The 72,089-nt window shown below is 36.0% G+C and overlaps 6 protein-coding genes and 1 long non-coding RNA gene across 7 annotated transcripts; 4 read left to right on the top strand and 3 right to left on the bottom strand.

Moving 5' to 3' along the window:
• Positions 1-4,332: 4,332 nt before the first annotated feature.
• Positions 4,333-7,846, bottom strand: LOC105198976 (probable cytochrome P450 6a14). Its single transcript, XM_011165849.3, has 5 exons — positions 7,138-7,846; positions 6,249-6,577; positions 5,794-6,018; positions 5,417-5,662; positions 4,333-4,798 (listed from the first exon to the last, which is right to left on the bottom strand). Exons 1-5 carry the CDS (start codon positions 7,524-7,526, stop codon positions 4,632-4,634), a joined length of 1,356 nt encoding a protein of 451 aa, XP_011164151.3. The 5' UTR covers positions 7,527-7,846; the 3' UTR covers positions 4,333-4,631.
• A 365-nt stretch (positions 7,847-8,211) lies between these two features.
• Positions 8,212-10,658, top strand: LOC120357985 (probable cytochrome P450 6a14). Its single transcript, XM_039450194.1, has 4 exons — positions 8,212-8,920; positions 9,481-9,809; positions 10,040-10,264; positions 10,396-10,658. The coding sequence occupies exons 1-4, from the start codon at positions 8,532-8,534 to the stop codon at positions 10,656-10,658; spliced, it is 1,206 nt and encodes a 401-aa protein (XP_039306128.1). The 5' UTR covers positions 8,212-8,531.
• A 14,480-nt stretch (positions 10,659-25,138) lies between these two features.
• LOC105202193 lies at positions 25,139-26,044 on the top strand. Its single transcript, XM_011170586.1, has one exon. The coding sequence runs from the start codon at positions 25,139-25,141 to the stop codon at positions 26,042-26,044; it is 906 nt and encodes a 301-aa protein (XP_011168888.1).
• A 3,704-nt stretch (positions 26,045-29,748) lies between these two features.
• On the top strand, positions 29,749-31,123 carry LOC120357999 (keratin, type I cytoskeletal 9-like). The gene is made up of 2 exons (XM_039450309.1): positions 29,749-30,033; positions 30,953-31,123. The coding sequence occupies exons 1-2, from the start codon at positions 29,749-29,751 to the stop codon at positions 31,121-31,123; spliced, it is 456 nt and encodes a 151-aa protein (XP_039306243.1).
• Positions 31,124-36,438: 5,315 nt separating this feature from the next.
• Positions 36,439-38,203, bottom strand: LOC105202191. Its single transcript, XR_005574978.1, has 2 exons — positions 37,144-38,203; positions 36,439-36,869 (listed from the first exon to the last, which is right to left on the bottom strand). It is a non-coding gene; the product is annotated as an uncharacterized LOC105202191 (long non-coding RNA).
• Positions 38,204-38,974: 771 nt separating this feature from the next.
• On the bottom strand, positions 38,975-40,926 carry LOC105202192 (probable cytochrome P450 6a14). The gene is made up of 4 exons (XM_039450351.1): positions 40,869-40,926; positions 40,553-40,797; positions 40,200-40,419; positions 38,975-39,378 (listed from the first exon to the last, which is right to left on the bottom strand). Exons 1-4 carry the CDS (start codon positions 40,924-40,926, stop codon positions 39,215-39,217), a joined length of 687 nt encoding a protein of 228 aa, XP_039306285.1. The 3' UTR covers positions 38,975-39,214.
• Positions 40,927-49,667: 8,741 nt separating this feature from the next.
• LOC120358017 (zinc finger MYM-type protein 1-like) lies at positions 49,668-53,347 on the top strand. Its single transcript, XM_039450420.1, has 4 exons — positions 49,668-49,836; positions 49,985-50,054; positions 51,082-52,002; positions 52,072-53,347. Exons 1-4 carry the CDS (start codon positions 49,668-49,670, stop codon positions 53,345-53,347), a joined length of 2,436 nt encoding a protein of 811 aa, XP_039306354.1.
• The last annotated feature ends 18,742 nt before the right edge of the window (positions 53,348-72,089 follow it).

Raw genomic sequence — 72,089 nt, forward strand, 5'->3', positions numbered from 1 at the left:
CGCAGCTTCGAACGGCTCATGCATTCATTCATTCATTCATTCATTCATTCATTCATTCATTCATTCAAAAAATTCAAAGTTCAAGTTCGCACTCACATCCACGCGTTGCACGTGTCGAAGCTGTGCGCGTTATTTTCAAAATCGTTTTAAACTTAGAATCTGTGCTTAAGAATCACATACATTAAAATTCCGAGCAGCCCACCGTTGAAGCATCCCCAGAGCGGACAGCCTGCGCTGCGTCAAGCACCTTTCAACCCGCAGATTTCCATAGTTCTTCCCTTTCTCTTCTTGTCTAACTAATAAGTAAGTTTTTTCTTTTTTTTTTCTCTCTTTTTCGGTTTTACTTCAATTTTCCATTCAACTCGCCAGGAATCAATCGCTAATGAGCAATCACAGCCGTTCATGTCCCAGCTCCTTGTTCCCAATATTATTATTTTTATTTCGGATTAATACAGCAATTCTCATTTTAGACAATTCCCGACTTTCCCTCTAAATATTTCTTAAATCTCTATGTAAATGAAATGTTCTACTTCCATTCTTAAATCTTAGGTTTTGATTTGATTTAATAGTTAAAATATGAATCTCAACGCATAATTACAATTCCCGTAACCGAAATCAATCAATTCCATCTTCTCCTACTCAAATGTAATAGAATTAAGTTTTTTTTATTTTTTATATTTTATACTATAACTCCTAGCGATAATGCGTAATACTAATTTCTTCAATAACCTTTAATTAATTTCTTGTTTTGTTCACTTTTACAATTATGTATCGATATTAAACAATGTATATAACTTTTAAACTTCTGAATAATCATTACCTAATCGTTTCGTATTTTAAACTAACCGATTACGTACTGCTGTCTTAATTAATAATGATTACCTTGTCATATTGTTTTCTTTTTTTTTCCTATTAAATAACCATAACCGATAATGTATTCATTTGCTAATTCTTTTTGAACCTTTATGTATGTAATATTCAAGTATCAGAATATATGTTAAATTTTAGTTTAAAAGAAGCTCCAATGTAAAATTTTATTTCATCAAACCCATCTCGTACTCACACACTAACCTCCCGACTCGAAAAGATTACACTCGGTCCGATCCCGAATTATAGAGATTGAATTCTCTGATTCAAATTAGGACCAACGATCGCACGATTTTGAAAAGGCGTTAAAGCGTGTCATTACACGTTGACGCATAATTTCGGAATCTTCAAAAGTGCGTTCGGCTCGTGCCGCACGTCCCATTAGTGCGGTCACGAGAATAAAAGAGTTTTTGTTGCATTCTTCCCTGCCTTCCTTTCCTTAAGGCTGGATGTAACACAGATAATCACAAATATCATACGATAATCAGCCGTTATTAAAAAAAAACTTTCAAACATATTCAAGTACCTTCTTAATTACTTAAACTTTACTTTCTCCGATTTCTTTAATTCCTTTCTTCTTTCTGTTTTATTACTAATTTACACTTCTTTGATTCAACTTTCTTCCTTCTTTTCTTTTTACTCTTCTTTTAATAGCATTTTAATAGCAATATTAAATGAAAGTATTCATTCCTCTTTTTTTCTTTACCTTCATCGCACATTTTTTAAACTCTTTACAGAAAGAGATAATATTCTATTTAAGAAAATTTCATTTTAATAACATAAAATTGCAAAATATCGTAATATTCATTCGTTATTTAAAAAAACCTTAAAACGCGTGTTCAATTACATTCTTAATTTCTTAAATCTTTACCTTCTCTACCTTCTTTAATTCCTTTCTCCTTTCTGTTTTATTACCATTTTACACTCCTTCGATTCAAACTCCTTCCTTCCTTCCTTCCTTTTTACATTATTTCATTACTCTTTTTTTAATAATATTTTAATAGCAGTATTATAATAATATTAAACAAAATTGCTGAAAATAAAATATAACACAAAGTATCAATACTTTATAATGATATTATAACCATAAACATAAAGGTTTAATAAGACTTATCTAAAATGATTGTGAAGTCGTCCAAACGGAAAAGGAAAGTCAACGTAGGAAATAGAACCGACACATTATTAATTACACCATCAACCTCGTGATGCATGTAACAGTTATGTCTATTAACTGTCAAAACGTAATCTCCACGATGACAGCAGCTCGAGAAGTAAGCACATTGAGAGAACCAATCAGCATTACGGAAAAGCGTCAACAATAAATGCGACTATCGATTTAACATGGATTTTCTCAGATAGGAACTCGGCAATACTTAATGAAAAATGTGTTGATAGAAACGCGAAATTCTTTGACACATAATTATATATTTCCATTTATATGAAATAATGTTTTATATCATTACATCATACTACGATATTTATATTCCCCAATAGGTACATTGTGCGAATATTATTTTGTATAATGTTATTACAAATTGACAAAAATTTTAAATAATTGCGCTAAGATGATACGTTATAACGCAGCGTTTTGTCAAAATAAAGTTTTTAAATATTATTTGTCATAAATTAAATAAAGGAGTATACAAATTTTTAAGGATTTTGTCACCATTCGGTGATCGTTCCATTTCTACATTTTCTTGTGTATTTTTCTTCGTAGACCGAAAATTATGCATTATTACTCGATTTGATCTAATTTTGGATTAATTTTTAAATTATTGAAGCATAATTGAAGATTTCATGACGATGCAAATATAATTCATTCACTTTGTTTCAATATAGCAATTTTTCATTACGTGTGGCGTTATTCTGACGATAATTATCGGTTTCTACAAATTGTTCTGTGCGCGACATTCGGTCATGAACAGAAAAATAACCAAGAAAAAAACGTGGTTTCTAAAATATGGGTACTCCAGGCATTAATGCTACGGCACAGTATAAGAAAGAACAGTAGGTCGACTCCGTCATAAAGCACGGCGAAAGTTGTCCTTCGCGCATAACCGAATCGCACAACCAGCAATATGGTGGTTCTGATTGGACGATTCCAGCATATGGCGTCATTAACCTGACTCAGGTTAAGTTAAACCACTGCGCTCGCAAACGCTATTATACGTCTAAGTTTAGATAATTGTATTAATTAAATGTAATTAAAATTCTTATAATTATTGTATTGTATTATTTAAAATTAGTTTTTCGCTTATGATTTTTTCCCAATTTCGAATTTTAAAGAATAATCTTTAGAAATGTAATTTTTTTTAACGTAAGTTTTAATGTCCATTAAATGCACATTATACTTGTTTGAGTAACATAATAACTATCTCTTTGTTTGATGTAGAATTGTTTTATAATATAAAAAAAGCTAAATACAAGATAGTGTTTCTAAAAGTTATGTCATATTAAATTCAATTTTCTTTTAAAACACTTAAAAGTAAAATCCGTATTTGTGAAAAGAGGCATTTACCTGATGTGTATTCCAGAGACAACATTCCAGAGTCATCAAAAGAAAAATTTGTACTCGTAAAAACAGGCAACCAAATCCCAAATAGCAATGCATTCTTGGTACAAAAAGAGAAATATTTTTATTACTACAAATTTTTCTTTGGTTGCTATAATGAAGATGCCCTTCGTACATACAAAGCAACCTAAAGGCAACCGGAAGGAAATCGTTTCACAGGCCATTGAAGAGCAATAGTGTACAGAACTTATTAATATAAAATTTTCAGTAAAGTCAGAGCCGAATTAAGACTTATGTCGCCCCTAGACATCTCTATTAAGTCTTTGCCGCCTTTATTCAAGCCTCGATTCAAGTGTGACTTAAATTTATCAAATTTTATATTCTGCAGATGCTGCTTTCTTTTTACATTATTTTATGTAAAAGAATGCAAGGATTAATTATATTATAAATGTTAAAATGTTAAAACATATAGACCACGTATAAATACGTAATTTAAATTTTAAATTTTAGTTTTATTAAAATATTTTAATAATATAGTAACATGTTGCCAATGTCAGGTTTGACCCAAAGTTGATATAAATTTTATTTTATTTAAAAAATTTTAGTTGATTGTGTCGACCACTACAAGATAAGTTTAAAAAAAAGTAGTTTTACAAATACGGCCCTTCTAAATTTGTCGCCCCTAGACAATAGCCTAAATTAGTCTTGGGAGCTATAGTAATCCGATCTTGAGTAAAGTCATATACGTGACACGCATCGCTGGCAAGTTCGATGGATCGAACTTGAAAAAATCTTAAATATAAAAAGCATTTATGAATAGCGCCCTTAGAAATACGAGTATTAAACGCAGTATTAGTATCGGCATTTTCTTTTTACACATCAAACCTGTTTTCTTTCCGGGGATACAACAGCTACATTATTTATATAAGTATGTGGTGCTTTCCCAAGCAGAACAAGGAATCATCACGACGTCAAAATGATGTCAAAATGACTGCGAAATGATCATTAAAAGTCACTTTTCAATCAATTACGATTTATTTTGATGTCATTTTGACACAATTGTGAATCACTTTGATGTAATTTTGACCTGTTGTTCTGCTTGGATTATTACATAGAATTTAAACATTGTAACTATATAGACGTTATACAAAAAGTAATTAGTTATAAGAAGATATAAATGTACTATCTCAAAACACAAACACATTATAAGACAAAGATAGATAGAGTTACATAGAGCTACATAAAGAAACTCTTACTTCCGTGGCTCAATAATAAAATATATGCCACCTTTTACTCCAAGTCCAATACATTTTTCGCTGAAAATTAATGCCTTTTTAGATCGGGGGTGAAGTTTAAATTTATAATTTAATAAAAGAGACACCAGTCCAACTTTTGTTTGCATTAAGCCAAATTGCGCACCTGAAAATTAATAATTTAATATGTGATACTTGTCAAACATTTTTATAACTGCTTATTCTAGACTTTGCAAAACTTTATTTTTTACTCTAAATAATTTACTAATTTCTTTCGTAGAAAAATAACATAAAATTAATCAAAACAAAATTAACTTTTTATTATTTATATTTTTTTAATATTATCGCAAAGTAGAGAGATAGAGAGAAAAAGAAAAGCAATGTTTTCAACATTTTAATTAAACTTAACTAGTTGAAATAAATATGTCTGATTGAAATTTCTAACTAAAACATTTGCGTGTTTGATTCAAAAATTGCTTAGCAAAAATAACATCAAACAAAAATTATGCAAATATTTTAATGTAGTTTAATTACTTTTATTATTTTTATTACGATTATCGATTATGTAGATTTTTAGATTTAAAATATAAATATTTATAAAATAATAAAATTAATATTACAAATATTTAATAAATATTTTATAAATATTGTATGCTATTTGGGATTAAAACTAAAAAATCATGTCCACGCAAGTATCATAAAAGATAGAAATATTGCAATAATAGTAATTTTTAACTAGATATTCACATAAATAAAAAATTAATAAATTAATTCATATCCTCACCAATGCACATTCGCTGGCCTTTCCCGAATGGTAAAAACGCACACGGATGCCTTTTCTCTTTTTCGTCTTTACAGAATCTTTCCGGATCAAATTTATCCGGATCTGGATATATCGTTGGATCTCTGTGTATACCAAGAACTGGTATCGTTATTAACGTCCCCTTTGGAACATGTATGTCTGGTAAATCTATTTCTTCCGTACAGATTCGGTTTAAGATAGGAACAGATGGATATTTTCGCATACTTTCTGCAATATTAAAAAAATTATGTAACTCTTCCATAATTTATTTAAACTTATATACAATGTGTTCCGAAAATTGTGATACTACCATGGGAGAGGATATAAGAAAAAATAATTCAATGAGAAGTTATATTTACCATCTATCACTTTTTGTAAATATGTCATATCTTTTAAAGCGTTGTAAGTTAAATCACCATATTCTTTTAATACTCGATCAATTTCATCGTAAAGTTTATCTTGTATATTTTCATTTTGGGCCAATTCGAATAAGGCATATGACGCCGTCGCTGATGAGGTTTCAAACCCAGCTATAAAGAACGCAAAACTTTGCGCTGTTGCTTCTGTCATTGTAAGTTTAGTTTCTGTTAAATAAATAAAATTATATATTTTAAATAAAATTAAGGCGTTTTTCTAATTTAGTTTTATATGCAGAAACTTTAAATTATTTGATAATGTATTTTGTTTAATAATCTTATTTTAAAAAAGAAACGTAATTTGAGTTGTAAAACTGCACTGTAAGACAAATATGTACATATTTTTAAAAGTCTATTAATTTAAAAATGCTTTCAATATAATATACACGCGTATTAACCTTTATCGGGCTTGTTGTCATAATTGTCAATGTGGCTATTCTCCATTAACTCCATTAATAAATTTATAAAGTCGTTTCTGGTAATTTTATTAATTCGACGATATTCCACAATTTCTCGAAACATCTTCATGTAGAATTTGGTGACGCTTCGATGCGTAATGGGAATGGAAAAAAATTCCATAATTTGCGGAGCAAACATAAAAATGGCAACCCAAATTGAGTTTGCTTTCAAAATCCTTTTTCCATAAATTCGAAACTCGTTGTTTGGTTCGTTAATACAATTGGAATCGGTACCAAAAGCGGTGGACATTATAACATCAGTTGTATATCTATTGATAAAATTAAGAATTAATTTGTAATAAATTTTATTAAATTTTATGAAATATTAAGAATTGTGCAAAACAATTTGAAATTAAATTTATACTGACAAGAAATCTAGCTGAAAAGTGAATTGGAAATTCGAAATTGCAGGTGAACAATAAATTGATACGTTCGTCATATGTTAAATAATAGAAAAATAAAAGAAAACAACTAATTGCAAGCGAAAAAGATATTTAATTTATAGTAAATATAATTCAATCTTAAATAAATTGAGTTTGATCATACGTGTTATATATACTTATTAACTTTCTTCAACATTGAAATGATGTACAATTTTGGTATGATCAATCAAATATTAAAATATAAAGGATATGCAATAAATTATAAAAACGCAATATTGATAAAACTAGTTCAGAAACAAACTGATACAATGCGCCTAATGTAAAAAGCTATATCAAATCAAATAATTTTAGATAAATATTATATGCAAGAATGAAGAAAGGGATTATCCATTGAAACCAGTAATGAAAATAAGAAAAATTATTTAGACACATAAAAGATATTTTACCTTGAAAACATATCCTTCATTTCTATAGATTCTTTCATCTGTGCTTTATTCTCCAGATAAATTGCAAAGTTGTTGCCAATTTCCTTTGCGATCTTAAACATCTGCTTTATTTGAAACAGAGTAAATGTGGGTGTTAGCTTGGCACGCATATTTTTCCATTTTTGTCCAGGCAGCAGAAACAAATGGCCAGTTAATGGATCGATTTTTTCGTTGCAATAGAATCCACGATCGTGAAAATTGTCAAAATTTGTTATCAACACGGTCTGAATAAGCTCAAGATCGGCGATCACCAAATTTGGTTTGAAAAATGTGTATAATCCAAAGGCGCCATGATGTTTATATTTCATGTACATATCTTGAAAAAATATACCTGTTGACAAATTTTCCATTTATTAATTTTGTTTTGTTTCAAGATCATTATATTTAAAGAGATTTTAGTCTCACGTTCAGAATTTCTAAAAACTTTTTAGAATTTAGATACTTTTAATTAGCTGCGTTTTATTATGAACACAAAACAAATTATGGTAACGTCATTCGGATCCATGACGTAATTCGGTACAACTATCTTAACACGTTGAGCTCGTTAAGGATCCAAAAGAACCCATGCTAACTTTAAGGGTACACAGACCATTCAAAGTCGAACAACCTTCTATAAAACTAATTTTTATTTGAAAGTACACTATCTTGAGAATACACCCCTAAATTTTTGTTAAATTATCTCAAAAATTAAAAATTTTATGAACATTTTTATTAAAAAAGTCAAAATTTGCAGTTTTCTTTTATTTGAATTTTTTCATTATGTTAAATTTATTTGAAAGTACACTATCTTAAAAATACATTCAAAAATTTTTGTTGAATTATTTCAAAAATTGCAAAATTTGACTTTTTTACAAAAATATTCTTAAAAATTTTTATTTTTGAAATAATTCAACAAAAATTTTTGAATGTATTTTTAAGATAGTGTACTTTCAAATAAATTTAACATAATGAAAAAATTCAAATAAAAGAAAACTGCAAATTTTGACTTTTTTAATAAAAATGTTCATAAAATTTTTAATTTTTGAGATAATTTAACAAAAATTTAGGGGTGTATTCTCAAGATAGTGTACTTTCAAATAAAAATTAGTTTTATAGAAGGTTGTTCGACTTTGAATGGTCTGTGTACCCTTAAAGTTAGCATGGGTTCTTTTGGATCCTTAACGAGCTCAACGTGTTAAGATAGTTGTACCGAATTACGTCATGGATCCGAATGACGTTACCATAATTTGTTTTGTGTTCATAATAAAACGCAGCTAATTAAAAGTATCTAAATTCTAAAAAGTTTTTAGAAATTCTGAACGTGAGACTAAAATCTCTTTAAATATAATGATCTTGAAACAAAACAAAATTAATAAATGGAAAATTTGTCAACAGGTATATTTTTTCAAGATATGTACATGAAATATAAACATCATGGCGCCTTTGGATTATACACATTTTTCAAACCAAATTTGGTGATCGCCGATCTTGAGCTTATTCAGACCGTGTTGATAACAAATTTTGACAATTTTCACGATCGTGGATTCTATTGCAACGAAAAAATCGATCCATTAACTGGCCATTTGTTTCTGCTGCCTGGACAAAAATGGAAAAATATGCGTGCCAAGCTAACACCCACATTTACTCTGTTTCAAATAAAGCAGATGTTTAAGATCGCAAAGGAAATTGGCAACAACTTTGCAATTTATCTGGAGAATAAAGCACAGATGAAAGAATCTATAGAAATGAAGGATATGTTTTCAAGGTAAAATATCTTTTATGTGTCTAAATAATTTTTCTTATTTTCATTACTGGTTTCAATGGATAATCCCTTTCTTCATTCTTGCATATAATATTTATCTAAAATTATTTGATTTGATATAGCTTTTTACATTAGGCGCATTGTATCAGTTTGTTTCTGAACTAGTTTTATCAATATTGCGTTTTTATAATTTATTGCATATCCTTTATATTTTAATATTTGATTGATCATACCAAAATTGTACATCATTTCAATGTTGAAGAAAGTTAATAAGTATATATAACACGTATGATCAAACTCAATTTATTTAAGATTGAATTATATTTACTATAAATTAAATATCTTTTTCGCTTGCAATTAGTTGTTTTCTTTTATTTTTCTATTATTTAACATATGACGAACGTATCAATTTATTGTTCACCTGCAATTTCGAATTTCCAATTCACTTTTCAGCTAGATTTCTTGTCAGTATAAATTTAATTTCAAATTGTTTTGCACAATTCTTAATATTTCATAAAATTTAATAAAATTTATTACAAATTAATTCTTAATTTTATCAATAGATATACAACTGATGTTATAATGTCCACCGCTTTTGGTACCGATTCCAATTGTATTAACGAACCAAACAACGAGTTTCGAATTTATGGAAAAAGGATTTTGAAAGCAAACTCAATTTGGGTTGCCATTTTTATGTTTGCTCCGCAAATTATGGAATTTTTTTCCATTCCCATTACGCATCGAAGCGTCACCAAATTCTACATGAAGATGTTTCGAGAAATTGTGGAATATCGTCGAATTAATAAAATTACCAGAAACGACTTTATAAATTTATTAATGGAGTTAATGGAGAATAGCCACATTGACAATTATGACAACAAGCCCGATAAAGGTTAATACGCGTGTATATTATATTGAAAGCATTTTTAAATTAATAGACTTTTAAAAATATGTACATATTTGTCTTACAGTGCAGTTTTACAACTCAAATTACGTTTCTTTTTTAAAATAAGATTATTAAACAAAATACATTATCAAATAATTTAAAGTTTCTGCATATAAAACTAAATTAGAAAAACGCCTTAATTTTATTTAAAATATATAATTTTATTTATTTAACAGAAACTAAACTTACAATGACAGAAGCAACAGCGCAAAGTTTTGCGTTCTTTATAGCTGGGTTTGAAACCTCATCAGCGACGGCGTCATATGCCTTATTCGAATTGGCCCAAAATGAAAATATACAAGATAAACTTTACGATGAAATTGATCGAGTATTAAAAGAATATGGTGATTTAACTTACAACGCTTTAAAAGATATGACATATTTACAAAAAGTGATAGATGGTAAATATAACTTCTCATTGAATTATTTTTTCTTATATCCTCTCCCATGGTAGTATCACAATTTTCGGAACACATTGTATATAAGTTTAAATAAATTATGGAAGAGTTACATAATTTTTTTAATATTGCAGAAAGTATGCGAAAATATCCATCTGTTCCTATCTTAAACCGAATCTGTACGGAAGAAATAGATTTACCAGACATACATGTTCCAAAGGGGACGTTAATAACGATACCAGTTCTTGGTATACACAGAGATCCAACGATATATCCAGATCCGGATAAATTTGATCCGGAAAGATTCTGTAAAGACGAAAAAGAGAAAAGGCATCCGTGTGCGTTTTTACCATTCGGGAAAGGCCAGCGAATGTGCATTGGTGAGGATATGAATTAATTTATTAATTTTTTATTTATGTGAATATCTAGTTAAAAATTACTATTATTGCAATATTTCTATCTTTTATGATACTTGCGTGGACATGATTTTTTAGTTTTAATCCCAAATAGCATACAATATTTATAAAATATTTATTAAATATTTGTAATATTAATTTTATTATTTTATAAATATTTATATTTTAAATCTAAAAATCTACATAATCGATAATCGTAATAAAAATAATAAAAGTAATTAAACTACATTAAAATATTTGCATAATTTTTGTTTGATGTTATTTTTGCTAAGCAATTTTTGAATCAAACACGCAAATGTTTTAGTTAGAAATTTCAATCAGACATATTTATTTCAACTAGTTAAGTTTAATTAAAATGTTGAAAACATTGCTTTTCTTTTTCTCTCTATCTCTCTACTTTGCGATAATATTAAAAAAATATAAATAATAAAAAGTTAATTTTGTTTTGATTAATTTTATGTTATTTTTCTACGAAAGAAATTAGTAAATTATTTAGAGTAAAAAATAAAGTTTTGCAAAGTCTAGAATAAGCAGTTATAAAAATGTTTGACAAGTATCACATATTAAATTATTAATTTTCAGGTGCGCAATTTGGCTTAATGCAAACAAAAGTTGGACTGGTGTCTCTTTTATTAAATTATAAATTTAAACTTCACCCCCGATCTAAAAAGGCATTAATTTTCAGCGAAAAATGTATTGGACTTGGAGTAAAAGGTGGCATATATTTTATTATTGAGCCACGGAAGTAAGAGTTTCTTTATGTAGCTCTATGTAACTCTATCTATCTTTGTCTTATAATGTGTTTGTGTTTTGAGATAGTACATTTATATCTTCTTATAACTAATTACTTTTTGTATAACGTCTATATAGTTACAATGTTTAAATTCTATGTAATAATCCAAGCAGAACAACAGGTCAAAATTACATCAAAGTGATTCACAATTGTGTCAAAATGACATCAAAATAAATCGTAATTGATTGAAAAGTGACTTTTAATGATCATTTCGCAGTCATTTTGACATCATTTTGACGTCGTGATGATTCCTTGTTCTGCTTGGGAAAGCACCACATACTTATATAAATAATGTAGCTGTTGTATCCCCGGAAAGAAAACAGGTTTGATGTGTAAAAAGAAAATGCCGATACTAATACTGCGTTTAATACTCGTATTTCTAAGGGCGCTATTCATAAATGCTTTTTATATTTAAGATTTTTTCAAGTTCGATCCATCGAACTTGCCAGCGATGCGTGTCACGTATATGACTTTACTCAAGATCGGATTACTATAGCTCCCAAGACTAATTTAGGCTATTGTCTAGGGGCGACAAATTTAGAAGGGCCGTATTTGTAAAACTACTTTTTTTTAAACTTATCTTGTAGTGGTCGACACAATCAACTAAAATTTTTTAAATAAAATAAAATTTATATCAACTTTGGGTCAAACCTGACATTGGCAACATGTTACTATATTATTAAAATATTTTAATAAAACTAAAATTTAAAATTTAAATTACGTATTTATACGTGGTCTATATGTTTTAACATTTTAACATTTATAATATAATTAATCCTTGCATTCTTTTACATAAAATAATGTAAAAAGAAAGCAGCATCTGCAGAATATAAAATTTGATAAATTTAAGTCACACTTGAATCGAGGCTTGAATAAAGGCGGCAAAGACTTAATAGAGATGTCTAGGGGCGACATAAGTCTTAATTCGGCTCTGACTTTACTGAAAATTTTATATTAATAAGTTCTGTACACTATTGCTCTTCAATGGCCTGTGAAACGATTTCCTTCCGGTTGCCTTTAGGTTGCTTTGTATGTACGAAGGGCATCTTCATTATAGCAACCAAAGAAAAATTTGTAGTAATAAAAATATTTCTCTTTTTGTACCAAGAATGCATTGCTATTTGGGATTTGGTTGCCTGTTTTTACGAGTACAAATTTTTCTTTTGATGACTCTGGAATGTTGTCTCTGGAATACACATCAGGTAAATGCCTCTTTTCACAAATACGGATTTTACTTTTAAGTGTTTTAAAAGAAAATTGAATTTAATATGACATAACTTTTAGAAACACTATCTTGTATTTAGCTTTTTTTATATTATAAAACAATTCTACATCAAACAAAGAGATAGTTATTATGTTACTCAAACAAGTATAATGTGCATTTAATGGACATTAAAACTTACGTTAAAAAAAATTACATTTCTAAAGATTATTCTTTAAAATTCGAAATTGGGAAAAAATCATAAGCGAAAAACTAATTTTAAATAATACAATACAATAATTATAAGAATTTTAATTACATTTAATTAATACAATTATCTAAACTTAGACGTATAATAGCGTTTGCGAGCGCAGTGGTTTAACTTAACCTGAGTCAGGTTAATGACGCCATATGCTGGAATCGTCCAATCAGAACCACCATATTGCTGGTTGTGCGATTCGGTTATGCGCGAAGGACAACTTTCGCCGTGCTTTATGACGGAGTCGACCTACTGTTCTTTCTTATACTGTGCCGTAGCATTAATGCCTGGAGTACCCATATTTTAGAAACCACGTTTTTTTCTTGGTTATTTTTCTGTTCATGACCGAATGTCGCGCACAGAACAATTTGTAGAAACCGATAATTATCGTCAGAATAACGCCACACGTAATGAAAAATTGCTATATTGAAACAAAGTGAATGAATTATATTTGCATCGTCATGAAATCTTCAATTATGCTTCAATAATTTAAAAATTAATCCAAAATTAGATCAAATCGAGTAATAATGCATAATTTTCGGTCTACGAAGAAAAATACACAAGAAAATGTAGAAATGGAACGATCACCGAATGGTGACAAAATCCTTAAAAATTTGTATACTCCTTTATTTAATTTATGACAAATAATATTTAAAAACTTTATTTTGACAAAACGCTGCGTTATAACGTATCATCTTAGCGCAATTATTTAAAATTTTTGTCAATTTGTAATAACATTATACAAAATAATATTCGCACAATGTACCTATTGGGGAATATAAATATCGTAGTATGATGTAATGATATAAAACATTATTTCATATAAATGGAAATATATAATTATGTGTCAAAGAATTTCGCGTTTCTATCAACACATTTTTCATTAAGTATTGCCGAGTTCCTATCTGAGAAAATCCATGTTAAATCGATAGTCGCATTTATTGTTGACGCTTTTCCGTAATGCTGATTGGTTCTCTCAATGTGCTTACTTCTCGAGCTGCTGTCATCGTGGAGATTACGTTTTGACAGTTAATAGACATAACTGTTACATGCATCACGAGGTTGATGGTGTAATTAATAATGTGTCGGTTCTATTTCCTACGTTGACTTTCCTTTTCCGTTTGGACGACTTCACAATCATTTTAGATAAGTCTTATTAAACCTTTATGTTTATGGTTATAATATCATTATAAAGTATTGATACTTTGTGTTATATTTTATTTTCAGCAATTTTGTTTAATATTATTATAATACTGCTATTAAAATATTATTAAAAAAAGAGTAATGAAATAATGTAAAAAGGAAGGAAGGAAGGAAGGAGTTTGAATCGAAGGAGTGTAAAATGGTAATAAAACAGAAAGGAGAAAGGAATTAAAGAAGGTAGAGAAGGTAAAGATTTAAGAAATTAAGAATGTAATTGAACACGCGTTTTAAGGTTTTTTTAAATAACGAATGAATATTACGATATTTTGCAATTTTATGTTATTAAAATGAAATTTTCTTAAATAGAATATTATCTCTTTCTGTAAAGAGTTTAAAAAATGTGCGATGAAGGTAAAGAAAAAAAGAGGAATGAATACTTTCATTTAATATTGCTATTAAAATGCTATTAAAAGAAGAGTAAAAAGAAAAGAAGGAAGAAAGTTGAATCAAAGAAGTGTAAATTAGTAATAAAACAGAAAGAAGAAAGGAATTAAAGAAATCGGAGAAAGTAAAGTTTAAGTAATTAAGAAGGTACTTGAATATGTTTGAAAGTTTTTTTTTAATAACGGCTGATTATCGTATGATATTTGTGATTATCTGTGTTACATCCAGCCTTAAGGAAAGGAAGGCAGGGAAGAATGCAACAAAAACTCTTTTATTCTCGTGACCGCACTAATGGGACGTGCGGCACGAGCCGAACGCACTTTTGAAGATTCCGAAATTATGCGTCAACGTGTAATGACACGCTTTAACGCCTTTTCAAAATCGTGCGATCGTTGGTCCTAATTTGAATCAGAGAATTCAATCTCTATAATTCGGGATCGGACCGAGTGTAATCTTTTCGAGTCGGGAGGTTAGTGTGTGAGTACGAGATGGGTTTGATGAAATAAAATTTTACATTGGAGCTTCTTTTAAACTAAAATTTAACATATATTCTGATACTTGAATATTACATACATAAAGGTTCAAAAAGAATTAGCAAATGAATACATTATCGGTTATGGTTATTTAATAGGAAAAAAAAAGAAAACAATATGACAAGGTAATCATTATTAATTAAGACAGCAGTACGTAATCGGTTAGTTTAAAATACGAAACGATTAGGTAATGATTATTCAGAAGTTTAAAAGTTATATACATTGTTTAATATCGATACATAATTGTAAAAGTGAACAAAACAAGAAATTAATTAAAGGTTATTGAAGAAATTAGTATTACGCATTATCGCTAGGAGTTATAGTATAAAATATAAAAAATAAAAAAAACTTAATTCTATTACATTTGAGTAGGAGAAGATGGAATTGATTGATTTCGGTTACGGGAATTGTAATTATGCGTTGAGATTCATATTTTAACTATTAAATCAAATCAAAACCTAAGATTTAAGAATGGAAGTAGAACATTTCATTTACATAGAGATTTAAGAAATATTTAGAGGGAAAGTCGGGAATTGTCTAAAATGAGAATTGCTGTATTAATCCGATATAAAAATAATAATATTGGGAACAAGGAGCTGGGACATGAACGGCTGTGATTGCTCATTAGCGATTGATTCCTGGCGAGTTGAATGGAAAATTGAAGTAAAACCGAAAAAGAGAGAAAAAAAAAGAAAAAACTTACTTATTAGTTAGACAAGAAGAGAAAGGGAAGAACTATGGAAATCTGCGGGTTGAAAGGTGCTCGACGCAGCGCAGGCTGTCCGCTCTGGGGATGCTTCAACGGTGGGCTGCTCGGAATTTTAATGTATGTGATTCTTAAGCACAGATTCTAAGTTTAAAACGATTTTGAAAATAACGCGCACAGCTTCGACACGTGCAACGCGTGGATGTGAGTGCGAACTTGAACTTTGAATTTTTTGAATGAATGAATGAATGAATGAATGAATGAATGAATGAATGCATGAGCCGTTCGAAGCTGCGTATTTTATAGGGGTTAGGAAAAGGGCGTGAGATTAGTTTGGTGGGTGAGATGAGGATTTGATTGGGTGAAGCTTTTTGAGCTTTTTCCCTTTCCTTGGAGATTCCTTGTTGATGAAATTTTGAGCTTATTCGTTGGGTAGTTCACCAACGCTCACTACCAATCATATTCTCGTATGATCTTTCGTTGGCTAATTTTCCATCTTCTCCCGATTTTTCTTAACTCTAAGAGGGGCGAGCAATTGCATCACCCAATCGCTTAAGGGATTCGTTATCTTCGGTTCCTTTTCTTGGAACGTTCGGTCCCGATTTTTTATATCGCCGCGTCCGTTTATTTGGGACTCGCTTTCCATATGAATCATCTTTCCGTTCGTGATGAAACATAGGTTCGAACAAACAAAGCCGGGTTGTAAATTTCGATTTTATATTTTTATAGTTTCCGTCCGGCGTCGCGACTCAATCTTATCTCTGATTGTTGCCAGACCTAACCTTAATAACGTTTAAATTTTTTCTTTTTCGAGTCCAGGCTTTGTTCGTCCATATGAATTATCGTTGCTTATAATTTTGCAGTCGCACGATTTCTCCTTTTTTTGCGCCTATTTATTGCTCCTGATGTAATATGTGGCCATTATATATATATATATATATATATATATATATATATATATATATATTCCGAGAACAATGTTTGATTTTTTTTTCTTATAATAGCCGGGTGATAATGTTATTTATAAAAGAGAAATCGTAGAGTTCCGGATATAGGTATTGTAAATTTTACAGACAATCCCTTAGCTTGTTTAGCATAATTTATATAATGGATGCGAAAAGGGAAATCGTGAAATCCTCCAGATGTAACACTGTTATTAAAATAAAATTTTTTTAATCCTTTCTAGACTCTATGTACTCATGTGTATCATCAGTTGTAAAAATTGTCTTGAAAGAGTTAGTAGAACATTATCTCTTTTAGTAAAGAGTTTAAAGAATGTGCGACGAAGATAAAGTAAAGAAGAGGAATAAATACTTTTGTTTAATATTATTGTAATATTGCTATTATAATGATATTAAGAAAAAGGAATGAAATAATGTAAAATAGAAAGAAGAAAGGAGGTTGAATTGAAGGAACGTGAAATGGAAATAAAATAGAAAGGAGAAAAGAATTAAAGTAAGCGGAGAAGGTAAAGGTTTTAGAAATTAATAATAGCCAAGCCTGCATCGGCAAATATAATTTGATTAAAGAATATTCTATATCTCTCGAACGAAAGGCTAGAAAATTACGAGACTTGAAAAGTTATACGTAGTGAAATACTGTCTTCCAAGTGGATGCAGGAAGAATAACGAAAATTAGGTAGAAAAATAAAACAATTAATATAATATAATTGCAAGCATAGAGTAGCGGCGTTTGCTTCGCCTACAATGTAATCATATATCGTTTGTCTTCGATGTAATCGTATACCTTTGTGATTAGCCGCCGTCAAAATACGCGATGCGACGGAGGATGCTCTCGCTGAGCGAGCCCTTCGTCAGTCGCAATTATACCGTCGCGCAATCGAGATCGCAAAAAGAAATGGATCGTCGCGCGGAGGAAAACTTCGTCCCGTATATCGTCGTGGTGGACACCACAAGCGTGTAGTTTACTATAGAAACTACATTGTTGTGGTGGACACCACAACGGGGCATCGTTTGGTACGCATTGTACCAGACGAGTACTAATAAATACATTAACAGTGTTGTGGTGGTGGCGGTGGTGGTGGTGGTGGCGACGGCGGCAGCGGTGGCGGCGGCGGCTGCGAGGCGGTGGTGGCAGCGGTGGCGGTAAGTTTCTTTTAAAGAAATTTTTATTTTCTCTGATTTTTATTTCCGCTGATTACGCGCGCTGGCGGCAGCGGTCGCGGGCGTGGGCGCGGGCGGCGGCGGGCGCGGGCGGCGGCGGGTTAGGGCGGCGGCGGGTGCGGGCGTCGGCGGGCCCCGCGAAAATCGCCGCGGAGAACCACCGCGAAATCGCCGCGGAGAACCGCCGCAAAATACGCCGCGAAAGACCGCCGCGGAATATACGCCGCGGAGAACCGCCGCGGAGAACCGCCCCGGAAATCGTCGCGGTATTTTAAAAATACACGCCGGTTCAAAGCCATGGGATTCCTCTTTCTCTCCAACATCATCCTCGGCGGTACATACCGCTCTGCCGCGCGACTTACCCCCACCTTTCAATCCCACCTCTAGATCAGTGGGTGACACCACCCTCTGCATCTCGAGGATCACCACCCACTCCCTGTATCATTCCCCGGACCGCGGGCTAACTCCCACGCTCGGGTCAGTTCAGCGGGCTGACCCCCACCTCCCAAGTTAGGTCTCGCGGGTCACCACCCACCTCCCACGTCAGACCCTGCGGGTCACTCCCCACTCCGCGGTACGTACCACAGGTACCCCCGCGCCTACATTCCCCCCTCGCCCCTCACCCCCCTCTTTGCTCCCGGATTAGAACCGGCCTAGTCTTACTACTCACATATGCGAGATACCGTTCACGCCGGCTGAAAAGTACGCGATCATTGCCACCTTACCGGTCGTTACCGAGATCCAGCTCATTCAATTTGTAATTTAAATTATAAAGATACGCGTTCCCATAGTTATGTGGGATATACATCATAGGGATATAATCCCCATAGTTTTTCACAATTAGCTAGTTATGATGCCCATTTTATAATTGAGAAAATATCTAATTTGAAGGCAATATCAATTTGTTGCCTATAACGAAAGAAAAATATATTTCATTTACTAAACATGTTAAAAGCACCGAGGATAAAAAAACACAGGCATGCATAAAATTAAGATTTATTGATTCTTTTAAATTTCTAAGTACTAGTCTCGATAAATTGGCATCGTTTCTCAGCAAGGATAAACTACGTATAACGCAACGCGAATATTGTAATTTATCTACCGAAAATTTTGATTTACTAACGCGAAAAAATGTTTTCCCGTACGAGTACATTGACAGTTTTAAAAAATTGGATGAGCCACGTTTGCTACCGCGCGATTTATTTTTTAGTTCTTTAACCGGCGATACCGTGTCTGAGAAAGACTATGCTCACGCCATTAACGTGTGGCAGCGGTTCTCTCTCGAAACCTTGGGCGAATATAGTGATTTATATTGGAAGACTGATGTCTTGTTATTGGGAGGTATTTTCGAGAACTTTCGCGATAGTTGCATTACTAGTTACGGACTCGATCCAGCGCATTATTACACATTGCCCGGTTACACGTAGGATGCAATGTTAAAATATACGCGTTTCAAATTTGAATTGCTCATCGACATTGATATGGTAATGTTTATCGATCGTGGAATACGTGGCGGTCTTAGCCAATGTTCTGGCAGATACGCGCATACCAATAATAAGTACATGCAGTCGTACGATCCATTGAAATCATCATCATATTTAATGTACTTTGATGTAAACAATTTGTACTGCTTCGCGATGTGCCAACCGCTGCCTTACGACGAATTTCGATGGGTTGAAGACGTTGAGAATTTTGACGTGAACGCGATCTCACCAGATTCGCCCACGGGTTATATTCTAGAGGTCGACTTGGAATATCCACAAAATCTCCACGATGCGCACATCGATTTACCGTTCTGCCCTACACGCGATAAACCACCCGACAAGCTACAAGACAAGCTTCTCGCGATACTATATGATAAAAAGCGATATGTAATTTATTATCGAAACTTGCAGCAATGTACTCGTCACGGTCTTCGCCTAACAAAAATTCACCGCGCGCTACAATTTGCGCAATCTCCATGGCTTCGCGATTATATAGAATTAAACACTAAATTTAGAACTCATGCAAAAAATAATTTTGAAAAAAATTTATATAAATTAATGAATAACGCAGTATTCGGCGAAACCATGGAGAACGTACGCAATCACGTCGATGTAAAATTATTGACAAAATGGGATGGTAGATTTAGTGCAAAGCAATGATTTTGAAACCAAATTTTCATAGCCGCAGTGTTTTTGCAGAAAACTTAGTTGTCATCAAAATGAGTAAACTCGAGGTAAAGTTCAACAAGCCGATTTATGTGGGTATGTGTATACTTGACGTATCAAAAGTCTGCTTGTATGAATTTCGTCACGAGTACATGTTACCACTGTATCGTGAGAAATGTAAGGTTATGTACACCGACACAGATAGTCTTAAATATTACGTAGAATGCGATGATATATACAGCATAATGAAATGCGATATCAATAAATTTGATACGAGCGATTACCCATCTAATAATGCATATGGTATACTTCTCGCAAATAAAAAAGTACCAGGGTTAATGAAGAACGAGAATAACGGTGTGATTATGGCTGAATTCGCAGGACTTAGAGCGAAAATGTACGCGTTGCGCGTCGACGGTAAAAAAGACACGAAAAAAGTCAAAGGTGTCAAAAGTAACGTCGTAGCGCGAACAATAACGTTCAATAATTACACGCGATGTCTATTTAACGAGATTGAAATAACTCGTCGCCAATCGTGTATAAGATCAAAATTGCACAAAGTATATCCAAGACAAAAGTCGCTCTAAGTCCTTACAATGATAAGAGATACATTGTGCCTAATTCTACCAACACACTCCCATGGGGGGCATTATAAAATACCATTATAATACATATATTTCATAAATAAACAACACATTTTTGTATTTTTTTATACTTTTTATATTTCAAAATGTCAATACATAATATGTTTTTTATATTGTAATAAACATGAGTATAATAATAATAATGTAGCTTATAATTTATTTTACAACACACTATCCTTATGTATCCATGAATTGTGTGAATTGTCAAATCCAAGCCATTTCACATAAACTTCATCCCCCCTTTTGCGCAACACTTTTTCAACGAGATACACGTCAGGATGAGTGGCACGATGCAACTCATACTCGTAGAAGCCTCCGGCAACAGGTTTTCCCTTGTAATCTTCTAGTAGATAAGTCACAAGATTATTTGTACTTTGGCAATTTTAAACACCTCGGTTGTCCAATTGGACGTATATCCTTTCTCAAAAACTGTCTTGTACTTGCTAACGCGTACCAAATCGCCTACTTTGAATTTTGCAAAACTCGCAATCTTAACGTGGCTATACACCTGTCCAACAGCTTTTCAGTAACAGCGGGAGTAACATCGATGGGCCGCATACGTCGTAATTGCGTCTATGTACGTTAGTAGTCAACAATATGCTCTTGTACTTTTGCAAATCATTTTCCGCATAGATGAAATCATTGGAGAGTCTTTTAAAAATCAATTCGTAAAGACCGGGTGTACCCGCATATCGCACGCCATCGATAAATATATTATCACTACTGTCCACGTCGAACTTTTTATTACCAAGCATTCCATCCCTGTCGAGACAAACACAGTGTCTATAATTTTTTCTTTTCCGTCCCCGCTGAGGAAATCTCCGATGTACTTTTGACCCAGCAAACCCAAATGCTGCGCCAACGCTTTTCTACCTTCCAACGTTTGCATCTGTTGTTGAACAGACGTTCCGAAAGAATCGTTTGTGGTTTCAAAAACGTTCTCGGGAGTCTTATTCGTTAATTTTGCAGCTCCGATCGTCGTACGCGGTGTGGACGTTATCGTCGGTAAATCCATCGCGTCGTTTAACGTATGCCGCTTCAATTTGGATGATTCGCTTAACGCGTGATCCACTAAAATGTCTTTTTGGTTCCTCTTCATATTACGATGTATCCTTCTGGGTGAATGGCGTTTCAATGTCAACATCATCGTCATTATCATGCGGTTCGTTTTTTATCGCGTGCCAGCTATAGTTGTCAACGATCTTTTGTAGTGGCTCAATAATTGGGTTAAAGTGACTCTTGATCGCTATATCTTCCTCAATCTTGCCAGTCTTCAAAGCGCGATGTTTTTTGCGGATCGACTTGGTCGTTCTTTCAATCACGATCTTCTCACGTTCGCGTATAGCTTTGTTTTCAATCATATTAACGTTTTTACGTTGACGTATCAATAGCGATTAACCACGTTACGGTACCGCAAATTCGTTAAATCTTCTTCTGTATTGCCCATTAGTAAGCGCACTGTCCTTGTCTATTACTAGGAATCCATACTTTTGTTGCCAACAAGTACGACACAATTCACAAAATTTCTTGTACGACATGTCGGTGTTTACATGATTGTTATATACATGTTTGAGGTTGGTACCATCCTGTTTAAATAAGATTAGCAGATTCGCGTTGTCTTGTACAAGATGTTTCGGTATTCTAGCATACGTCTGACAGAGATAGAAGCAGTCAACGTCCGCGTGACGACCCATTGCAAAGTACTCTCTTATCGTATCTTGATTGTCGCATGCCACGTCATCAAAAATAAAAATAGAATTCGGAAGCTCCTTGTTCGGAATAACGTCGCTGTTGTTGGAAAATGTGAAATAGCCAATTTCATCTATTGGCGTCAATAAATTTTTTAAGTATTGATGTTTTGGCTGTTGCAGCAATTTCGAGTACACGTACACATTTTCAAAGCGCACACCGTGTGAAATTTCCAGCAAGCTTATCAGCACGTTTGTCTTGCCACAATTTGACGGACCGCAGATAATACCGCGTATAGAAATCGGAAGCATGTTTCCATGCTTGCGCACCTTTTTTTCAGATATTAATTGTATCTTGTCGTCAAAATTTGTCACTTTAATCGCCTGCGACTGTTGCACAAACCGCATTTTCACCCCTTTACAATGACAAAAATGAAGAATGGCACCAAAGCTGGCCCATATTTATAGAGGCGCGTAGAGCAAAATAGTTCAGTACACAAAATGTTTCTCTTTGTGTCGGATGAGTGTGATATATACTGTTTAACCAGCGAGAAGTTACAGTACGTACCGAAAATTGTCTCGTTGCGAAAATTTAACAATTGCATCGACCACGTGTGGGACAAATTACCCGAGCATATAAAAGCTGATTGGGAGGTTCAACAATATCGTTGGTGTCTAGAACACTATAATTTGCAGCATCATCAAACGCACGTTGGCGGACCGGCACTGCTGAGAAAGAATTGTAGTGAATGTCAACGAAACTTAGGGACTGCGGCGTGTTAAACAGTGCGATAAATGCACTTTCTTTTGAATTGCACATCTCCGGATATCAGTTTTGCGGCCCAGGAACACATTTAAAGAAACAATTGGCTAGGGGCAATCGAGGTATAAATCTATTGGATGCAACGTGTCGCGGGCACGACATAGCTTATTCGCAAAACAAAGATCTCGCCGATAGACACGCGGCTGACAATATACTCGCAGTGACTGCGCGGAAACACGTTACTGCGAGAAACTTAACTCTTGGAGAGAGAGCTGCCGTTTGGGCAGCTATGAGGACCAAAACGAAAATGGGTATGGGTTTGAAAACAAGGACAAGAAAGAAGAAGAAGGAGAAGACAGCGATAAAAAAACGAATACTTCAAGTGGCAAAACGCGGTGGTATACTACCAATTCTACTTGTTGGGCACGCTCGGATCCCTCATCTGTGGAGCGGCCACCGTAGCGAAAACGGTAAATGATAACAAAGCTGTGCAACGTCAGTTCGATGAGCTACGGCGTCACAATCGCGCGATGGAACAAGGTCGCAGGTTGTATTTGGCTCCTTACAAACAAGGACAGGGATTGTATCTCAGCCCGTACAAACGTAGACAGGATGTATCAAAGAAAGAAAAAAAACGTCGAAGAAGCGTTAAAAATGCCATCAGGTGTAACAACAAACGTGCAATTGGAACAACTGGCGAAACGTATGCACATTCCGCATTTTAGAGGTGTTTTTATGCGTAACGCATTGCCGATAAGCGGTGTACGTCAAAGCGAGAGCGGTATCATAAATCTGGACGATGTGGTGGGCCCTGACATTCATTGGGTAGCGTACGCAAAGAGAGACAATCACGTGGTATATTTCGATAGCTTTGGTAATCTTCGACCACCTAAAGAACTCGTAAGATATTTCGGAGACAGTGTGACAAAAATACAGTACAATCATACACCTTATCAACGTTACCATCAAAGCAATTGTGGGCAACTGTGTCTACAGTTTCTCCAAACGGTTTATGCGAGCAAATTTAAAGCCTGGTAGTGCGATATTTAACTCACAACACTTTTTCAATTATGTCGCTGATACTGACGCTAACCGGGAAGAGCAGCGTTCTTGCTACAACCTACTTTCCAGCCATAGATTTAAGTGACGATGATTACGAGCTCGGTCTAATGAACTTTGAAACTTACAACACGATAGCAAACGTGACTGCTTGGAATAATAAATTTTATTTTGATGAAGACAATGTGGAAATTACGATTCCCGAGGGATCGTATAAACTGCAAGCCATAAATGAGTTTTTGAGACGCACAATTACACGAAAACGTTTGCAACATACAATTCATGATGATAATGGTAAAAAACATGACATCGATGGTAACGATGAGAATGAAGACTTCCCGATAGTACTTCGCGCAAATAACAATACGATGAAGAGCGAGATAAAATGCGCCTATAGAATAAATTTTAGCAAACCTAACAACATTGGATCGCTGTTAGGATTTTCTTCAAATCGTATATTACAACCACGAAAATGGCACAAGTCGGACGTACCGATTAATACGTAAACGTTATTTGTATAGAATGCAATGTGACCTCGAGCGCGTATAGCAACGATAAGCGTGTTCATACGATACATGAATTGTCGCCTAAGGTACCACCCGGGTATAAATTGTCGGAAACGCCGTTACAGATCATTTATCTGCCAATCACCGTGCAGAGCATTTCGGACTTGACGATACGCATTGTAGACCAATACGGACGACTGCTAGACTTTCGAGAAGAAAAAATCACCGTTAGATTACACATATGATGGCTACGGCGATAAAACGTGTGTATACGTGCAGCGTATGAGATGCTTGTTTGAACAGCACAGTCACAGATAACACAGTATTTACGAAACCAATATTTGGTAGCAAATTTCAATCATCCGATTGCATTCATAAGAAGAGAAAGCTCAACGCGTCGAACATTGCATTTTTACAATCTTTGGGATTTGCAGTACGAAACGTGTAAAATGACTGACATTCTCAATATCGGAGATGAGCCAATCTTCGACGATCGTATCGTCAAGATTGAGACTCACTCGTACAATCCATACGCCAACACTGCGTTTGGATATAGCGACGAAATAAGGATACCTATACAGCAGCAGGATTTATACACGTTGCCGTACGAAAGTTTTCTTTACATTGATGGAAAACTTAAAATAAAAGAACCAGCTGAGGGATCCAATGTAGTGTTAGGAAATAATTGCATCGCGTTTATGTTCGATGAGATTCGATATGAACTCAACGGCGTGGAGATTGATCGCAACAGAAACGTTGGAATAACCAGTACGCTCAAGAACTATGTTACTATGTCATCCGACAGAAGCGTAATCGCGAGAAATGCCGGCTGGGATCCAAGGAATCCTCCAAATGGATATTTTAATTTTTGTGTACCGCTCAACATGCTATTAGGATTTTGCAAAGATTATAGATGTGTAGTGATTAACGCTCGTCACGAGTTGATTTTAATACGATCACGCAATGACAATAATTGTCTAATTGGCGATCCAGCGCGGCAGCCGGAAATCGAATTGCTCAAAGTACAATGGCAAATGCCGCATGTGTCGTTGAGTGAGAAAAATAAACTGTCGATGCTACGTGCACTAGAAAGTAGGAAATACCTGAGCATGGCTTTTCGCTCGTGGGATCTGTACGAGTTTCCACTATTGCAGCTTACAACAAAGCATCAAAACCGCTACTCAGCTCGAGAAACCGCAATATGTCATCTTCGCTTTGCAGACTGGTCGAAAAACAACATGTCCGAGAATGCTAGTCGATTTGACCATTGCAAGTTAAACAACGTAAAACTCTACCTGAATTCGGAATGCTACCCCTATAAAGATATCAATCTGGATTTTGATAGAAACAAATAGGCTATTCTCTACGGCGCGTACGCACGTTTCTGTAAAACTTATTACGGATACGATTATCTCGAGACTAATCAAACTGTTATGTTTCGACAAAATGGCCCTTTCATAATTATCGATTGTTGTCGGCAAAACGAATCGATCAAGAGCGCAACCGTGGATATGAGATTGGAATTTAACACTATGGAAACCGTACCAGCAAACACCACTGCCTTTTGTTTGATCTTGCATGATCATTTAATCGAATATTGCTCATTGAACAACGTTATGCGCAAAATCACGTAAAATACGGAGGCATATAAAGATTGAAACGTTTTGCGATGAGAAGCAGTCTTCGTTTCGACATGATTGTGCCAACGTTCGTGAACCTGCAAGGTTTTCCCTTTGGAGGATTAAGCGGTTTCATCGTCAAAGAGATCGCCGCTCTTAGAGAAGGAAGAGTTCTTTATCACTACATGCTTAAGAATCAAAGACTATGGCTGATGAAATCCGAAAGATCCTGCTGTTGCTAGCTGACTGCGTGTCACCATGGCTTAAGATGGGAAGATGGGACAGTTCCGTACAAGTCAGCGAAACAGTTGATTACACAAGCTGTATATGGCACGATAAAGAACGACGACAACGACAACGACGACGACGACGACGACGACGACGACGACGACGACAACGACGACAACGACAATGATGACGATGATGATGACACCGACAGCGGTGGCGACGGCTGCAAAGATCTCGTATACGTCAAAGGATTTGAAAAAATAGAATGGTTGAAGGATTTGATCGATGCTGATGCTGGAGATAATGTAATCATCAAGACAATGGATGCTGATTACGAAGACATGGAATCTTTTTATAAATTAGATGCTACTAATACTATGCAATGTGGAAAACATCGTAATAACAAGAATTGTGCATTACAAAATGTATACAGAATGTATAATTGGTGGTCACAACGCCAAAAGAATTGCAAGATTTTGAAAAATAAAAAAGTAAAATAAATGTTAAAGATTTTATTTCTTTTTCCTTTCCCTGTAGTTTAAGAAAATAGACATATATCTAAGTTACGTTTCGTCTGTTGGGCAACGACAAAAACCGCGAGAGTCTCTGCCTTGTCATTTACATTTTTCACGCATAACCCTTTGCAGCAAGAGGTCTCCAAAGGTGAATTTTTTGTCCAGTCGTGAAAATTCTATATTTTTGTGGGAGAAAGTCAAGTACAGTTATTCTTTTACATTTTCGAGCTCGAGCACACCTTTCGATCAGTTTTAAAACAGATCGGCAGCGAGAAGCTCAGCAACGAGAACATCTCTCCAACTGAAATCGCCAAGTTTTTTTAAAAAAGTAGTGTAACATGGAGCAATACATGGAGAGACTATACTCATTATTGCGGGTGACATATCCTGCAAATGCTGTAAGTATTTAAGTATAAGTAATTGTTTAAAATATATTTAATATGTTGAGTGCCACGCTTGTATAATAAAATCCTCGTTAGGTCACACGCGTCGCTGTACAAAGTGAATAAACCACTTATGATTCAATAGTTTTATCATTACATTCTGTGGAATATCTGTCCAAATATTTTCAAAGATTCTTTGTAAATAATTAAATAAGCGTCACCCGAATACGAGAAAATGCGGCCCGATGAAAACTTTTGCTGTCACTCAAATACGAATGATGTGGCTGTCAACATAATAAATGTATATTTAAAAAATTTCATTTAAAATTTTCAGCAACTTATGGTGCATAACAAAGAGGAGCTGATTGTGCCAATTCGGCACATTTTAAATCTGCGCGTGATTGGCCTCCAGGTAAATTATTTTTGTTATTATTAATTTATTAGTTTAATATATTATACAAGTGCATTATTAATCTTACAAATTTTTTAACTTTTTAGAATATTTGGCCAGCAGACGTGTCCGTACAAGGACACATAAACATTGAAAAAAGAAAAGATGTGTATTATTAGCGATCGTTAGATTGCAATTACAACACATACATATGGGAGAGAAAGTGGCGTGGAGGACGAGTGGGATCTCCGGATTCCTTTTGGAGAAAAGCCGTACGAGGAGGAAGAGTGGTGGGGTAAACCCAGGGAAACTTGTGCTTTATAAAATTATTCATGAAATTTAATAAAAATAAATAAAAATTTTTGAAATTAAATAAATATTGTATACGATGCCTTAATAAATGCAAAAATGAAAAGTTTTGTAAAATATTGTCTAATATTATTTCTATTATTCACCTTTCCATACTAAGCAGGTATCAAATATTTTTGACCCATTTTTTTGTTTTTTTTTGGTGACACGTTCTACCCATAAGCAGCGGTCAAGGGTCTCATCTCTTTTGGAGATGAATACCTGATTATTTGTCTTGCCATAAAATTCCGTTTTCATGTCAAAATCGCACATACTTTATTTTCGCTATATTTTCGCTATATTTTCGAGCTTGGACACAGCCGTTCTGTCACCAGTTAGTCTTATTCAAGCTCTCGAAGCAGTTTGAGTTTACATATATAAAAGCCAAAAAGCGCAAAAATGAGTAGGCTTGCAATTACTGACGTGGAAAGCGAACCTGAAGTGCGCGATGAGGGAAGTGATTCTGACCTGGGTGAAGATGAACTAAGAGCAATTAGGCAAAATGTGCTTAAATCTTCCATAATTAATATTCTGGAAGATATCCTCCCTCTCCTCAATAGAGAGACGATAATGCAGATTGTTCGACTTGCGATGGGGATCCTTCGGCAATGCGAGACAAGCGAGAGGAATGTTCCCGAACTCGAGGTGGAAGAGTAACCTCGCCAGTAAGTAATATTATTTTTCAATTGCAATTTTTATATGTGTTACGTCCAGAGTTGAAGTAGGATAGGTAAGACATGGAGGGAGAAGGGAGAGACGTAACAACTTGAGAATGTGCCCACGAGATACAGGCAGGCCGCGTCGACAACCCAGAATATATGGGTCAATGGGTCCACAGCGGGGGGCCCAATGACAAACATTCAGGGTGTTCCGCGTCCCTTGGTCCTGTTTTGAGGCAGCAAATTTAATTGCTTTATTTCGGACCTAGTGCTTGGCTTAATAGAGCGAGGGATGATGAGTCAGGTTGAGAAATTAATCAAGTTCCTTATAATCAATCATCGATTTATTTAAAAAAAAAAAGATAAATATATATATATATGAGAAAAAAAAAGAATTTAATTCTATGTAAAAGTAATTTATTACAGATTAGAGCTGTTAAAGAACACAATTTAGTAAAAAATAAAAAAAAAACGAAAAAATCCGCAGACTAGTGATACAAAGCTCGAGATTAACAATTACAATTATACACATTTATATATACATATACATACATATATATATTTTTCATATATATATATATATATATATATATATATATATATTTACATTTATAATATTCTATACTAGTGTAACGAACAGGGTATGCGCACGTGTGTATGTGTAATTGTGTCCATATTATCTAGAAATATTATTCTCTAATTTCTCTTACAGTAGCGAAATTGAAGCGAAAATGGTTGAGGAACATTAATTTCGGGACTAAATAATAATTTGGGTACGTGTGGGGGAAGAAGACGGGAATAGTTCCGTCAGGAGAGAGGTGGGAAAGGTAGGCGCGAACGGTTTCCAGATCGACCTGGTCAGGCCCTACTGAAAATGCGCCAGGAGGGAGGGGATTGGAACACAAAGGGAGGACAGATGGCGTTTAACGACTGGAGGGGGCTAGGAGCGAAAAACAAACGAGGTGGAAGTGGTGGAAGCTCGTCTAGATATTCCACGCTGGGGACAGGAGAAGGGGGAGGAGGTCCATCCTCGAGATCGTGGGATCCGAAGATCGGAGGCTCTAAGGGAGCTTCTTCCTCCTCCTCGAGATCGAGGAACCCGGGGCTCGGAGATCTCCGCAGAAATCCGTCCTCCCCAAAGTCCGGAACCTCGTTTGGAGGTGGAGACAGGGAGATAGGGGAATCGGGGAAGATCCTATACGTGAGTGGACTCGAAATAGAGGCGGGGGAGTTTACGTGTTCGGAGGGGGTTGACGGTTCCTCTTCGTTGAGAGGGACTGGAGAGTAAGAGGGTTCAGCGGGTGAATTTACTTGTTCGGAGGGGGTTGACGGTTCCTCTTCGTCGAAAGCGACTGGAGAGTAAGAGGGTTCAGCGAAAGAATTGGTGGGTGTGTTACCGGAAGTTATCTAGATATTGAATTGTTTGTTATGTAAGGTTCCTAATTTAAATAAGTTAGCGATAAACGGTATTGCTTCAGAAGGGAGCGACGCAGCAAGCTTTCTTGCTCTCCGGTTTCTGCGATTCCGACGGTGGCGGGCTCCGGCGCGAGACTTATTTTTGTGTATTTTGGGTGGAATATGGTTATTCACTAGAACGAAAATAACACAAATGTTTGACCCCCTTTTCTCTCTAATATACGAAAGAGAAAGAAGAAAAAAAAAGAATAAAAAAATAAAAATAAAAAAAAAGATTTTTAGCTGGGGAGAGGGGATGGGAAGGTAGTTGAATTAGAAAATAGTGTAAGTCTGAATCGAATCGGAGGAGGGCGATTCAAATCCAGAAAGTCTAAATTTCTTTGAATCAAATCGAGCCGAAACTCGATTTAATCCAGAATGGAAATCAAGGTTGAATCGAATCAAACAGAGGTTGATTCAATGCAGAAGAATAAGAGTATAAATTTCGTAGAATCAAAACGAGCCGAAACTCGATTTAATCCAGAATGGAAATCAAGGTTGAATTGATTCAAACAGAGCTCGATTCGATTCGGAGGGGAAATTGTAATGTGAATATGTATAAATCACCCGTAAGAGAGAAAAGCCCGTCAGGAAAGATAAACTTATGATTGAAACTTACTACTTGTTGGTTAAACTGTTAGAGTGGTACTCTATGTGGTACATAGACAAATGTGGTACTCTCGGGCCGCAGACCTCCAAACTGGGGCCGGACTCAGCGGGAGACGAACAATTCAGCCAAAAGGATTGCAGGTGCGATGGAGAATGGTTGGCAGATCCCAAATATGCCCGCCCTCACTATAGCACTTTCCAGTCAGCCAAAATTGCGAGTGCGATAGAGAACGGTCGCCAGATCCCGGATATGCCGGTTTTCACCATAGCACCTTTCCGACCGAGATTTGCGCTCCGCACGAGTTTAGAGGCCGCGGATCCGAGAGTCGCAGAACTCGGGCATGCAAGATACCACGGAACTGCGATTCGGACTAGACTGCTCTGAACTGAACTGTCTGAAGTGAACTGTGTACTGTGCGCTCCGCTAGAAGACGCACCTATTTATACTATTTTTCATCTATGATTCCCTTTGTCCCTTCGAGGGCCGTGTGCACCACTTTATTCATTAATACACCCACCTGCAATATTTACTTTTACGACTTTTTTATATTCCTCGGTAATTGTTATCCGAGAAAGCGGCAGGTTTGACAATTGAACTCTCAGAAGCATTAAATGTCAAAAAATTCTTTGATTTGTTGCTATGCGGGTGTCGGGCATCAGAACTCAAAGGGATGCATACGTGCGTCTTCCAGCTCCCTGATTTTACTATCTTGGGTGTTTCCGGTATCGAGCAACGGTGTCACCTCAGATCTCCTTAATTGATGAATTTATAAATACTTAATTCGTGACATCCGGTTATTGCCGTGAGAGCCACCGTATTCTTGGGATCGGGGTGAGATCACCGTCGCTCGCCCGTTAATTAGAATATCCGCTGGTTGCGAAGGAAAGAATCGTTACTCCGCAGGACGTAACATATGTATATCACGTTCTGATATTAAATTTTTTCCTATTTTTACGTTACAGAATAAAACTATAAGTAGAAAAACGATGGAGACAAGGGACATCTCTTTAAATCCTTGAAAAACGGCTAGGAGTGACGGAGCTAACTCAGGAGATCATTTTACAAAATAAAAAAATTAAATATATTTTGTAGAATTTGTAATTTAAAAAAATAAATGTTAAATTTTAATACATACTTTAAATCTAAAAATGATTTCCCTTGTCCGCCTTTCCTGTTTAATATATAAAAAAAATGCGAGCAATTGAATGTTACGTCCAGCCTAGTGATAAAAGGGGTTTATCGTGATTATAAAGGAAAAGGGAGGTCAAGGAAGAACGTAACAAACAATACTCGTACCCGCGTGTTAAGGAGGGCGGGCATGAGTCAAGGGCGTGAAAAATTCAGATATGGGTCAGTATGTCGAGAGACCCTACGACCGATATCCTATTTCACGCCCCAGTCAGTCCCTTTTTGAGCCAAAGAATTTAATCGTTTTAGCTCGGGATAGGACTAAGTGCAATCTTTTTATTCAGAGCGAGAGATGATGGAAGGTCAGTGAATAAATGAGATAATTATTAAATGGACATTGATTTTATTCTAACACTTCCCAAAAAGATTAAAATAGTGATGATTACATTTATTTGACCTTATAGCTATACAATTATTATTGTATATAAAGATAACGTATATAATGCTAATAAAATAGAGGTTTCTTATTACTCGAAATACAATTTTTATCGTGTTATTCTATTTATTAGAGTGCAACTTAAGTTTAGTTTATATGTGTGTGTGTGTGTGTGTGTGTGTGTGTGTGTGTGTGTGTGTGTGTGTGTGTGTGTGTGTGTGTGTGTGTGTGTGTGTGTGTGTGTGAGCAGGGGATTGGAAGCAATATGTTGAGATAAATTTATTATTCTAGAATTTCGTTGATGACGGCGGAGCTTGGGGGAAAAAGATTTAAAAATGCGTTCTTGGGGACAAGGTGAAAATTTGAATAGGTAGAGGGGAGAGAGACTGGAATCGTGGCTTCGGGTGGGAGGTTCGGAAGAACGGAGCGAAGCTCTTCGAAAACAAATTCATGAGGACCGAGGGCATACGTGCCTTCGGGGAGAGGGGATGGAGTGACGGGATATGACGTGACGAGTGACTCCAACGTCTGGTGAGGACCGGGAGTGAAATAAAATCGAAAATGGGGAGGTTCGTAAGGGATTTCTTCCAGTATTTCTATACTGGGAGTGGGGGAGGGGGGAGAAGATCATAGATAAATCTTTTCGTATAGGAATTCCACGCTAGCGGTGGAATTTGCTGGAGAAGCAGGACTACTCGAGATTGAGGAGTATGTGAGTGTCGAAGATGTTGAGAGAGTGGGTGAAGGGGGTTGAAAATATCGCGAGGGTTGTTCGGGTTCCTGAGTAGTTCAAGAGAAGTTCTCGTAAGTGGCGTCAAAGAAGTATCGAACCCCGGCAAATGGCTCTGGACGGGAGCGCGAATTTCTCACTTGAGAATGATTAAATTTTAAATAATAAAAAAGGAAAAGAAAATAATAAATAAAAAAAAAGGGGAGTGAATGTTCAGAGACTCACTGTTCGGAAAATCCTTGAGCCACCTCTGTAGTGGAATTCGTGTAGTGGTCCGGAAATTTCTAGGTCGGACCCGTAAGAGATCTGCTCACAGTGTAAAATATTGTTGTGAAAATGGCGGATTCTGCGCCAATACATAATTCGCTTCTGCACGTGTCGCTGGGTTTCCTCGGTGACAATGCAGTCGAGAAAATAACACTCGCACTTTCTCTTGGTTAAAATCGGATTTATTGCTTCACAGGAAGGACAACGCACTACAAATTTGTTAACTCTTATAAAAAGAAATGTTCAGACAAATTGCGCGGGATTTTACACGTCGATCATCTTTGATGCAATAATGACGCTTCCGTCCTCATCATGCATGACGGTGCGGACAAGCGCGATCGCGGGCGTAGGAATACCGGGCGAGAGCCAACGTCAATCTGCGAAATATTAAGTAGCAAATCAGCGATAGCGTCGTTTCCAATCAGCCAATGATCGGCGAAGCGTTCCGAAACCCGTGTCTCCAACTAGACGCGAACTATGAACGATGGTTCCTTATCACCAGGAGAATTATAATACAAATATTATATGATACGCTTTAATATGATACGCTTTAATCTAACGATTAATAATTGTTTAATAAATTTTGATTCGTTTCCGATATAACCACAAACTTTAGAATAGTTTAATTAATTTTTACGAACAGAAATTTAAACGGTGTTTAGACAAAAAATATTGCAATAAATTTAAATTTAAATCATTCTTTTTAATTTTATCTTGGATTTTTTGTGTTTTAAAAAAATTATTTTAAAAAAATAAAGAGATTTACTTTTCAAGCGTGCTTCTGCGTCTCCACGCTTTCATCATCAATTGGATTACATTTGAGACAGCAATTGTCAATCCGAGTCTAGGGAAATTTTCTATACCTAGGTTGAGTACCATTGTTCAATTCAATCCGAGATCCGATTAGTTATCGTAAACACCCCTTACAGTTTGTACAATATCGATAATTTATGGGAGTCATGGGAGCTATTACAGTTCTGGAAAACAAGGTGAAAATTACCAAAGTGAGCTGTTACGTCCAAGCTCCACGATTCTTTTTCTTCACTTATATTGTCGGTAGAAAGTCTCGGGGTGGCTCGATGCGCTTGATACAAAACTCGCGTAGGCTCTCGCACCGAATCGCACCGGAAGCCTGCAACGGGTACCATCCAGCGAAAAGTGCGATATAGGCAGCTATCGTATCAGATGCCATGGTAAAGTAAACACTTCTCATTTGCACACGTTCGCGACTTTGAAGATCAACGCGTTGCCGGCGGATGTCGGAACGAGGTCTTGAAATTCGCAACGACCCAATGCGAAGACTTTGCACTGGCTAGCAAAGGAAGTGAAGCTTCAATGTGACAGGTAGTCACGCCGACTGTCATATTGAATCAAACACTTCTCATTTGCAAAATCATAAATTTGGCGATCGACATGCTCCATGCAAGAATTAGTCTTGCCGCCAAGACCACATATGGGAATCGTAACCCAAATAACCTACTCCCATCTCTTGACGACACCGACACCTTTTGACCAATCAAAATGTGATTAGACAAACTAAAAAGATCTTGATTGGACTTGGCCGAGCTGATGGGGGATCAAAAAGTTTTGATTCACCCACGCTTTTTGATATAAAAAGGGCTGCACAGAGCCCGGAGCATGACTTGCTGCTCATTTTTCCTAAGTGTCAGTTTTGGTACACCACCTAGTGGTCGCGGTCACTTTAATCCTGTTCACGAGAACTTTGACGAGTATCAAAAGGCCTAGTCCGATCATCTGTGCCGCCAGCCTATCTGGAACCTAAACCAATAAGACCATCTCCTAAGACCGACTCAATCGAAAAGTAAGTGACCAAATTATCTAAGCGGCATACAAGCCCCCCTTCTCTCTTTCTTATTTAGATCTTACGTGATTTAATTAACTACCCTCCTCTTTTTCTTCCCTTTTAACACTTTTCGGGTCTGATCGAGCTCTGGTGTCGATCTGACTCAAGGGATTTAATTCGTAATTCTGGTTTAACCCTTTTCGGGTCTGATCGGGCTTTGGTGTCATTCCGACTTAAGAGATTCCACTTCTCTCCCCCTTATTTACAACTTGATCACATTTATTTTGCAATCTGATTAAAACTCGTTCCCCCTCCCTCACTCTCGGCTAGTTTCATGATAATTTTTATCTATTTATTTCTTAAGTGGAGAGAGAGAAAAAAAAAGAGAAACGGTAGTTTTGTCTTAGAACGTCGTCAAAATTAAACCGCGTTAATTATAGTGGAAGGTCAGCGAGGCCTACACAAAAACAAATCTTGAGTTGCCGCGAAGCGTCGACACAATCACCGGAACAAGCGAATCCGCAGCCAACCTGTCCATCGGCTCCGACAGTAGTAAGTCTATGACAGTTCTAATCCAGAGGCAATGAGGGGGTGGGGGGCAAGTAAAACTGGATATGAAATGTGGAGTGTTTTTATATGTTTTACATAAAAGATCAAATGCTGCGACCGAAGTTGCTTGTTGCGAACAAAGAAAGTCGTCATTTGTCGACCTTGGATACACATAATATAGAGCTGCGTGTTACTCTTTGCCTCAGCCCTTAAATTTTGTTCGATATAAAAGAGATTTGTCCTTTCCTATAGAACAAAAATGTATATATAATTATTAATATACGCCCCTTCTTTATCCTAGATACATGATGACATAAAAAAGTTTTAAACATACATACCGGAAAAATTTTAATTAGATTGGGATTTGGTACTTTGACATTAAAAGTACTGTTATTTTCATTATTGTACAACTGAAATAAGGCGGATGTGTGAAATTATCTTTAAAAACTGTTAACATCTGTGTAAAGTGAAAGAAAATGACAGAATTACTCACTTTTTTCTTGGCATTTTTTTGGCGTTGTGTACCGTAATTCTTTTGTGAACAACTTGACCAAGGCAAAAGCAGATTCAGAACAATTAGAGATCGTAAATAAAGATGTAATAAAAAGAAAAAGACACGCATAATTTAAAAATTTTCACGTTTTATTATAACAATAACCTATTATGATCAGGAAGTGTATCAACACCGGTGGAAAGCGGATCTTAGTGCTCAATAATAATTTTTGATATGAATTTTAATTACAAATTTTATATACAAATTTTGTATACAACATTTAACAGTAAGTAGAAACAATTTTTATTATTCTAAAACACTCACCATCATTAAGAGGGAGGTCTTTTCAGTCTTTTTTTTATAATATCTGGTCTGTATTGTGTGGCGTAAGCAACAATTTTCGACGACATCCATCTTGATTACATTCAAAACCGTTCTCTATTCGTCGATAAATTGTAAGTCCGTGATAATCTTGTAAATGCCGCGTTAAACCATTCAATCCATTGCAGACATTACGGTGACACTTATAACAATTTAAACGATCCATTTTACCTTTTATGAAATGCTGTAATAAAATACTGCTCTTTGATACCGAAATTTAGTCAAACAATGTTACTCGTTAAATTCATCTAAGAGAGATAGTACCGAGTGAGTTTCATCTACAGGAAAAAAGGATTTTCCTAACAAAAGGTCATAAAAAATTTTAATGATCTCTTTTTTGGAGAAAAAAAATGATAAAATATGATAAAAATCAAGTATATGACTATAGCTATAAATAAATATTATACGAAAACCCTCTGAATAAAAAATATAAGCTCACTTATGCAGAATATGCTCACCTAAAAAAGCATTAGCAGCAAGTCCGTCTTTTGTAAGACCTAATATTTTTTTGGAAACTTCTTCTGGCGATCAATCCATAATATAAGCCATAGCTAATCTTTTAATAATGGAAAAATATCTGAAATACATTGAAATGAGTATTGAGATTCACAACTTTGAACATATTACGTGCATAATGAAGCACTTAATGTATCGTTAATAATTATACAGTATAGAGGCCTCCAATTTTGATAAAATTATAATACATTAATTCGATGCGTTTTTTTGTACGAAACAAAAAAATCTGGCAGAAATAAGCATTGTTCTGCCCTCCAAACCAAGATATAACTGTTAAAGTTGACGACTGTTTCATAGGTTAGCAAACACGTCATATCACGAAATGTAATGACATAAATATGCTTCGTGACTAGATGTACATGCGAAAAATGCACGAATTAATCATCTCGCCTGATAATTTTACTGAACATATAAATCTATTAAATCGTCGCTTTATTATAAGTAATATAATAATAAATGCATGGACAAGGGCGTCATTCTAAAGTCACTAATAAGTAAGTGATTGATTAACGACATAAGCGCTGGCAAATCAGTGTGTCACATCGGTCTCACTATTTGCATAGCGAATTCGGCTCCGTTTAACTGATTCATTAATAATATATGGCGTTACTGATTCAATCAGTGACTTTTTCACTGATTCAGATTTAGAGAGTACTAGTTCGGTAGTATACAAACCGTCTTTCGCTCCATTTCAAGTCGAAGATCAAATGAAAGGTCAAGACGCAGGATAGTTGCTCCACGGCGACGTCTTCAGATTCAGGGTGGCTGCCCTTAAGCGTTGTCGAGATGAAAATACGCGCGCTTAGTGACGATGTAACGACGTACACGCGAGTGGCTATATGCGTGTTTGTCACGGTGACTACACTTACGAAAGTGTGAATAAACTCGTTACAATACCAAACGAAATCATGTGGTGAAAAAATTAAGTTTATTTTTCGCTTAAACGATCACTATGGATTGTTATATGACAATTGACAAATATATAAAGATTAATCCTTTTGGTTTGAAATTAATTCTCATTTTGATATTAAACGTAAATTGGTAATCCGAATTTACACGAAACTTTTAAGAGAATTTTTACATGCAAAATTTCATATTTTTATTTTTTGGTAAAGCTTTTCAATATTATTTTCTAAACCTTCATATATTTCTTTTTCTGTATTTCACTTTCTTTCTATTTTTATTTCTAACATTTTTTTCTATGTTTATTAAGACATTTTTGCAATTTTATTTCTTTCTTTTTTTATTACTTACGTCTCTGAAATTGCCCTAAAATTGAGAAATTTCTAACATTTTGTTCTCTTGCGGATTCTTATTATAAAGTGGAATAAAGGTAAATAAATTAATATTTGTAAGATTTTTCTTTATCCACCAATAAATTTATTAACATATTTACAACAATGATAATACACTAAATCCTCCACGGAGATCGTACAATCACCTACATATTCAGAATATTAATAATTAAATGTAACTATGCTTCGAAGTATTTTCAAATACAAAATATTACATTATTAAAAGTATTATTGAAACAAAAAATATTAATAAAATGAAAAGTATTACATTATTTTTATGAAATTATATAATTTTATTTGTGTGCAATGAATTTTTCGTTTTATTTATAATTTAAGTTTATATGAAATAAAACAAAAGATATTGCTTTTTACATAGATATGTATTCTTTTACAATTTTTACATTTTATGATTAATTTATTATAAATATGATTTTACGTATAATGTAAAATATAACCTTATATATGATGTATCGATAAAATATAATCCTATTAAAAATATTTATCATTATTAAAGTAATTATTAAATTTTAATAAGAGCATTATTTCAAAATTGAGGCGATTAGTTTCCTCGTAAGTCATCAACCAATATTCATACCACAGAACAAATATACATTAACAAATAGGTTTGTCTTACTATCTGATTTCTATTTTGATATACATATATGCCTTGTAAATGAAATAAGTCAGGAAACTACGTTCGTACAAGCAAAAATGGACTTTATCGTGGTTCGATAATAAGATGTACACCAGTTTTTGCTTCGAGAACTAAACATCTCTCGTTGAAACTAGGCGGCACCGGGGTCCGGGAGTGAAGTTGGAATTTGTACTTCGATAAAAGACTCACGAGTGCAATTTTCGTTTGCAAGTATCCAAATCGCATACCTGAAAATCAAAGATATTAATAGTATTAATAATTGATAATTGCAAAACATTTACATAAATGGCTTTGCAAAGATTTTTTATTTATTATTTAAAGAATATTTATTGATTTTTTTAATACAATATATGAAAATTACAATACAAAAATTGTACAAAATTAAAACAATAATTAAATATTTTTACAATATTTTTGTGAAAGTGTAAGGGAGAGAAGAAATGGAAGAAAGAATGATAGTTGAATTAACATTTTCTAATTAAATGTAATTTCAAATATATATCTTATTGAATCGTATTCATAAAACATTATTTGCGTAGTTAATTCAAGAATTATTATTAAAATAACATCAAACAATATCAAAATTATAGAAATATAAGAAAATTATAAAAGTTTTAAACAATTAGCATTAGGAAAAATCGGAATATAAATTGAATTTATTAATTTTCCTTATATGTGTTAGAAAAATGTATACAACATCATTTATCAAAATAGTGTCAAATTTTGCAAAAAATGTTATGTAACGATTCTAAAGTACGAGTATTCTGATTTTGTCTGCTAAGAATATTTTTGTTTACCGTTGGAGCTTTGCGTATGCACCACTTCATTAATTTCCTTGTTACCGATACACCAGTTATGCGCAACACTTTAATGGTAAACGAATAAAATATGAAAGAAGCAAATGCAGAACAGACATAATAGACAGAACTATTTTGTACATGCTTTTTGTTCTTAATGGTGTTTGCTTAATGACGCGTCGCGCAGAAATTTTATATGGCAAAAAGTTGTGCGACAATATTATACTGACAATTGTCACGTAAATTCTCACCAATGCAATTTCGTGGACCTTGCCCGAATTGCATGTGGGCATAGCGATGCCTTTTCTCTTCTATATCTTTGTTGAAGCGCTCAGGGTCGAAATTATCGGGATCCGGATATATCGACGGATCTCGATGCACTCCAAGTACCGGTATAACAATTAATGTCTCTTTTGGTACGCGAATGTTCGTAGTTGGGTTCGTAGGTAGGTCTATTTCCTTGGTGCAAATTCAAGACAGGAACAGGAGGATATTTCCTTAAAGTTTCTGTAATATGTAAGAAAAAGTAGAGGAAGAAACAGCTTTTCTATACAAGCAAATTGTATAAACATATATATAAATAACGAGATAATTAAATTTTTACTGCCTTGTTAAAAATGTAGAAGGCCATTGCGGTGATATACATGTCTGTATACTTACCATCTATTACATTTTGAAGATACGTCATGTTGTTTAGAACGCCGTAGATTAAATCACCATGCTCTTTTAAAACTTCGTCGATTTCATTACGAAGTTTGTCTTGTATATCATGGTATTGAGCTAATTCGTATAAAGCGAATGTTGCTATCGACGCGGAAGTTTCGAAGCCAGCTGCGAAGAAGGCAAAAAGTCATCCTTTATGCAGAATCTGACTATAGTCAGCTGGCTTTATTTCCTCTTCAAAAATATGGTCACCATACCTATAACATGTGTGCTCGAGACCAACGGTTTGTTCCGTCCTACTTTAAGCCTCTCCATAGTCTCTCGTAATATAAATTAACGTTGAGACTTACTCGAGGATTCAGGACGTAACAGAGCAAATTTACTAGAATATTTATAACTTCATTGATCAACAATTAGTGAATTTGCTGACTTTTGTAATTTTTACCTCGTTTCAGGAACCGTAATAGCCTCCCAGATATTGTAAATCTACGTGCAATTAAAAATTATAATGATAATTACGCATATTTACTCGTTGTTATTTACGTTTTAAGCAGATTTGCTTGTGTTGAAAAACTACGTGATAAAAGAATGTACCTTTGGATGCAACAAGATAAAAAGTTTGGGATTCGGTCCGTCTTAAGGGTTGGAACCCACGAAGAGATCACTTGGAGGAGGATGCATGGGCGAATAACACTCTCACTTTCTTATTAACACTTTTATTTCCCAAACGTTATTACAAACGGTTTCCCTTTTTAATATAATTAAATCGCGATGAACGGATCATGCATTCGGCCGCTGGACGTGTTGCGGAGTATCGAGTGATCAACTTATTGCGGAGCACGCACGTGCCGCTCGTACTTTACATTAAGAATTTCCTGCTGTTTATAATTAGGTAGCCTAACTTATAGTTTTGGCATTTCGGCTATCGTGGAGCATTAGGCCTTTGCGATGATCATAGTCGTATTTGCGTCAATCGTACGCTGCTTATGCACAATTGCAAATTCCACACTTTGCATTTCCGGTAGTAGCAGTTCTAGGCCGATTCAAATCCAAGAGAAACGAGGGGGAGTAAAGTGTACGGAGGAACTTTGGATGCGAAGGAATAGATTGCGGGAGTATGATTCACGCACGTGGCAGTACTATTATCAGTTTTGACAAGCAGTGTACCGGCCCATGTTTATAAAAACAGAAGTGCTTTGTTGGCGGCATACCTATAAACGAATCGTAACCGCTAGGGAGAGGAGGGGATGAAGGAGAAGAACCCTCGTCTAAATTTGAACTGGCCTAAGTATTATCATTCGCGGCAAATTTCGCGGAAGCGCGCGGGTCTAACGCCACCCGCCGTCGCCGGTAAATTTTTTTTTAATTACTTTTTATTTTTTTTATCTGCGAAATATGCAAATAAAAAAATAATAAGTAAATAATTTAAAATAATTTACCGGTCCTCCTCCTTTATTGCCACCACTGCCCTTCACCATTGCCGCTGCCGCCTGCCATCGTTATCGCCATCTGCCTGCTACCATCGCACGCCACCACCTTTTTCTTACTCCTAATTTTCTGGTGCCGGGAGGGAGTACATACAGGCCTGGTGCGGGTCCACCGCTGCCCGCTGGCGCCGCCGCTATCAGCCTGCCACCACCGCCCACCGCCGTACAGCGCCTGCCGCCACTCACTAACGCTGCTACCCGCTAGCGCTCACCACCGCTGCCATCCGTCGCCGCTCCACCACAACCACCACTTTTGGTGCTAACGCATGTGTTCTCTCTGCGCGCTTGCTTTCTTTCCTAGCGCTCGCATGCGTTTTTGTAACTTATTAAATACGGGGTATACGGATTAAAAAAAAAGCAGACAAGAATAAGGAAAAAAATAATTTTTAACGTGAATATATAATTATAGTAATATATTTCAATTTATTAAAAAATAAAAAAAAAATTTTACAAATATTTAAAAATATGTAGTTTTTTACAAGTAAAAAAATTTAAAGAGTGTATAATTTCTTCAAAATTAAGATCTTCCTGACATTTATAGGCGTGGCGGTCGAACTCCTCCTTCGAATCCTCCTCCTCCGAATTCTGATTGTTAGAATTAAAATAATTAATAAAAAATTTTAGAAGTTAATAAGTTCAATAAATATAGAAAAGATAACTTACCTCAAGAATTTCGGAGGGTTTGTATACTACCTCCCGGTGTGAGCCTACTTCTTCAGCTTTATAATTAGGTTATCCGGCCAGAAGTGCCTCCTGGCAGTATAATTCTCGTTCTCTTGGAGAGCCCAGTATCCACCTTAAACGTAGTGACCGAACATCAAGCAGCGTCACCGCGAGCGTCTCAAGTACATGCGTCACTTTGTGAATGGTTGACCGTACTTCTGCACGGGAAGGAGTAGGGGGGTTGGTTGCCTCCCCGGAAAACCACATTGTATATTAATCGCCCATCGCACGTGTACACAGTCATTGCACGGGCCGAAAAAATCATCTACAGTCTCGGCAGTTTATGATGCTCACTTTGATCATGTAGTAATAGCGTCTAGCTTCGAAAATATTTGCAAACAGACTGACTAACTGAGTGCCAGCAAAGGGCCATGCGGTCCTTTTTAAGGATCTACGTCATATAAACAAACGGTTTATCTCGACTATTATAATGACGTCAACAATCTTTACAGGTGGGCAATATGTTAACCATTACTATATGGCAAATTTAAATGGGTCGAAGACGTCAACAATTTTGACTTAAACGATCAATTTGGATTCACCCATTGGGTATATTCTTGAAATCGACCTTCACTATCTAAAACATTTACACAATCGACACACAGACCTTCCGTTCTGTCTTTTACGCGATAAGCCGCCACGGCAATATAAATTACTTGCGACAATATATATGACAAAAAGCGTTAGAGACAATATGTTTAATTTGGTAAGATCCGAGGTGCTCGATATCTGCGAAGAGGAGGAGGAGGAGGACGACGAAAGATATAATTAGTGGTGAGTGGTGGTGGCGATGGTGGTGATGGTGGGTGTAGTGGTGGTGGTGATGGTGGTAGTGGTGGCGGCGGAGGTAGCTGCAGGAAGGCGACGGCGGGCCGCTGCGCTGGCGACGGAGAGGTAGTGGCAGGCAAGTGAAGGAGGACGAAGTGGTGAGTTTACAAAATTTTTTATTATATTCTTTGTCTCACACAGCAGCGGCGGCGTTCAGTTCCGCAAACACTGCGTTAGGCCCGCGCGCAACAATATTGCGCGCCGCAACTTTCAAGCTCGCGAGTGACGTCAGGCCCGCGATATTGCGCGACGCGAATTATATATTATACCGATATATATTATACCGATTCTAACTACGACGCAACGAGGGTTCCCCCATCCACCCCCACGGCTATCTATTTACATAAATAGATGACTATTATCTCTATTTATAAACAGATAACAGTCATCTCTGTTTATGTAAACAGATAACCTCTATCATTGTTTATGTAAACAAAGATAAGGGTAAGTCCCGGAGGTGACAGGCATAGTCCTTCTACTTCCCAGTGCACATAATCTATCTTATTATCGTTTAATGTCATAGCGCGAGGTAATCCCTTTACAGATTTATTCGTTCTCTTTGGTGTCAATCTTCGATTGACATCAATGGCGCAATCGCGTGTTTGTACTTGTATCCCCCTGCGCAGTGTAATTGCGTCTATGTGCGTTTGTAGTTAACAATATGCTCTTGTACTTTTGTAAATCGTCCTCCGTATAAATTAAATCATCGGAGTATAAATTAAATCATCTTTTAAAAATCAACTCGTAAAGACCGGGTGTGCCAGCATATTGCCATCGACAATTATGTTCTCATTGTGGTCCACGTCAAATTTTTTATTACCAAACATCATTCCATCCTTGTCGAGACAAACGCCATAAACGATGTTTATATTTTTTTCTTTTCCACCATCGCTGAGGAATTCTTCGATGTATTTTTGACCCAGCGGGTCTAAATGCTCCAACAACGTTTTGCGACCTTCCAACGTTTGCATCTAATGTTGAACAGACGTTCCGAACGAATAGTCTGTGGTTTCGAAAACGTTGTCAAGAGCCTTATTCGTTGATTTTGCAGGACCGATTATCGTACGCGGTGTCGACATTATCGCTGGTGGATCCATCGCGTCGTACGCTTATTCAAAACGTTTCGTTTTGGTCGATGTTGCTTTTGATAATTTGTAAGATGCGCCATCGTCGTCGTCGTTGTCGTCGTCGCTATCCCTTTATTTTATTTTCTTAATATTTTTTCAATACTTCTGTCTTCATGTCTTTAGCGTTTCTCTTAATCGGCTGAGATTTCTCGACGATCTGTTACAGAGGTGCGACGATGGACTTGAAACGTTTCTTCATCGCAATTTCCTCCTCGATCCGGTTTTTAAAGCGCGGATAGCATCGCTCGTTTTTTCAATCTCCCTCGCGAGTTGCTCACGCTTGCGTATATTTTTGTTACTTTCCGCCATGTTAACGTTCGTTATCAAACGTTGACGTATCGATAACGACTAATCGTTTTGCGGTACTGCAAACTTGTTAAATCTTTTTCTGTATTGTCCGTTACTAAACGTGCTGTCCTTGTCTATTACTAGAAATCCATACTTTTGTTGCCAACAAGTACGGCACAAAGCACAAAATTCGTCGTACAACATGTCGACGACAACGGTGTTTATATGATCGTTGTAAACGTATTTGAGGTTGGTACCATCTTGTTTAAACAGGATTAAGAGATTAGCGTTATCGCGTATTAGATGTTTAGGTATCCTCGCGTACGTTTGACAAAGATAAAAGCAGTCGACATTCGAGTGGCGGTCCATTGAAAAGTATTCTCTCACCGCATCCTGCTTGTCGCACGCAACGCCGTCAAAGACAAAGATTGAATTCGGAAGCGCCTCGCTCGGTAAAACAACGTCGTTGTTATTGGAGAACGTAAAGTAGCCGATTTCGTCGATCGATGTCAACAGATTTTTAAGATATTGATACTGATTAGGCTGCATTAATGATTTGGAATAAATATAAACATTCTCGAAACGTACACCGTACGGACTTTCCAACAAGCTTATAAGAACATTAATTTTGCCGCACAAAAATGGGCCCGCAATTATTGCGCGAATAGTACTCGGTAGCATTTCACCGCTGCTTCCGCAACTGTGTGCTGTCCCCCATCATTCGCAATTTTTTGTCGCAGTTTGTGACGCGTATCGTCAGCGACTGCCGCATAAATTTCATGTTTCACATTAAACTCGCGTGACACGTGGAGCACCTATTTATAGATGTGTGAAATCTTGAGTCGCTTAGTATCAAAAATGTTTCTCGCGCTGTCACATCCCAGCGATATTCTGGACCTAAGCGCTGAGCAGTTGCAATATATACCTAAAGTCGTACTGTTACGCGTGTACGATAACTATATCGACCTCGTATAATAAAAGCTTTCAAAACATATACAAGTGCATCTGGAAGTTCGAACCTATCATCGCTGCAACGAGCATTATAATCAACCTTGGCAGCGTACGGACATCAACGGTCCTGCACCAAGGATAAAAGATTGCAGTAAATGTCAACGTCGAGCAAAACCGGAGGTTTGATGAATCTAGCGATAAACGCGCTTCCTTTCGAGTTACATATCCCCGGCTACCAGTTTTGCGGTCCGGGCAATCAGCTAAAAAAACCAGAGGCGACACGGGCATAAATCCATTGGACGCAGCGTGCCGCGAACACAATAATGCGTATTCTAAGAGTAACGAACTCGTTGATAGACACGCTGCTGACAATATACTCGCAGCGTCAGCACGGAAACGCATTACCGCAAAAGACTCGACTTTGGGCGAAAGAGCCGCCGCTGCAGCCATCTGGGCAACGATGAAAGCCCAGACTGAGATCGGCATAGGTATGAAGGCAAAGGCAAGAAAGAGGGAAACGACGACGACGAAAAAACGAATACTTCCGTCAGCAAAACGAAGTGGCATGTTACCGATTCTGCCAATGTTAGGCGTTCCAGGATCTTTGATCAGTGGAGCGGCAAATGTAGCGAAAGCGGTAAGCGCCCGCAAAGACGCGCGGCGTTAACTTGAAGAACTGCAACGTCACAATCGCGCGATGGAACAAGGTCGCGGTCTATACTTGGCACCTTTAAATACGGACGAGGAATTTATCTCGGACCGTATAAACGCGGACAGGGCGTATCAATAAAGAAAAAAAAAAACGCCAAAAAGACGATAAAAATGCCCACAGGCGTGACCACCGACGTGCAATTAAACCAGTTGGCGAAACGTATGCGCATATTGTATTTTAGAGGCATGTACATGCGTAATAATTTACCGAGTAGCGTACGTCGAAACGAGAGCGGTATCGTTCATTTAGACGATACCACAGACCCTGGTACGCAGTGGGTGGCTTATGCAAAGAGGAGTAACCACGTTGTGTATTTCAACAGCTTTAGCAATCTTCGACCGCCTCGAGAATTGATGCGATATTTCGGAAGCAATGTTACAATAGAATACAACCGAACGTCCTATCAGACGTACGATCAAAATTTCTGCGGACAAATGTGCCTAAGCCAACAGCATTGGATCGCTGCTGGGATTCTCGAAGCGTATACTGCAGCCACGTAGATGGCACGAATCGGACGTGGCAATTAATATTATGAACGTAAATATCATCCGCGTCAAATGTAGTGTCACCGCAGGTGCAATAACGGGCCGCGTTTGCATACGATCCACGAATTTTCGCCGAGCGTGCCTTCAGGATATAAGCTCAGTAAAAGGCTTGCAACAGTCATTTACTTGTCAGTGATCATACGAAGCGTTACGGATTTTTCCATACGCGTTGTCGATCAAAACGGACGATTGCTGGATTTTCGAGGAGAAGAAGTTACCGTTAGGTTGCACATTCAAAAACGATAACGTGACTGTGACACATGAAATACTTGTGTTGAGTGGAGCTGAGCGAGCAAAGAGAAATAACGCATTCTTTACAAAAACGGTGACATCATTATCGATTGATAATCCGACTCGATCAACTGAAAAGAAGAAGAAGTTCAATGCGTCAAACGCTAAATTTTTACAATCACTGGGATTCGCGGTACGACAATCTTGAAAAAAAAAAATGACTGACATTCTAAATATCGGAGACAAGCCAATCTCTGAGGATCGAATCGTCAAGATTGAGACCAATGCTTATTCGTCGTATGCAAACACAACGAATGGACACAACAACAAGATAAGAATACCCATACAGCAACAAGATTTGTATACATTACCATACGAGAGCTTTCTATATATCAAAAGGAGGCTAACAAACAAGAAGAAACCTGAGAAGGTCGGCGGTGATGTGGTATTGGGAAATAATTGTGTTGCGTTTATGTTTAACGAGATAAGATATGAACTTGACGGTGTCGAGATCGATCGTAATAAAAACGTGGGCATAACTAGTTCACTCAAAAATTATGTAACGCTGTCATTCGACAAAAGAGTGATTTTGCGAAATTCTGGCTGGGAAGAACAGTTGACTACCGCTGATGGCTACTTCAACTTTTGCGTTCCGCTCTACGTGCTGTTGGGATTCTGCGAGAATTACCGTCGAGTAGTGATCAACGCTCGTCACGAATTGATCTTGATACGAGCACGTAATGATAACAATTGCCTGAAAGGCAATTCAGCGGTAAAGCCTGTGATAGAATTGTTTAAGATTCAGTGGCGAATGCCGCACGTGATACTGAATGAGATAAATAAACTTTTGATGCTGTGCACATTGGAGAGCGGACGACACCTCAGCATGGCTTTTCGCTCGTGGGATCTTTACGAATATCCTCTTTTGCAACGTACGACTAAGCACTCGTGGGCTATCAAAACCGCTATTCAATTCGAGAAACCGCAATACGTTATCTTTGCTCTGCAAACCGGTCAAAAAAACATGATGTTCGAGGACACGAACCGATTCGACCATTGCAATTTAATCAACGTGAAACTGTATCTGAACTTTGATAGTTATCCTTATGAAGATATGAATTTAAATATTAGTAAAAACAGATGGGTTATTCTGTACGACATGTATGCACGTTTCTGCAAAACCTACCTCGGATACGAGTATCTCGAGCCGAATCTCACCGTAACGAACTTTATACGTCACGGTCCTTTCGTAATAATAGATTGTAGTCAACAAATTGAATCAATCAAGAGCGCAACAGTTGACGTGCGATTGGAATTTGAGACTAATACTAAGGTGCCGGCAAATAGTAGCGCCTATTGCCTTATAACACGATCGCGATTCAGTATAACTGACCCGTTGACAAACATTGTGCATAAAATCATTTAATTTCACGCATACACACACACACACACACACACACACATTATAATCTTACTTGTAAGTTGAAATCATGACTTATCACAAAAAATAAAGATATTGCTTAACACTACAAAAACGCGTGATATCAGTACAAAATTACCTTTTCAAAAAAAGGTAAAAATGGGTGTCAATTTATGTGTCTGCGCGCGCACCTTATCTTTAATTTTTTTTAAAACTCAAGTGGCACTATTTTTTAACCCAACCTAAATGTATTTTTTCCAAAAAATGTATGAAATCTTTAAATTGTGTCAATTATAAAGAGAATATATTGCTGTTTGAAATAATTGCTGTACTACTTTTAACGAATAAAATGCAAGTGATAGTATATTTGTTTTTTAAGTAAAACCCAAGTAGCAGTATTTTTAATCCTTTTTTAAATAAAATTTAAGTGATACTGTCTGTGTATTTTTATTGAAACATTTTTTGTTTTAATCTAAGTGGATGTACTTAATTTAAAAAAGTTTCAATGAAATATGTAACATTTAAGCCTGATCTACAATGTGCTTTTTGCTTCCTGTTTCTTGCTTTTTGCCTCTTACTTTCTTGTCTCCTCGCGCACTGTTTTACCGATAATCGTGTTTTTTGTCACGTGTTTCTTGTCCTTTCTGAAGTTCATTTTTATCTCGGACAACAAAAGACAAAAAACAATCAGGTTAAGCACGACCACGACAACGACGGTATCGCGCTGAATCAGAGACAGTCAGAATGTCTGATAAAGAAAATGCAGGTGAGGTGGACGAGACTTTTGGCGAATTGCTCGCCAATTTTATACAAAAAAATCCTTGCCTTTACGATAAAAGGTGCAAAGAATACAAAGATAAACAATTTATAGCAGATACATGGAGTTCCATCGGAAATGCTTGTAATATGCCAGGTAAATAAACAACAAATTTTTTATTTACTAGATAATATAGACTGATTTAAATAATTTACACATATTTTATGAATAGAACGTCACATAATTGAAGGTCTCAATTAGGTTAGGTTAAGTTGGATATATAATAGCTCATTCTATTTTGCAGTGGACATGGTGCAGAAGCAGTGGAAGATTCTTCGTAATCAGTTCACTCGAGAACATCGGCTTGAGAAGATGTATGAGCCATCAGCAGGGCCGCCGAGAGGGCGGGGCAGGGAGGGCTATATCCCCGGGGCCCGGACTCTCATACGGGGCCCGCGGCCACGGATTTTAGCACAAAAGAAGTAACCTTTTTTTTTAATAAAAAACATGGTTTTAAAAAAATAATATTCATAGAGGGGAGGTTCATGTTTATACACAATCTATAAATTATAATTCATAGAGTTAAACATAAGGAGATAATTGATGATGTTCTTATTATATATTTATATCAAAGACATAAATCTAAATACGACATAGGAGTAGACAACGCAGAATCTTTTAATTTTTACTCGCAGCATATCTAGTTTAGACACATCAAATCATACCGTCTTATTTGTTTTACATTTGTATTGTAGAAGCTCGCTAAATACGCGATGTAACTTGCATAGAATAGAGCTGCAAACTAATTGACTGACTCGCGTCGCTCTCTTATTTATTCTTTTCAAAATCGGCTTACCGGAGTCACCGGAGAATAAAACAAGCCACTATCAGTTATCTCCGATCTCCGCCAGCGTTCTCACGTTACGTCTCGAAATCCGCAGTGCCGCAGTTCGCTTGTCGCTTAAATCAAAGTCGCGTATACGTGCGCTTTCAATTCTTTTACGATCATATAGCATGAAGTTGAAAAAAGTTGTAACATAGATTGTTATTTATTTCTGGATTTTATATAAGACACCGTGTTGGATTCATAGATATTATTTGACTGCAGTTTCCAGAAAGGTAAGAGCAGAAAAAACGTGTGTTGGAATTGTAATTGTACTCGTGTTACGATTAAAACTGGCACATAATTATTTAGATCCGATAATTAGGTACCTCGTTCGACAATATATTTTCAAATCGATTATTCACTCATGTCTGTTTCTTTGACAGGAAGTGTGTGTTTGAAATAATAGTATTAAAAATGAGCTACAAATATAAATCAGGAGCACAAAAGAGGAAGGAAAAAGAAGAGTGGGAGAAAAACCTTAAAGACGCATCAAAAAAACAACTTTCTTTGTCCAGATTTTTAAAGCCTTCTACTTCTCAAGACGCAACTTCATTAGAGCTCTTTTCAACGTCAGAACCTTCGACATCACATAAAGACAAAATTCAGTCTGTTTGCGTTGATGCTGACACTGATAATCATACTCTTCCAAATAATTTAATATTAATGTCTTCAGCATCGTCAACGCCAATCACTAAAACATATTTCGATGTAGGATCGCCCACCTTTAACATTGAAATTGATATTACAAAATCGCACGAAAAGTTGCCTGAAAGTTTTCCAGAAGATAGTACAGGAGGTATACTGCCGATCTCCATCTTTAAGAAGAAACTAGCGAATGGTGAATTTGTGCCTAGAGATTGGTTAGTATGGAGTAGAACAAAGAAAGCCCTCTATTGTCTGCCATGCAGAATTTTCAGCAGACTTCCACAATCTCAACGATCAGCTTTAACATCATCTGAAGGTTATTCCACTACACAAAAGTGGAAGAAATTACATGACAAAGTACCTGAACATGAGAGAAGTGCTTCGCACAAGAATTGTTACATCGCATGGAAAACGGAACAGAGAAAATTGAAAATGGACACTTCATTAAGTGGCTTATTGTTTAAGTTTATACAACATGAGCAAGAAGTGTGGAAAGAAATCTTAAAGCGACTACTTCATGTAACTTTGTTTTTATGTGAGAGGGGTTTGACTTTTCGCGGAGACAGTAACAGAATTGGAGACCTTTCCAATGGTAATTTTCTTGGACTTCTCGAACTTCTAGCAATATATGATCCGATCCTAAATGACCATTTACGGAAAGTGCGTCACTCGCAAAAAACCGGTACAAGACTACAGGTACACTATTTATCATCAGATATTCAGAACGAGTTTATAGATATCTGCGCAGCCGAAGTAATAAACTATATTCTTCAAGAACGTGAAAAAGCAAAGTATTTTGCAATAATTGTGGATGCAACCCCAGACTCTGCTCACATTGAATAAACGGTATTTTTAATAAGATATGTAAATTTGACCGATGAAGCTGGAGGAATTTATAAAATCGAAGAGCGTTTTTTGACATATGCTGATTGTGCTCAAAAAACAGGGGAAGCCATTACCCAGCTTATAGTATCAAAACTTGAGCAATTTAAAATTCCTTTAGCAGATTGTCGAGGACAAGGCTACGACAACGGCAGCAACATGAAAGGTGCTTATAAAGGGGTGCAAGCAAAAATACTGGCTGTCAACAATCTAGCGATCTATTCTGCTTGCGCCTGCTACTCTATCAATCTTTGCGGAGTGCATGCAGCTGAGAGTTGTAGTGCTGCCTTTACATTCTTCGGAGTTATACAAAAATTGTATAATTTATTTAGTTCCAGTCCCCAAAGATGGGAAATATTACAGAAGAAAATAGGTCACTCTCTGCACTCAACCTCTAAAACTTGCTGGTCTGCCAGAATCGAGAGTGTAAAACCTTTTGCTGCTCATCTCCCAGGAATAGCGGAAGCACTGAATGAGTTGTCACATCTCAACTTATCAGCAGAGTCTCAGCGTGACGTCAATGGGCTCAAGAATTATGTACGGACATTCAAATGTTTAGTTATGTCATCAATTTGGGTGAAAATTTTAAAACCTATTGACATAGTCAATAAAATAATTCAGGCTCGAGGGGCAACAGTTGATGTTACTTGCAAAAATTTAAGTAGTTTAATAGCAGAGTTGAAGGCTTTACGTGATGAAGGATGGGAGAATATTTTGAATGAAGCTGTCATCGTGACCAAAAATATCGGATGGCCAGAATCTTTCCAAGAGGAAACAAAGAGGGGTCGTAAGCGAAGAAAAATGGCAGACGAAGAAGAAGATGAAGACGACGGAGCAGGACAAGTAACTGCAGATGTGACATTCAAAAGAGAAGTTTTCTATGTTATTTTAGATCAAGTGATTGAAGACCTAACTGAGCGCTTTAAATGTATGCAAGAGCTTTGTGAAAACTTTTCCGTCCTTTGGAAAATGCGCTCTATGTTAAAGGACGAAATTGAAAAACGAGCAACTAATTTGGTGCGCAAGTATTCTATAGATCTGCAGTATGAGCTTGTGAATGAAGCAGAGGATTTGAAAACCATTTACGTTGCAAATTTCGGCGAAGAAACTCTGCAACCTTTAGAACTATTGAATGCTCTTCAAAAAATGAATCTTGCTTGTTTGTTTCCTAATTTGTGCATCGCTCTCCGTATCTTCCTAACAATTCCCGCAACAGTAGCTAGTGCTGAAAGGTCATTTTCTACTCTGAAGTGAGTTAAGAGTGTTCTGCGTTCTACCATGTCTCAGGATAGGCTATCCAGCCTGGGTGTGTTGGCTGTGGAAGCTGAACTCGCGAGACAAGTCAACATGGAGAGTTTAATTAACGATTTTGCTTCAAAAAAGGCCAGAAAATGCAATATTTAAATATCATTGTGCAATATGTGTAATAATGTAAGCCAGCTTGTGTAATGCAGATTGTAGTGAGCTTTGCCTTTTTGTGTGCAATGTATTTAAGTATTTATATACAAGTAAATATTTACAATTATAATTAAATATTTATAATTATAAGTAAATATTTATAATTAAAAATTTTATGATTAGTAGTATTTTTTATTGATTTACACTGGCTGTACTTTGTGAAGAGTTTTCTACCGACTTCTACAGTTCGCTTTGATGGCAAAAAGAATATTTTTTTGTAATTTGTAAAGAGTTGCCTTTGAAGGAGGGAGAACAGTAATTTTAAACAACATAATGTCAAATCAAGACATTAGGTATTTTAAAGACGTATAATAAAAATCGTTTAAAGGCGTCTTTAAGATATCTTATGTCTCGATTTATAACATGCACTGTAAAAAATTTGTGTAAAATTACAACTATTATAGTGGGTAATTTTGAGACCCACTATAATAATTGTAAATTTACACATGTTTGTATTTGCAATATACAAATACAAGTACAATTTACTTGTATATTGCAAAAACAAACTTGTGTAAATTTATAATTATTATAGTGGGTCGCAAAATTGCCCATTATAATAGTTGTAAAAAATTACAAACTTTTTTACGGTGTGTTGTCTGAGATAGTAGCCCTGCGGCCCGGCAAACCTCTCGGCGGCCCTGCAAATACGTTCAACTGGACACGATACATTCAAAGTTTTCAAAAAAACCTTATTATCTTATTTAAATTTCGAAGAAATGCCGACTATCAGAAATTACTTCGACTGTCGCAAAACACATTTTTCATTACTACGACTTCAATATGACGCCGTTACCAACAAATCTTTGTTAGCAACATCGTTACATTAGGACGTGTTTACAGTATTTAAAGTAAATATTTAATATGTACCCATAAAAAGATATTTCCAATTATCGAATTACCCCGTCTAACGATTTGCCCCGGTCTCCCCTACATTATTTTCGATTAAGCAAATATTGTAATGCTGAGTATCACCACTATCAATTAGCTTCTGCAAGCCAACAAATCCAGAGATAAAAGACTATAACATACCATATATAGAATTTTATTTTAGTTACTACTTTAATTCTTGCTCTTCACATATGAGTAGGATGTACCCTATACGATTTTTTACATTGCTATAATTTTTTTATAATGCAATTTGAAAACTAGGATTGAGGTACAAAAAAAATTCAACTATCCATAGATACGATAAGCACATTTCTTTTCATTATACTTTATATCAGAATGCACGAAAGTTTGAAAAAAATATTGTATCTTTGTATGGATAACTTGTAAATTTCCGGCATTCTAGATGCCCCTTTATTTTGGATTAAGTATACATTTATTAGTTTCCAAACAGTATAAAAATAAGTAAAATTACAAAATTAAAAAAAATTATTTTAATATGGTGTATACGCATTATTATTCATATAATCACATTTGTGATCAATAGGCGAGTTTTTGGATATGTCCTCGGCTTCAAAGAAACTTAATCTGGATCAATTTACAATGAATCGATATAATTCCATCGCTCAGTCCAAATCAACACAAATAGCATTTTTAGTGCCAGTATTTTTAGCAATGCATTATGTAAGTTTACTTTTTGTTCTTTTTTTACAGAAAATACTGATTTCTTTACATAATAAGGAATTGTGACGTTGTTTGATGTAGGCTGGAATCGAAAAAGTTCGTTAAATATCGTTGTTTAATGTGTTTTCCTAAACGTTGTTGCATTAATCAATTTTCTTATTTTTTCTTTTTTTTCAGGAATGTTACGGTGTTTTGGATCCGGAAAAAGCAAAACGCGTAAAACATCTCTACAATGATTTGGAATTGCAGAATGCTTATTTTAAACACTAAGAAGAAAGATATAATGCAATAAGTGCACTTATACAAAAAATATCATGCAAAAATCTACAAAGTTCTCTCATGGGTTTATTAGGGAAGTTTTATGGCAGACAAATCTGTTTTGGTTAAACATGTCTCAAATACTACTATTTTAAGCAAGTATTTGTTTTAAGCATGTTTAAAATATAAAATTTGCGTCCAGACAGCACGTAACACTTATAGATATTCATAATTATTGAATACCTACAACGTTTACAATTTGATACACAAACCGCAACAAAACAAGAAACTGCACAAAAGAAGAAACATTTACGGGAGGCCTATATCTAACAGTGAATGCGAAATGGTTAATGATGATAATGATTCATAATTATTTATCAATATCTTATTATCAATATTTTCTTTATATTATATAAATATTTTATACATATTTTATGCAATATACATAAAGGAAAAAATTTATAAAAAATCTTTATTCAACACAAAAATATTTATAAAATATTCTATAACCATTTATTTTTCATTTACCACAAATATTGTATTGTTGTAGCCTAATCTAATACAAGTGTATAGCGACAAAAAGCGATTTCGTTGCTATGCATATTAATTTTAAGCAAATACTCGCGCTTTGAAATCGACCGAAAGCAACGGAAAGCGCGGATTGTCTCTCTTTCAAAACTTTCTTTCGAAAGACTCGCAGAAAACGCGGATAATCTTTCGAAGGAAGCTGAACCGCCGCCGATTCGAATTGCAGCTGAGCTGCAATTCAGCATCAGCAATATTGGAAGATAAAAAGGCCTCCGAATCTGGAAACGGCGGAGAATAACTTGAACAAGCCGTCTGAGCAGCATCACGGCCGTGCGTAACATATACGTCAAGCCGTGACGCAATATCATAGAAGATAACGCGCAACGCAGTCCAATATAACGGGGCACTTAATAATAAGTACTATATGTACACGAGTATTAAGAATAAACCAGTTTTATATATTGCGATGAAAAAGTGTGTCTTCATTGGCAACCCGTCTGAACTGTTGTCCAATGAGTTCCAATTCTTTGAGCAAGAGCGAATCCCGAACATATATATATATTTAGTGCTGTGCTCACTACATGTGGCACAACAGTATTAAATATTTAGTTTATATTATATTCAAATATATGTTGAATAAAAAATTTTTTAATGTATAATAAAAATCTTTATTCAACATATATTTTTCCCGCACCTACAGTTTCCCCGCCCACCTCACCCCCCTCGTTGCACTTAGCTTTGAACCGGCTCTTATATGCTACTTATATTTGTACTTATCTACATATTTATCTCTATTATAATTTTGGTAACTTAAGATGAAAATGTAAGAATTAGAACACATTAGATTATTATAGATGAAAATTAATAATTAATTAATAAAAAGAAAGGTTTAGAGAGGTTCGCAAAAATTCGTAAGAAAACGGTGAAGATTAACAATTACACTTATATATTTATTTCTATATATTTATATTTTGTAATTTTAGATCTTTAATTATACTTGTATGACAAATATAGTGTATAGGTATGTGCGTATGCGTTCGTATCTACTGGAGGAATTTGTATTCATCAGCAAGATCAAGAATTGGCAATTCAGGGGGAGAAGGAGGAAAAAAGTAGGAATATCGGGGAAAATCATGTACGTGAGAGTACTGGAGGATGAGTCGGTAGAGTCAGGATGGTGTTCGCTGGAGGACGGGGGTCGTTCGACCGGTGAGTAAGAGAGTTCAAAGAAAAAATCGGGAGAGGAGTGAGTGGGTAGTTTAAAGGAGTCTAAGGAGTGCTCGCAGAAGGATGAGGGCGGTTCTTCAGAGGAGGGAACTGAAGAATGAGAGGGTTTATTAACAGAAATATCAAGGGGGGAGTGAGAGCATGATTCGAAGGAAGATTTACTAAATTGTTAGAGCTTCAGGGTAGGGGATCTGGATGTGGAATGTTAGCAGCTAATAAGGCATCATGCAATTTCTCAGCGAGGATTTCTGATCTATCCGCGAAGAACTTTTGCAAGGCTTCGAATTTTTGGATTCGACGGTTGCGGCGAATCCGCCAATGAGCCGCGGCTGCTCGTGATTTCCACTTGTAGGTGGGTCGTTGGGGAACTTTATCCACTACAATTAATGTTAACAATTATGTTAAGACCCTATTTCTTTCTGTGGATTGAAAAACATTACAAATAAATAACAGAAAAAGAAAAAAAATAATTAGACAAAAATATCCCCCCAAAAGGTGGAGAAGTGCAATGAAAAGAAAAAAAATAGAAAATTAAGTGGGTTCAATCTAGTTGAAAGAAATTCAAATGAATTCTTGAAAGAGAATTAGAGAAAGAGTTAAATTGAATCTAATCGATAAACTCGATTAAATTCTCAAACAAAGCAAAGAATAGGAACTTCAAATCTATTTGAGGCTTGCTCGTTAAAATTCGCAAAAGTAAAACAGAAGAAAGAAAAGAATTGAATCTAATCGATAAACTTGATTAAATTCTCAAATGAAGCCAAGAATAGGAACTTTGAATCTATTCGAGGCTTGCTTGTTAAAATTCGCAGAAGTGTAATAGAAGGAAGAGTAGAGCGAGAGAGGGGTTGGAGGGGGGAGAGAGGGGGGGGGGAGAGAGAGAGATTAAAATGGGAATGGCAGTAACTTTTATATAGATGAATATGTAAACAACCTTACACGAAAGAGAAAAAAGTATTCAGGCAGAAAACCGGGGCAAGAAATTGAATTTGAACTTACTCTTTGAGTGTATTGTAGCGTAGTATTAGTGCTGTGTGAAAGGCTCAGGGCTGCAGGTCACCAATCTGGCCTGTGCGCAGCGGAAGCGAGTAGCTCGGTCGAATACGGCTGAGGGGCGCAATGCACAATTTGTGAGACGCGACTTAGAAAACCGTCTAACACTTGTCGACCGAGATTTTCATAGTGCGGATGAGCTTAGAGACCGCGGATCCAAGAGTCACAGATACGAAGATTTTCGCGCGGTTTTATATTCGCGATAGTACGAGGGAAAAAATAAAGGAGAGAGGGAAAAAGAAATGTGTACAATGGAATCATTCTACACAAACTCACGTAAACGCGATGGTGTATCTCAATTATGTAAACACATAAGCTGAAACGCATAGTAATATTTCACTATCAATGATTATAGTCGGATTAACATCTGAGACTATAATTTATAGTTTAGTTGCCTAGGCAAATTTAGAGGGCAACATTTCTTGAAACAATTTCTAAAAAATTGTAGTTTTCACGCAAATGATTAAAAAAATTCCATCGATCGCTAGATTCGAATTGGAATTTAGCAATCTACATTTGTTTTGAGTTGATTTGAATATTCTTCCAAAATGTTCCGAGCACAAGAAATAATTAAATGTCAACTAGGTTTTTTCTTAAGACGGCCGGTCAAAGGCAAATTTTCGTGACTGTCAAGTGGGCCCTGGGTTTAATTAAAAAACGATGAAGAGTTATTGATTGTTCTAGTTTCATGGAAAATAAATACAATTCTGGCGGAGTGAAACTATTTAAGGAGATTAGGCAGTCACACACATCGCTTAAAAATAATGCTCTTTTTATGAGTCAATTGCAAAGAAATGAATGCATATCCAGATTTACTTTTTTTACACAAGGCTTATTGCTGGCGTTTACACTCAACAGCAAAATTAAAGCATCACCTATTTTAACTCCCAAAAATAAGCGAAATTCAAGAGAGTGTACTTAAATATTGCAACGAACAGCTTTATTACGGTAAAGGTGTGAATGTTTTCCATACTATTGTGCGACATAAGTACTTTAAACTTTCGAATAATGCAACGAAACCGAGTATTTTTGCGCATTGAAGCACAAAGTACAATCTGCAACACACAAATACGATCGATTAATTTCTTGTACAGCGTACGTCCTTCGTGAAAATTTTTCTCAAAACTTTTTTACAAATTAGAACACTTTCCAGAAATACTGAAAAAATATACACAGTTTCTCAAAATTGTTCATATATGTCAATTGCGAAATATTCCAAGCTTTGTATAAGATATTTGAGAAATTTTAAAATTATAGAAATTCTGAAACACACATAAAAGGTTTAAAAAATTATATGAAAAGTCCTGAAAAAAATTTTAACCCTCATGAAAATTTTCTTATTTTACAAAATTAGAATACTTACTTTTATAATCGACTTCGAGTATAAGGTAAAGTGTCCAGATTTTATTTCAAGATATATTTACGGATTTCTAATATGTACCGTTGTAAGTACATGTCCCAATCCATATTTTAAATATTTACTTCAAAGTTTCTACAGCTTTCGTGTGTGCTTGCAAATTCCATCAAAGCAATTATATTATCTACACGCCATATCCACTCATGAGTGGAAAAAAATTCTCCTGTTTGGGCGGAAAGGTCAATCCGCTTGGTTAACTTCAGCATTCTAAAAAGAAATGGTTTATTTATTATTACAAATAAAATTTGTTCATGATTCATACTTACATGGATTTGTGGTTTCGGGCTCTTGATATCAAATCTAGGATGAAGGCAGGCAGAAAATGTAATGTTGCCCTAATAATGGCGTGAATAAATTTGTTTGTTCTGAATGTGAAACCTGGATACCACATCACGTGTTTTGATGGAAATTTTGTAGAGTATTTTTTTATAAGGTATCCAAATTTATTCCATCTAGTAAGAAATCTATATACATTTACATAATGTTTGTTATTATCTATGTTAAATTGTCTAGCCCCTAGAAATAATATATATTTTTTTTGTCTAGACTATAGGAATATATTAGAATATATATGTATATTATTTAAATATCTTAATCCTAGTTAAAATAAGTGTAACTTTCCTCAAATTACTTAAGTTAATATAAACAACGGGTACAAAGTATTTTCTTTAGTTTCCATCTTCAAGTTACCATTTATTCTAATAAAGAAATTTTTTGAAATAATAAAAAGTAAAACTAAGTGGTGAAATTTAGAAGTAAATCATTTTTATCTCAGCTAAGGTTTATAAATAATTTATTTATAAATCTTATCTAAATCTTATCTAGACTTTTACCTCGATAATTTTAAGTTATCTAAACGCAACGCTGGTCATATGTTCTAGTGAAAAAAATACTCAAAATATCTTTAAGTATGTTTCGTATTTTATAAAAATTTTATAAAAATTTCTGGAAAAATGTCTTATAGTTTTTTTCTTCTCTACATGCTCTTCATGTTATATATAGAATATGGATTTATTTATTTAATTGATTTATATGACTGATTTATTTATTTAATTGATTTATGTTCAGGTACTGCATACTCACGTAATAGGATGGAATGTGCTGCTGGTACAATTGTAAACCTTGATCGTTTTGGTACGTTGCACAAAATTATACCAAGATGCGCAGATCATCGTATTAACGACAAAATCAACTGGTATGACGTCTATTTTTAATTTGTAAACCTTGATCGTTTTGGTACGTTGCACAAAATTATACCAAGATGCGCAGATCATCGTATTAACGACAAAATCAACTGGTATGACGTCTATTTTTAATTTGTAAACCTTGATCGTTTTGGTACGTTGCACAAAATTATACCAAGATGCGCAGATCATCGTATTAACGACAAAATCAACTGGTATGACGTCTATTTTTAATTTGTAAACCTTGATCGTTTTGGTACGTTGCACAAAATTATACCAAGATGCGCAGATCATCGTATTAACGACAAAATCAACTGGTATGACGTCTATTTTTAATTTGTAAACCTTGATCGTTTTGGTACGTTGCACAAAATTATACCAAGATGCGCAGATCATCGTATTAACGACAAAATCAACTGGTATGACGTCTATTTTTAATTTTGCGTTACACACGATATTTCTAACAGTACCTTGAGCAATCGCCGTCATTACACCTGTCAAACAGATATATGGTACATGTATGTATGCTAACATTAATGTAAAATAAAAGTAGTTAAAATGAAAGTATTTTAATTCGTTACCCAATCAGCAAATTTTTAAAAATATTTTTAAAAATTTGCTGATTGGGTAACGAATTAAAATACTTTCATTTTAACTACTTTTATTTTACATTAATGTTAGCATACATACATGTACCATATATCTGTTTGACAGGTGTAATGACGGCGATTGCTCAAGGTACTGTTAGAAATATCGTGTGTAACGCAAAATTAAAAATAGACGTCATACCAGTTGATTTTGTCGTTAATACGATGATCTGCGCATCTTGGTATAATTTTGTGCAACGTACCAAAACGATCAAGGTTTACAATTGTACCAGCAGCACATTCCATCCTATTACATGAGTATGCAGTACCTGAACATAATATAAATCAATTAAATAAATAAATCCATATTCTATATATAACATGAAGAGCATGTAGAGAAAAAAAAAACTATAAGACATTTTTTCAGAAATTTTTATAAAATTTTTATAAAATACGAAACATACTTAAGGGGGTACTCTACTCTAAAACACGCTTTTTTCGGGATTTTTTTACAAGAAACTTGTGAAAATTGTTAACATCAGCTTTTTATGTATATATTTTATTATGTTTAGAGAACATAAAAAATATTTTTTAAAGCTAAATTAATGAATATAAATATTAATTAAACCTTATCGAATACATAGTAAAAAAAAGAAACGGTGTCCATGTTTGCGTCCATTCTGGTTATTTCAAACAAAAAATTCAAAAAGATTCTTAGTTAGTATAAGTTTGGCTATAGCAGGAACTAGAATGGAATAAAAAAATAGAAAATTAAAAAAATGGCGGCACTTTGAAAATTTAGTATGAATTTTCTTATCTTTCGAAGGTTGTCAAAATCGTAAAAAATTTTTTTTTTACTTAATTCTAGTTCCGGCTATAGCGGCACATCTGCTGAGGATGTACGCAAAAGCCGGACTTAATCGGTCAAATAGATCTTAAGATATCTTGGACACCAGTTCAAAAAACATGGTTTTGAGAAAAACGCGTTTAAAGTTATGAAGGATTTTTACTTACGAAGATTAATCTGCCAATCCAAGACCATACAGGGGACCTTCCTCATGCTCAAAGAAGTCCTGCTCAGCTGATTTCTCCTCCCTAGTAGCAATTCTGGCTTTCAAACTAAAATCCTACGAGACCTGTCGAGACAAAGCTATTGCTCGTCTCTCGCTGCGCTCGGCACTGCGCGCTGTAAGCCGCTCCCTTTAAACCGCTACAACTTCGTCAATTTTATGTATTTAAGCAAATCCCTTTACAGACATATTTTTCATAACATAAGCTTTGAGGAAGAAAAAAAAATTTTTTTTCGATTTTTTGAAATTTTTAGAGTAGAGTACCGCCTTAAAGATATTATGAGTATTTTTTTCACTAGAACATATGACCAGCGTTGCGTTTAGATAACTTAAAATTATCGAGGTAAAAGTCTAGATAAGATTTAGATAAGATTTATAAATAAATTATTTATAAACCTTAGCTGAGATAAAAATGATTTACTTCTAAATTTCACCACTTAGTTTTACTTTTTATTATTTAAAAAAATTTTTTTATTAGAATAAATAGTAACTTGAAGATGGAAACTAAAGAAAATACTTTGTACCCGTTGTTTATATTAACTTAAGTAATTTGAGAAAAGTTACACTTATTTTAACTAGGATTAAGATATTTAAATAATATACATATATATTCTAATATATTCCTATAGTCTAGACAAAAAAAAATATATATTATTTCTTCAGCTAGACAATTTAACATAGATAATAACAAACATTATGTAAATGTATATAGATTTCTTACTAGATGGAATGAATTTGGATACCTTATAAAAAAATACTCTACAAAATTTCCATCAAAACACGTGATGTGGTATCCACGTTTCACATTCAGAACAAACAAATTTATTCACGCCATTATTAGGGCAACATTACATTTTCTGCCTGCCTTCATCCTAGATTTGATATCAAGAGCCCGAAGCCACAAATCCATGTAAGTATGAATCATGAACAAATTTTATTTGTAATAATAAATAAACCATTTCTTTTTAGAATGCTGAAGTTAACCAAGCGGATTGACCTTTCCGCCCGAACAGGAGAATTTTTTTCCACTCATGAGTGGATATGGCGTGTAGATAATATGAATGCTTTGATGGAATTTGCAAGCACACACGAAAGCTGTAGAAACTTTGAAGTGAATATTCAAAATATGGATTGGGACATGTACTTACAATGGTACATATTAGGAATCCGTAAATATATCCTGAAATAAAATCTGGACACTTTACCTTATGCTCGAAGTTGATTAAAAAAGTAAGTATTCTAATTTTGTAAAATAAGAAAATTTTCATGACGGTTATAATTTTTCTCAGCACTTTTCATATAATTTTTTAAACTTTTTATGTGTGTTTCACTTTTGCGAATTTTAACGAGCAAGCCTCAAATAGATTTGAAGTTCCTATTCTTTGCTTTGTTTGAGAATTTAATCGAGTTTATCGATTAGATTCAATTTTACTCTTTCTCTAATTCTCTTTCAAGAATTCATTTGAATTTCTTTCAACTAGATTGAACCCACTTAATTTTCTATTTTTTTTTTTCTTTTCATTGCACTTCTCCACCTTTTGGGGGGGTATTTTTGTCTAATTATTTTTTTTCTGTTATTTATTTGTAATGTTTTTCAATCCATAGAAAGAAATAGGGCCTTATTGTTAACATTAATTGTAGTGGATAAAGTTCCCCAACGACCCACCCACAAGTGGAAATCACGAGCAGCCGCGGCTCATTGGCGGAATCGCCGCAACCGTCGAATCCAAAAATTCGAAGCCTTGCAAAAGTTCTTCGCGAATAGATCCGAAATCCTCGCTGCGAAATTGCATGATGCCTTATTAGCTGCTAACATTCCACATCCAAATCCCCTACCCGGAAGCTCTAACAATTTAGTAAATCTTCCCTCGAATCACGCTCTCACTCCCTCCTTGATTTTTCTGTTAATAAACCCTCTCATTCTTCAGTTTCCTCCTCTGAGAAACCGTCCTTATCCTTCTGCGAGCACTCCTTAGACTCCTTTAAACTACCCACTCACTCCTCTCCCGATTTCTTCTTTGAACTCTCTTACTCACCGGTCGAACAACCCCCGTCCTTCAGCGAACACCATCCAGACTCTACCGACTCATCCTCCAGTACTCTCACGTACATGATTTTCCCTGATATCCCTACTTTTTTTCCTCCTTCTCCCCCTGAATTGCCAATTCTTGATCTTGCTGATGAATACAAATTCCTCCAGTAGATACGAACGCATACGCACATACCTATACACTATATTTGTCATACAAGTATAATTAAAGATCGAAAATTACAAAATATAAATATATAGAGATAAATATATGAGCCTAATTGTTAATCCTCACCGTTTTCTCACGAATTTTTGCGAACCTCTCTAAACCTTTCTTTTTATTAATTAATTACTAATTTTCATCTATAATAATCTAATGTGTTCTTACATTTTCATCTTAAGTTACCAAAATTATAATAGAGATAAATTTGTAGATAAGTACAAATATAAGTAGCATATAAGAGCCGGTTCAAAGCCAAGCACAACGAGGGGGGGGTAGTGAGGTGTGCGGGGGAACTGTAGGTGCAGGAAAGTAGGTATGAATCATACACGTGCTTGCACTGTTTATCAGTTTTGATAAACAAGGGCAGTGTACCGACCAATGTTTATCAAAACAGGGTGCTTTGTCGGTGGCGGCATACCTCAGCACGTGATAACCGCCGTTGGAGGAGGGGGAGGGGGGAGTGGAACCCTCGGTGTCCGACTTTGAACCGACCATAATCTATAAGAGATAACCGCGAATTTTGCGGACGCGCGTGGGCCTAACGCCGCCGCGCAAAGAATAATAATTAAAAAATAAATAAATAAAAAATTTACCGGTGTTCCGCTTAATTGTCGCTGCCTGCCACCACCACCGCTCGCCTGCAACTGCTGCCCGCCGCCGCTGGCCGCCCACCGCCACTCACCACCACCCCACCATCACCGCCACCACCCTCCCCCCTCCCCCTACCACCACTATTACTATTACTATTTTTATTGTTCTCCCCGTCCGCGGCTTCCTCGTCCACGGCTTCCTCGTCCTCGTCCTCGTCCGCGGCCTCTCCATCCGTCCTCGGGCGGAAGAGGATAGAAAAGATATTGGATTGTCATCCTCTATCACTGCCACCATCTCCACCATCTCCACCATCTCCACTTTTTTCTCCATCTCTATATCTACCGCCTCCACCTCCTCCTCCTCCTCCTCCTCCTCCTCTTCTTGCACCGCATTTTCTACCCGGATCTGTTGGGGTTCTTTCGCATCCTCTGCCAGGATGCGTCGGGATATGTCCCAAAACATCATGACAATAAATGACGGGAGGAATGTAAAAATGTTAAATAAATTTACAATATATATATCGTCTTGAGGAGGACGTCCATGAAGGACGGATTCCGCGGCAGCAATAATCCTGTCCAATGTGTGGACGGGGAGAAGACAGAGAACTCTGTGCAGGAAGAAGACAGAGAACTCAGGTAATCCTGCATCAACTCGAGTCCGTTGCAGAGTTCTGAATTCATTTTTTTTTTTAACTCACTAATCACTCCCCGGTGTTAATCAAGCGAGGGCATGATCAAGACTGAGTAACAAAGGGCCCAGCGAGAGCGTTTCTCCATCGCTTCGTGTATTTACATTTTGGAGTTTATCTATAATATACTATTACGGTATATATATATATATATTACGGATAGAGCTAAGCATTTGCCGTGACTACGCTCGCTATTAGAATTAATATTCGCTTATCCTATTTTTTTATTAATTTTACACGAATGAACCGCGATTAATAACGTCAAATTAAGTATGTGAAAAAAAAAATCAATGTATTTGCATACGTACATGCATATATATACTTATATACGTATGTACTTAATGTACATGCATATGTACACATATACCTACATGCATATGTATGTGCTGGCCGCTGCTATCGATAAGCGCGAAATATGCGGATGAACAAAGGATATACACTTATATAATTTTAACTGACCAATTCGTTATCTGTCTTGATACATGACACCCTACGTTTGTGAAACAATTTAGAAAGAAGTAAGACGATTATCTTTTATTTAATGCTGCCCCTTGATATGTAGGGGGTCGCGAAATAATGATTCAAGACAGGCACCGATACCTTGGATGACACAAATGCACCGGTTCGACAAAGAAGTCGCAAACATCGGTGTTAACATAATCCCTCTTTTCCGTTTAAGGCACATGATCCTCCGATATGTGAAGTTGATTTTTTTTCGTGAGGGGGTGATTTAAGACAGGCGCGGGTATTTTGGCTACCACTGGATGACACGAATGCACCGGTTAGATAAAAGTCGCAAAACATCGGTGTGAACATGATCCGTTTCAATGCACATGATCCTTCAATACCCAAGCAACACAGTTACGTTTAATAAATGTTTAATAAACGTTTAGCCGAAACGTTTTTGTGATGTATAAAAATACGTTTATTAACCGGTCGAAATGTCTCGTATAAAAACGGTATTTTACACTAGTAAAAAAAACGTTAAATAAACGTTGTAAAGTAAACGTTGTTGTAGATATAACGCCTGTGGCCGCACTCTACTCACGAGAAGATCCCCCGCGACGTGGCCACCTAGCGGTGGCGCCAACACTCACTTGTTAAATCCATTTCAATCCGAAGTTACAGGATTTCATAAATTATAATTAAATCGAATTTTAATGCGATGTGACACGCTGAGACGCTGACAATTCTTGTGTGCCATTTTTAAATAAAGAGATATTTTGATGACAATATTATAAATCACAAAAAATTTATATGTAAACTCTCTGAAGATTATTAACTTTTAAATATAATGAAATATCTTATTTATATTATACTTTTTACGTCTCAATTATTATAATTATATAATTACATTTGAAAGAACACGTTTAAAAATTGTCTTATAAAACGTTTTTATAACGTTTATTAAATTGGTACAAAAAACGTCTCAAATTTTAAACGTTTATTTTTCAGTTTATACGTATAAAATTGATTTTCAACGTTTATTAAACGTATTCTTAAACTAACTGTGTTGCTTGGGTATGTATGGTTGATAATGACGTTGCCGCCCAGTTAGATAAAGGTACAAAGGAGTTGCAGAAGAAATATATATAGGATAATTAGCACTCAAACCTCAGTAGGTGTCTCGGAAGCATACCGAATCGATCGCAATATGCAGCCGTAAAAGAAATGGCCGACCGTATCGAAGACATAGACTCGGACAATAGTATGGAGATTGAGTTCGAAGATTTAGAGAGAAATAATCAGAACATAGTTGATGAAGACAAAGAGGCCGTATTATCTGACGATAGTGGATGTAACTCTGTTCAAAGTGAGCATCCTGGGAATCTCGTGGAAAGAGTCTTATCAAATGCGCAATATAATGCATTAAATATAAATACTAGATATGGTATGATGCAATTTTAGTATACGAAGATATCGAAGATCGCTCTCAAATAATATGTGTATCATGCATGTTCGACAGTGAATTCATGGACTTGGGAGTAGTGCGCACCGTTCGACACCACGAAACTGACACATTCATTGTTCTTCGAGGCAAGTATTGCGACTATTGCCGAAGACCAACATTTATGTACATTCCGTGCAACATGTGCCCAATCTGTGTGTCCACACAATAAGAAAAAATGACCAATTAGTAGTATGACTATGCCGGTTTTAACTACGGAGCAACGAGGGGGGGTGAGGTGCGCGGGGAAAATGTAGGTGCGGCGGGACTTACCCTTATCTGTTTACATAAGCAGTGATAACCGTTATCTATTTATGTAGATAGTAATAACCGTTATTTGTTTATGTAAGTAGATAGGGGAGGGGATAGGGGGGGTAGGGGGGGGACCCTCATTGCTTCCGAGTTAGAATCGACATAATATATATAATTCGCGGGCCTGACGTCACCGCAGGGCAATATCGCGGGCCTGACGTCACCCTTGAAATTCGCGGTGATTATTCGCGGAATTGTCCTTTGTCGCCGCCGCCGCCGCCGCGCGAGACAAAGGATATATATATATAAAAATATTTGTGAGACTCACCTTCTTCACTTGCCTCCACCCCCATCGATAGCGCAGCGGCCCGCCGTCACCTTTCTGCCGCCGCCGCCGCCACCACCACCCCGCCGCCACCACCACCACCCCACCACCACTCCACCACCACCACCACCGCCACCACCACTAATTATGTCTTTCGTCTTTCGTCTTTGTCCTCCTTTCCGCCACCACCACTAATAGTCCTCTTCCCCCTCCTCCTCGTGGAGGATGAGTTGTACCGTTGAAATTATATGTATTAATATAAAATGTGGTAGAATAGAGAAGATCTCGTAGAGGTTATTAGCGTAAAGTTGGGCTCCTTCCTCTTCTTCTTCAGCTTCCTCTTCTTCCTCGCTTTCCTCTTCTTCCTCGCTTTCCTCATTGTATACAGGAGGAGGAGGAGGAGGAGGGGGATGTCCGTTTAGGACAGCTCGTGCTGTTTCAAGCACTTCGCGTAGAATATCGTTGGGGAAGCGGGAGAAGAGATTGTGCAGGTACTCCTGCATTGATTCTTCTCCAAATTCCATATTTATTATTATTACTTTCTATTACGCACTTAAGATCACTCACTTGCGGCGAAGTACCTCACGGATTGAGAGCACGGCTACGACTGAGGAACAAAGGGCTGTGCGAGAGCGTCCTCCGTCGCAGCGCGTATTTACAATTGCGGCGTACGTTTCATCTTAATCTTTGACCGTCATTCAATACTTTTTGAGAGTAGACGCAACTGTATGCTGATTAATGCAATATATATCGTCACCGTTGCCTTTTTACCGACACCGCCGCCATCACCGCCGCCACCACCACCACAACCACCACCACCACCACCACCACAACCACCACCACCACTATTGTCATTGTTGTCCCCGTCCGCGACTTCCCCGTCCGCGGCTTCCTCGTCCTCGTCCTCGTCCTCGTCCTCGTCCTCGGGGGGAAGAGGATAGAAAAAATATTGGATTGTCATCCCCCTCCTCCATCATGTCTACTTCTTCCTCCACTTCTACCATCACCACTTCCTCCTCTTCTCGCACCACATTTTCTACCCGGATCTGTTGGGCTTCCTCCGCATCCTCTATCAAGATGCGTCGGGATATGTCCCAAAACATCATCACAATAAATGATGGGAGTAAGGTGAAAATGTTAAATAAATTTCTAATATATATATCGTCTTGAGGAGGAGGATGTCCGTGAAGGACGGATTCCGCGACAGCGATAATTCTGTCCAATGTATGGACGGGGAGAAGACAAAGAACTCTGTGCAGGTAATCCTGCATCAAATCAAGTCCATTGCAGAGTTTTGAATTCATTTTTAACTCACTTATCACTCCCGATAGTATTGAAGCGAGAGCGCGATCAAGACTGAAAAGCAAAGGGCTGTGCGAGAGCATCTTCCGTCGCAGTGCGTATTTACAGTTGCGTCTAATCTCAAAAGTATTGTATGACGGTCAAAGAATAAGATGAAACATACGCCGCAACTGTATGCTGGCTAATGTATACAATATCGTCGCCAGCACAACTCACCACTGTTTGTCACTCCTCGTTCCGAAAAGTATCTATCTTTTTTTTTTTTTATATTATATTTTATATTATATACTGTCTCTCGATAGAGAAGCTGACGTCACTTGACGCGAGTCCACCGTTTTATAATGTGGAAATGATGAGAGAAAGTAATTTCTGAGCGTATGTTTAAATGCATTTATTTTATTCAGTGTACAATGCATCGTGTACAATAATATCAATAGCATAAGCAATTAATTCACACTCGATCTGCGAACTCTTATCGTAAGATTTGCGCAACATATGTATAGCTTCGCGTTTATTCACGACACAATTTTGACGCAAAAAGTTTACGAAATATTTAAATTTCTCAGTCACGATAGCGATGCTTTGATATAACGTAAAATATACATGTTCAATGCAATGCTCTAGCTCGTATAAGAATAGCACGGTTGCAGGCTTGAGATAAATACATACATTGTGCAACGTTAATTTAACAATACTTTGTTCGTTCAGTTTAACAAGTTGCATGGTAAGGTCGTGTATCGTTAACGATGATGTTGTCTCCGTTGACTGGATGAATCGCTCGATGTCAACACGTTTCTCGATCAGAGTTTTCCATGTTCTGTATGGTAGAATAATCCGGTTGCCGCGTGTATCGCCGAGCGATATCTCCACAGAGCATGAAACTGATGTCACGCTGATGTCGATATCAATCCATTTGTAGGATGTTAAGGTTAACGAGAACCTTCTGCCTAGAATGCGCGGCGTATACCGCGAATCTGAAGACATGCTGAAAAGAAATGGAGATGAGTGAAACGTACAATAAAAAGTAATTGAATAAAAAAATATAATTTGTATGTATACAATGATACTTACGGTTTATCACACGCTTCAATCGGAACGTAATAAAGTGCCATTGCGCTTATTTCAAGAGCATTGCGTTGTCTGAACCGTTCGAACGAGCAACTGATGCAAGACTGATTGCAAATTGTGACGCTTCTTTTTCGCGATTAATGTTACTGAAAGTTTGAAGAAGGAGAAGGGGAAGTCCCTCCCCTCTTTTCAGTAATTTTTTTGTTATCACTAGAACATGTCAAGACACGTTTTTTCACGGTCCGTTGCACATAACGTTTTTTTGTGATTAATGTTACTGGAATTTTCTAAGAAGGAGAAGGGGAAGTTTCCCCTCTTTCCAATAATATCATTGTTATCACTCGAACATGTCACGACACATTTTCGCGGTCTGACAACGTGAAAGAAACGTATAAGAACGTAGATGAAATAAATATGATCTGTTTTCAAATACATGATTCCCGATATGTGGGGGTAGATTGTTTTTCGCAAAACGATAATGATTCAAGACAGGTATCAACTGCAGTTGGATGATGCAAGCTTAGAGCAAAGAAGTCGCAAACGCCGGTGCGAACATCCCCGATATGTGAGGTAGATTTTCATGAAACAATGATTCAAGACAGGCACCGACAGGTTGCAATAAACAAATCGCGAGGCAATGATGATGCTTCCCCTAGATGAATAAAGGGACAAAGGAATTGCATATGAAGTATATAATAAGTCAATTAGCGCTCAGACCTCAGTAGATGTCTCGGAAGCATACCGAATCGATCGCAATATGCAGCCGTAAAAAGAAAATGGTCAACCATATTGATGACATAGACTCGGACGATAGTATGGATATTGAGTTTGAAGATTTAGATCAGAATTTAGTGGACGAAGACGAAGAGGTTATATTATCTGACGATAGTGGATGTAACTCTGTTCAAAGTGAGCACTCTGAGGATCTCGTGGAAAGAGTTTTATCAAATGCACAATATAATGCATTAAATATAAATACAAGGTGTTGTATGATGCAATTTTATTACACGTTCGACGATTATTCTCAAATAATATGTGTATCATGCATGTTTGACGGTGGGCCCGTGGACTTGGGAGTAGTGCGCACCGTTCGACATCACGAAACTGATACATTCATTGTTCTTCAAGGCAAGTATTGCGACTATTGCCGAAGACCAACATTTATGTACATTCCATGCAACATGTGCCCAATCTGTGTGTTCACACAATAATAAAAATG

The sequence above is a fragment of the Solenopsis invicta genome, chromosome 1 (genome assembly GCF_016802725.1).
Source record: "Solenopsis invicta isolate M01_SB chromosome 1, UNIL_Sinv_3.0, whole genome shotgun sequence".
NCBI lineage: Eukaryota > Metazoa > Arthropoda > Insecta > Hymenoptera > Formicidae > Solenopsis > Solenopsis invicta.

Coding starts and splice junctions, on each gene's coding strand:
- LOC105202192 (XM_039450351.1), bottom strand. CDS start 40,926: ATGGAGAGGCTTAAAGTAGGACGGAACAAACCGTTGGTCTCGAGCACA. Junction 40,798..40,868: donor CTCGAGCACACATGTTATAG/GTATGGTGACCA, acceptor ATAAAGGATGAC/TTTTTGCCTTCTTCGCAGCT. Junction 39,379..40,199: donor AGGTCCACGAAATTGCATTG/GTGAGAATTTAC, acceptor TTTGATTTTCAG/GTATGCGATTTGGATACTTG.
- LOC105202193 (XM_011170586.1), top strand. CDS start 25,139: ATGACTGACATTCTCAATATCGGAGATGAGCCAATCTTCGACGATCGT.
- LOC105198976 (XM_011165849.3), bottom strand. CDS start 7,526: ATGGAAAATTTGTCAACAGGTATATTTTTTCAAGATATGTACATGAAA. Junction 6,578..7,137: donor ATGAAGGATATGTTTTCAAG/GTAAAATATCTT, acceptor TTTTATCAATAG/ATATACAACTGATGTTATAA. Junction 6,019..6,248: donor TGACAACAAGCCCGATAAAG/GTTAATACGCGT, acceptor TTTATTTAACAG/AAACTAAACTTACAATGACA.
- LOC120357999 (XM_039450309.1), top strand. CDS start 29,749: ATGGCGTTTAACGACTGGAGGGGGCTAGGAGCGAAAAACAAACGAGGT. Junction 30,034..30,952: donor AATCGGGGAAGATCCTATAC/GTGAGTGGACTC, acceptor TGTGGTACATAG/ACAAATGTGGTACTCTCGGG.
- LOC120358017 (XM_039450420.1), top strand. CDS start 49,668: ATGTCTGATAAAGAAAATGCAGGTGAGGTGGACGAGACTTTTGGCGAA. Junction 49,837..49,984: donor AAATGCTTGTAATATGCCAG/GTAAATAAACAA, acceptor TCTATTTTGCAG/TGGACATGGTGCAGAAGCAG. Junction 50,055..51,081: donor GAACATCGGCTTGAGAAGAT/GTATGAGCCATC, acceptor TTCTTTGTCCAG/ATTTTTAAAGCCTTCTACTT.
- LOC120357985 (XM_039450194.1), top strand. CDS start 8,532: ATGGAAAATTTGTCAACAGGTATATTTTTTCAAGATATGTACATGAAA. Junction 9,810..10,039: donor TGACAACAAGCCCGATAAAG/GTTAATACGCGT, acceptor TTTATTTAACAG/AAACTAAACTTACAATGACA. Junction 10,265..10,395: donor TTTACAAAAAGTGATAGATG/GTAAATATAACT, acceptor TTAATATTGCAG/AAAGTATGCGAAAATATCCA.